This window comes from Cheilinus undulatus, linkage group 5, assembly GCF_018320785.1.
Source record: "Cheilinus undulatus linkage group 5, ASM1832078v1, whole genome shotgun sequence".
NCBI lineage: Eukaryota > Metazoa > Chordata > Actinopteri > Labriformes > Labridae > Cheilinus > Cheilinus undulatus.
The window spans coordinates 15397770-15469858 of record NC_054869.1 but is presented as its reverse complement, the minus strand read 5'-3'; the positions used below and the strand labels follow the sequence as shown (position 1 = coordinate 15469858).

General features: G+C 39.0%; 2 protein-coding genes and 1 long non-coding RNA gene across 3 annotated transcripts; 1 reads left to right on the top strand and 2 right to left on the bottom strand.

Moving 5' to 3' along the window:
* Positions 1-27003: 27003 nt before the first annotated feature.
* LOC121510261 lies at positions 27004-35779 on the bottom strand. Its single transcript, XR_005991925.1, has 3 exons — positions 35319-35779; positions 34284-34799; positions 27004-33771 (listed from the first exon to the last, which is right to left on the bottom strand). It is a non-coding gene; the product is annotated as an uncharacterized LOC121510261 (long non-coding RNA).
* Positions 35780-39035: 3256 nt separating this feature from the next.
* Positions 39036-39923, top strand: zgc:153044 (uncharacterized protein LOC751678 homolog). Its single transcript, XM_041787867.1, has one exon. It carries the CDS (start codon positions 39159-39161, stop codon positions 39705-39707), a length of 549 nt encoding a protein of 182 aa, XP_041643801.1. The 5' UTR covers positions 39036-39158; the 3' UTR covers positions 39708-39923.
* A 5081-nt stretch (positions 39924-45004) lies between these two features.
* Positions 45005-58999, bottom strand: tgoln2 (trans-golgi network protein 2). The gene is made up of 4 exons (XM_041787367.1): positions 58822-58999; positions 51744-52789; positions 48985-49068; positions 45005-48405 (listed from the first exon to the last, which is right to left on the bottom strand). Exons 1-4 carry the CDS (start codon positions 58874-58876, stop codon positions 48400-48402), a joined length of 1191 nt encoding a protein of 396 aa, XP_041643301.1. The 5' UTR covers positions 58877-58999; the 3' UTR covers positions 45005-48399.
* Positions 59000-72089: the final 13090 nt, after the last annotated feature.

The window sequence follows — 72089 nt, the reverse complement described above, 5'->3', positions numbered from 1 at the left end:
GCCTCCATCACAGTACCACACTTGAAGTCACTGGTCTCTTCAGAACGACCCATTTTGTATCACAAATGTTTGCAGTTGGGTCTGATTGAATCACCTGAATTTAATAATTAACAGGTGTGGCCAAATACTTTTGTCTATACAGTGAATATAACCATAGAGCTAAAATGAAAGTCTATTAAAGATCAGGTCTATCAAAAGTCAAATGTACAAGTGAAAGGTAAACATCCTTTGGTGGGAGGCACTTTAACAATACTGCTTAAGCAATACTAAATCTCATTTTTTTAACCTGTGTTCTGTTCCTTACTGTTTCATCACAACAAGAAGCTGGATACCAATTAGCTTGTTTGGTGAACCCCTAAAAACCCTTCTTTCTACAGCTCTGCAGGTCACGTTTACATGTACCTGCGTCTCAGGTGGTTCTAAGTCTGACTACATTTCTATTTTTTTCTCATCTGTAAAATCTCTAAATGAGCAGCAGAAAAAACACAGGGACAGCCTCCCAGTGTGTGATCTGTGCTCAGCCCACACCGCTCCCTCTCATCATTTAATGAACCAAGTCCTCTCACTAATGAGGCTAGCAAAGGACTCAAGGGTCAAGATCTCTCTCTGTCTCGCCTGCACACACAGGCCGTCTCGTATCCACACTCATTTTTGAAGCTGTGCGTGAGAAGGCACCACGGTGAAATTTAGAGGCTCTTAGTTAATGAGTGAGGACAGGTCAGAGCCTCTTCATTAGACTTAAGTTCATTAACCTTTGACAGAGCGTCTCTTTCATATCTCATCATCACACCTTTATGACATCAGCAGATGCCATCTGCCATTCTAGCATTAAAACTAGTCAGATGGATATAATGATAAATAACAGATTAGCTAGCCAGAAGCTAAATTATAAATCATCTTCATGGCATCTCTTGGTTTATATTTTCTCAAATATATGATGATGTGAGTTTTGAAGTGGACAGCCAATCAGAGCTGAAGGGATTCTGTCATGACAGGAGGAACTCTTTGTAATTTTAGAAAGAATATTTTGAGCACAAGGCTGATGATTTTCTGCTCTCTTCTGTGTGAGATGTTGTGTTGGTGCATCAGAAGGCATCTTTTTCTGAGAAGTACACACAATTACAAGAAAATAATGCTGACATGCCGCACTCTCACAGATTCACACATACACAGAATCAGATTCTCCATCTCTGCAGGTGCTGTCATGGGCCCACTCCTCAGCCTCCCATCTTTTCCCAGCTCTCCTCTCCTTCCTTTGTTCCCAGACTGCACACCGACATGTCCAGGTCTCGCCTCTGGGGAGTTTCTCCTGGCAGGAGGCTTGTTTTCAGAAGCTTTGCTCTTTTTTTTCCTCTTCCTCTTCTTCTCCTTTCTCCTTCCTGGGCTCCTTTTTTTTTTTGTCTGTACCGGTACTGGCTAATTACCGGCACATTCTCCTCCTGCCAACAGCGTGCCGCTGCTGCTGTCGAGCGCCTACCCGCCTCCCACCCTCCTCTCCTCTCCTCTCCTCCCCTCCCACCCCCTCCTCTGTTTCTCTCTTCCTCATCACTAGGACAGAGCAGGGAGAGAGGAGGTGGAGGGGAGGGGTACAGATGTGTATTAATGAAGCAGTGAAGGGCAGGGGGTGACTCATAGAGAAGAGAAGAGAGAGAGAGAGGGAGAGAGGAGCAAGAGGCTATTTGCATGCAGAGACAACGAGATTCACCACTTCTACTCTGCCTCTCTCTCTCTCTCCCTGCGTTCTCTTACTTTCTCGCTCTCTCTCCACCTTCCTCTCTCTCCTGTACCTCCTTGCCTCTCTCCTTTGCTCTCCGGCTTGCTGCCACTGCTGATTTGAATAATTCAGCACAAGCCGGTATTCTCCAGGGCCCCATTGTCTGTGCGTGGCAGGAGAATGAGAAGGAGAGAGATACGGAAAGAAGAGAGCGAGAGGAGGGGAGTACAGGGCAGTGTGAGTGTGTGGGGGAAGGTGGGAGGTCCATCCTGCCTGCTTTCACCTAGCTGTGGCGTAAATCAGCACTAATGAGGTAGAGGAGGAATACCTAGGCCTCGTAACAGACTAGCAAAGCCGCCGTAGTGCAATTGGGCTAATGCAAGCGCGCACACACTCAGGTAGAAACGCATTTAGCAGTCCGTATGCATACAACACCTCCATAACCTTCACTGCTCGCCTGTGTTTTGGTTATTGACTTGTTGCTAAACCGTACTCCCATGTGTGCTCAACCTGGTGCACGCTCAATGACATCCTCCAAGAAGAGGGATATCGGCTAAGAGAGGAATGGTCCCAACGAACACAAGAAAAACAATCAGTGCAAAAGATCAATAGCTGCATTGTTAAGGTCAACAGTTTGTAAGTGGCTAGACAGTTCAGATTCCAGAAGTATATGCTCTGTTTGCAAAAAGAAATTAAGAAAACTAATATGACATACCAGTGTTGACTAATTGCTAGCATTAAAAGGTAATAATTGTGGCTTTTTTCTTGCTTTCTGTTGAAGTACTAGACTGGAAGCTTCCTTGTTCAAACCAATCAAAGACAGCCATTCTGTTTGTAGTTTGCATGTTCTCCCTTTGCATGTGCAGGTACTCCACAGTCCAAAGTAATGCTTGTTAGTTTAATTGGTCACTAATTTACATGTATCTGTGAGGGTGAGAGTGACAGCTTGGTTGCCTTCTCCCTATTCCCTTTAAATGCCTTTTGCATCTGATGTTGTTCAGTCTGCTCCGTCCAGCCCTGCCCCAGACAACGTGGTAAAAGGTGCATATTTTTTACTGTGCAACATCAATGCTCCTTGACAAATTACCTGTGGTAATCTGTGTAGTGCACATTTTGCACATGGAAAGTTAAGATTGCTTGAAATGTCAGTAGAAATACTGAATGGGATAACACAAACACTTGCAAATGTCAGCATTCATAGTTTGAAATGTGACCCCATTTACAGGTGAGTACAGTGAGAACTCACAAATGCCTCTCCGGAGGTCTGATGAGCATATTTTGACATTTTAATGAAATGCTAAACGAAGACGTATGCATGCTGATAGATACGTAGACATCAAGGCTGTTGCACACTTTAAGATCACTCCCTATACACAGAGAAAAGCCTCTTTTAGTCCAGGTTTCTCAGTTTGTGCACCCATGAGGCAGATGGACTGTTTCATATACTGCATAGGATTTATTTCATACCATAGAAAGTGTAGGATTTTTGAAATCATTCTTGGAAGGTGATTGGAGGAATGTCCTGTCTGTCACATTCATTACATGCCAATCAGAGCAACAAGTCAAAATGAGGTAGTAGACATGTCGTACTAAAGTGAGCTCAACCAGCTAGCTCTGCATAGCAGATCTTGTCAGTGGATGAGACTCATGTCAAGGCTGGTCTTGTTTTAACAAGAAATGTGGTCCAGTTCTAATAAAACTACTACTATACAATGGCTACATCCAAGCTAAAAAGCTACACTGGCAGCAGACACTGGCTTACAGTACAACTATACCCCGTCCATAACTATTGCAAACTCTTGCCAAAGCAGGTCGAGCCAGCCCGTCTGTGGCTTCTGCCTCCTTCTCCTCAATTGACAACGATTGGAGGGATCCGTTTTAGGGCCTGGCACAAACGTTACAGTCTGGAGCTTTGAAAGATGGAAAGCCTGATGACTGACATGGAGTTTGGCCAATCTATCTGCTTTGCAAAGTTATGCAGTGGCACTTCATTTGACTGAGTCACTGACATTTGTGGCACAGGCTAATTCTATTTAGTCACTTATTTAAACTTACTTGCTCTGAAATACACCTAGAATGTAAGTGTTGACTAAAATGAATTGTAGCCTAATGTCAACACTTGCTCTTCTGGTGTCCACTGAAGTGATTGATGTCATAATAGTGATTTGTCTGCAAAAGGTCAATGGAGAGCTGTCTATAGTGGACTATATGATGAGCTCAAGCTCAACATGTCGACACACGTGTCACTCAGCAACCAAGGTCAAGCCCAATGGCATCTCTTTTGTCCAGGTCTTTTCACCCCTGGTAATATGCCAGGAGACCCCGCTGGTTCTTGGGCCCTTGGGACATCCATAGCAGGTCCAGGGGTTCGTGACAAACCAGTTACCTGCTCCGATGGCACCCCAGGCCAGTGGTTCTCAACGTTGGGGTCATGAGACACTGAAAGGGGGTAGCCAGATGACCTCTAAAAAACAAAGAATATTTTCAACAGATTTTAAATTGCATATTTTATGACTTTTTGCAAAAATATATCCATCATATGAAGATATGATCATTTGGTGTCGTTAATTACATTTAAAGTTAATGTAAGGACATGAGTAGATGTTAATTTGCTTTGGGTAGCACAGCCGTGATTGTGCTGGGTGAATAACGCCAATGAACAGGTTATTTGTGTGAATGAGGCAAAAAATGCGCTGTTTGCTTAATTTACTCATTCTGAACTCAAACGAATCACTCCAGGTGCAATGAACACTCAGCATGGAGATCCTCCAGTGGTAAACGTCACTGGAGGAGCTCTTAAGGACCAGCCTGAGGGGGAGGAGGTTCATTCAACCTAAAAATGGTGGAGAAAATAGTGGCATCTGGCAGTGGCTACCCCGAGCTTTACGACACAAAGTGCCTTTCCTACCAGCACAGAAATAAAAAGGAGATCACCTTGAAGACAGGGAATGAGGAGGTCAGATTGCCTGGTAAATTCTGAAAACTTTTGTCACTTTGTCACAGCAGATACAAAGCAGTAATCATCCCAGTGTAGTTAAGCTCAGCCATGTTTGTTGACAACAGACTTAAATGCCAGTTGTGGGAGAAGGCAGCCCCTCCCCTCTCACCTCTTGGGGACACTCACATACAGGATGTGACGTGCGAGTTGAGCGAGTTATTCAAACCTTTTTTTTTTTTTTATTAAGCAAATTATCTCCCTTTATTTGCACATTCAGATTTGCGTGAATAAGTGACCATTCGCATTTGGTGTGAAAACATTACCATACCACTAATATGGTACAAACTGCCTGCTGGTCCAGGAGCAAGAAGAGAACTGGTTCACATCTGAGGCTGCATGCTTACATCTGGGGCGTCCAAATACCTGGGAAGAGCACCATTACTAAACAAATGCAGTGGACACAATGTAGTGTGTGGACTCAGAGGAGGGTTCAAAAAGCAAGTAGCAACGCAATCCAGCATGTCTGTAATTTTACCTGAATTTGCTGTTAGCGTTGCTGGGGAAACAGCGATGCAGACTGACATTTCCAGCATTAGGAGAGGCAAACCAGCTCTCTGGCAATTCTTTGACTGAACCAGCTGTGAACTGGCCCTGACTCTAGCCCTGGAACTGGCTCAAGGGGTAAGAGAGACTCTCAGTGATTTAAAAAGCCATCATAAAGTTTGCTTTAGAAATGTGTCCCTGGAGATGCTCTGATGTAATGTTTTCGTTGTGTTGTTGTGACCAAGAGTTGGGATTGCATGTTGAATCAACCACAAAATCCTTTCCAGAAATGGATCATCTGCTTCAGATCGAACCCTGAAAGACGGGAGGCCAAACCAGAAGTGCTGACTCCACAAAACACAGCAGATGCTCCCTCATTCTGCCTTTTTAACTTTCCCCCCTCTTTAACCTCTGCAAACCTCACCTCACATCTCTTCTGTCACCTCTTCCTCCTCACTCAGCCCTTCTCTTTCACAGTCCACTCCCTGTTTCTCATAAGGGAGGGATATGGATATGGAGGGGGGCGTCCCACCCATGGGAACTTCCTCAACACGACAAGCCCAACACCCAAAGACTGGACTCAGATCAGCTGGATGTGACAAAGCTCCAGAGATTTTACTGCAGCTTCTCCACACCCTGCTGGTGATTTGTTCCCATAAGAAAATATGTCAGTAATAGCTGCACCTTCATGAATATGGACCAATGTGGAAGCTTTGTACTGTCTGCACAGTGACTTCAGTCAAGTACCTCTCTCTTAGGAGATGACATACTAGCCTGTCAGATGTAGAGGGTTTTTTTCTGGAAAAAAGAAGCATATAATGTCTAGACATCAAAGGAATGACGCAAATGTTGTGAAAGGGCTTTCTTTTGTAAGTCTTGTGAACTGGCTGTCAGGCGTGCGTAAAATGTGCATTTTAAAGCATTGGGAGTGTAGATTCAAAACAAAGTATTGCATATTATTTCTATCAGCGAGGCTTTGGTTCTATATTTGGCTTCTGTGGGTGAAGAACTCAATAAAAAACAATGTGGGAGGCATGATCATGAGTTTTTTATATAGAGGATCTGATTCCCTGGGTGCATTTTACAGCTGTAATAATGTAATCTGGGGAACATTTATTGGGTTGTTTATCTGAAATAACAAGCTAACAACGTGTTAGATAGGCTCAATTAACCAGCGAAATGTCGCTGCCTTCCACTCGTTTTTTCTTTTCTCACTTTCTGCATCTTCTCTTTCTCCAACTCCATGTAGGAAATCTAAACCAAGAGGTGTTTTTTAACCATCATTTAAAAAAAAGGAAAAGCCTAACCTCACATCATCAAGCTTCACATGATGAATGAACCCACATGAGTTTAATGGTCAAATAATCAGCTTCAGGAATTTGCTCAATGAATCAAACTCCATCCCCGGGATAATTTTACTCCGTGTTAGGAGGGAGCACAGGAACTTTTCACTGTTTGCACTCTCACTCTGTCCGCAGCCCCCCCATCACTCGCCCTGCCAACAGCAATGGCCAGAGGAGGGTGGAAGTCCTCCAGGCCAAAACTGTGAATGTGAGAGAAATATGGAGTGGAATAAAAAGTGGAAGAAAGGCCAGCGGAGAGGAGGAAAGAGCTCTAATAGATGAAAATGATGCTGCAGCTTGAACGGTGGTCGAATTTCAAGGAAGAAAGGAAGAAATCAAACATCTGTTAAACAGCTGGGAGAATCGACGCCAGGAGAGAAGGGAATTAAACAAAAAGGGAGGAGCTGAGAAAAGGATGAAAGAGGGGATGTATCAGAAACGGACACTTGATGAAACACAGTCTTGTTTTCCTGCATATAGTCCACTACACTATTGCCCTTCGCACATAACCCTCTTCTTTCAAATACTTTCAGTCGATTTTTGTCTCCAAAGTGGTTTAAACGCAGGTCCACTGCAATTAGCTCCTCAAAAAGGCCAGATTTGAAAAATGTTGCACTATATTGCATTTATTTTTTTGAACCTGACTCTCAGCTGGCTTAACTTTTAAATATTTCTCTGCTTCAAGTGAATGTAGGGAGTCTCTCACTAGTTATGAAACAGACATTTACACTGATGTGTCTATGTAAGCTAAAAAAGCTAACAAGACCGTCACTGGACCAGAGTTGGGGGCAATCCCATTTCTACCCCTTCCCCTTGCACTTGAAACCACTGTATATACCGGCTTACGGTACAACTCAACCCACTCTTAACTATCGCAAACCCATGCTGAGACGGTCAGGTGAAGAGTGAAAACATCTCTTTTGTCATGAAAACCTTTCAGTGTGCCTCTGTGCTCTTGTTTTAATAAGGACATGTGGCCCAGGTCTAATTAACAGGCTGATAGCTACCTGGGGTGCTTGGGGAAGCCATTGCTAACAGCCTCAAGTAGAACTAAACCCCGCCCTGAGCTACCGCCTCATTCTCCTCAAATGATGCTGATTGGTCCTAACAATGTTCAGTTTGGCACAAACAGTGCTGACTAGAGCTTTTAAAGACAGATTTGCCTGATGACAGAGTCATCACTCTTAAGTTATCCCCCATATTTTTAAAGCAAAGGATAACTGCCCTGTGTTATGAACAAAGATATGTTCTTGGTTCACCAAAACCTGGCCTTTGATATTTGCACATTGTCATTTAACTCCTCACCTTCATGGAGTACCAACCATTATGAAATTAGCATTTAAAGAAGAGCAGACTGCTGGCCCACTCACCACTACATAGGATGAGGCAACTGCATGAGTAGTCGTTTTAAGTTAACTATTCTTAGCAGTGTTGGAGGTGATGCATTACAAATCAATGCACTAGTGTACTCAGATAACTTTATTGTTGCCTTTTTCCATCCTAGAAGAGGGGATATAGTGGATCCACTCCATGGAGATAGAAAAACACTCCATATATCTGCATGTAGCCTGCACTACACCACTGGCTGTAGGTGTGGTTTAGTTTTACTGCAAGCCTGTAAACAATGGCTGCTGGTGGAAAGATTAGCATGGATATCGGTACAGCAGCAGTTTTTTTAGAATTAGTACTACAAACTGTGACCCACAATAATTTAATTAACTACAGGCTTTGTAGTTAATGAATTAATCACAATTAATTGCATACATACCAGTAATATAAGAGGACTGCATCACAGGTGTTTCATTGTAAAAGCATTGGAGCTTTGTACGAGTCTTTAAACAGAGAAGACTGAACTTGTGTTGTTCACTTATAATCAGTCTCAGATTTTGTTGATCTCTTGGATGAATTAGGTCGTTTTTTTGGCATGTGTTGTCATCAAATTCACAAAGCTACTACAGACTGTTGTATGATGAAGTCAGATGTGATTAATCGGCATGCATTGTTAAAATGCTTCTGATTAGTTAATTGCAAACAATTTACATTTTTGACAGCACTGACACATTACTGTAAAAGATGAGCAAAGCTCACGTTAAGTAGTTTATTATCAGAGCTGCACATGCCCACTACATCAAATGTTTTGTTGCTCTGATTTCCCTGAAATGAATGTGACACACAGAAAGTTCATCCAATCACCCTCTGAATCTTTTCAAGGTTCTGCCCTGCTTACTATGTATGTATGAGCTGTTACCAGATGGATCTGAAAAATAGCCCATGCAACAGATATTTGGCAATGTGCAAATATTAAAGTCTCATTTTTAGTTAACTAAATTATGCTTAGAGAAAGTCAATGCAGGAAGACTGATTCATTTCCATTCATCCTTTCATTCATTAGTAATCACTCATTCATGTGTCTCCCTTTCCCGCTTTGTTCCAGTGTGTCTGCTGCAACCCTCCTCCACCCCAGCCACCTCTGTTACACCTTATCCGTGTCCAGGTCCAGCTCCTTAAGAAGTCCACTTCTCATCTTATCCTACTCCTTCCATCACCACCACCAGTGTTTAAAGCTCATAGGGGGGATCTTATCCTGCAGTCGGCCTCACCACCTCTAGCCAACCCGCCCAACACATTTCACATTTTCACACATTTCCAAACTTGTAATACAAATTATTGTTAAACTCATATTAAGTCTTGAAATACTGTTACCTGAAGTGTAAGGTGTTTTTTTAACAGCTGTAACGGTTGCTATTGGATGTCACATGTACAGGTCAAAATCAGCAAAGAGAAAAGGAGAACCATTTCCTCCACAGGGGGCGCCAAAATTGACACAAACCAAAAGGTTTCATAGCGCTTTGATGAGGTATGTGTAACTTTAATGGGCTTAATAGCTCCTGATAAAATGACAATATTTAAAGAGCTATGGCTGCCTCAACAGGGTGGTAAGTAGCAGGTATTATTCTCAAGATTATTTTTCATCTTTTTGGCTTTATTTAACAAGAAAGTTAGACAAAAGGAAGGAAAAAGGAAGACAAAGAAGTAGTGAGGGAGAGTGGAGCAGCCAGTGAAATGAGGACTCTAGCCTCCTTATATGGGACACCTCCTTTACCAACTGAGCTAAACCAGTGCCCCAGCATGTATGTTTACTTGTAAAATTGACATATCATATCATTCAATGTTTTTGTTCCACTTTTCTTGGCTTTTTAAAATAAACAGTTAAAGGACTACACTGATGGCATCTGCCAGCAGTCTGTTCATTCCATTGGTCTGATCTCCAGCATATGAGGGCAAATATAAAGTCCTCCGGCCATTCCTGATCACAGCTTCCAAACAGCTGTAAAGTGGCCCACACACGCTCGCTCTGTGTGGCAGAGCCGAGCCGGGCTGCGTCACTCCTGCAGGCCCTGACAGTAATCAGCAGGAGAAGTGAATGCTGAGGAAGTGTCAACAGAAACAAACCCTGTGCTTGGTTTAGTCCAGATTGAACTGATAGCTCATTGCCAGTGACATAATTTAGATGAATGGTGGGTGCAATCCATCAGAAGAGTATCACCGATGTGAGTGCGAGTGTGAGGAAGAGGAGGGGTGCGACCCTTTTTCGTGCCTGGCTGCCAGTAGGGATCCCATTACCCTACACCTGTTAACAACACCAATCCCCTTGTATAAACAGTAAAGTGATCCTTTTTATCGAAGGCAGGGGGACGCAGAGAGACAGACGGGGAGAGAATGTGGAGAATGTGTGTGAGAGAGGAGATGAAGAGGAGGAATAAAGAAATGTTTGCTTGTTTGGTTTTAAAGAGACTAGAACCCTCGGACATGATGGATGAACCCGGGGTCTGCAGAGACAAGTCATGGACAGATGGTCCACAAACACCCTCCAATCACAACGCAGCAGGCTGCACGCTGAAGCAAGAGGGACATCTAGTGGTGGAGAGGTGAACTTCAGCACAAATATTCATCACTTCTAACAGAAGTGGTGGAAATTTAATCAAGCAAATCCTCTGAATGTCAAGTTTTAAACATGCAAATTTGGAAATATCTGGTGGAGTTACCTTATTAGCTCACCATGCAATTAAATGATTAATCTCTGAAAATATCTATTTAAATCATTAGAGAGGAAAATATGTCTGCTTTTCTTTTTAAGTTGTAAACCTACTGATATGAACAAGATATAAACATAATGAATCATGAAGAAATATCATTTAAATCAGTCAAAATACAATGTTTGTTTAATTGTACATGGCTGACTTTATGATACATCCATTTCTCATATTTGACTCCATTTTGCTGTGATAATGAGTCATTTTTGCATTTTTTTTTTCCATCAGCATCTCAACTTATTTATCTCACTATATTGGGATAATGAAGCTGGCTCTCACTTAAGAATATGTTCATTTCTCACGATCTCTATTAGACACTCACATTTTCATGTTCAAACAGGAAAATAAGTAAAGCATAAAAATGTATGCATGCACATCTTCCCATGGCTTCTGTAATGATGGGCTTTTTAAAAACATATTTATTTGTCCCTCATCTTTCTTCAGGCATGTAGTTTTTTTTTTTTTTTTTTACATTTAGGTCCAACCTGCAACACTCGTCATTAAATAAATTTGAGTGGTTGAAATCTTTTAGAAATTTGGGTCATGATTTCTCATTAGGGAGGTGGTGGTTGGTCCTGAGGCTAGACCAGTTGAGAACCACTCCCCTAGAAAGCTGTAAATTAGCCTCATTATAACCCTTAATAAAGTCTGAACACATAACCAACCAAAATAAAACTGGTCCCAGTTAATAAATCATTCACTCAGTAGTGCTTAAAGCAAATCAGAGCTGTCTGATTCAATCCGTGTTTTTGTTGGGATATAAAATTAGTGTTGATTTTCATCTTCAAATCTGTATATGGTTGTGTTTTATGGTCTGTATTTACTATAGGTGTGAGTCGCTCCTTCTCAAGACGGTTCAATACGATTCTCAGTTAACAGGCTATGGTTCAATTCACTGATTGTTCTGTACGATCGGCTTGATATCGGCTTGATTCAACATGATACAAACTGGTTATGGAATACAAATAAATTTTTGCTTTAACGAAATGAGGGGGAAAAAAAGGGAAACAAGAACATTTCATAATAGTCTAAGTGCCCAAGGTGTCTCACTTAATGGTTAGTTGGGAGAAAAATTTTGAAATGAGATTTCACTGGTCCAAAAAACTTCCCAGGCTTTATTAATCCTGATAAAAATAAAAACAAAATATTAAATTTGCCCAAGAAGCACAAATTAAAGCAGATTCAATAATTAGAGATTCAGATAGACAGAGCTCAGTGTGTCTGCTAGTACAGAAGAGTGGTGGATTAAGAAAATATTGAAAAAAGTCAAATAAAATAAGCTTTCTATAGGCTACATTAAACGTTCCCCTTTTATAATTCCTCTTGATGTGAATATTTAGCCTCCATGTTGTTCATATATTGCTATCTCCACTCTCTCTGTATCTGGCTGTTCTGATTTGTTTTCGTTCCTGAATTGATCTCTACAACAACCCCTTGAATAAAAGGGGCTTTGGATACCATGATAACTGTAGATTTCCTCAAGGTTTAACTGAGTAAAGTGTTTATTTTTGGGTCTATTTGTGCTACGTTTAGTGTTAGCATCTTAGCTAAACTTTAGCTCCACTGTCTCAGCAGATGGGATTTACGTGCTGCCGTTGTTTTTAATCGTTTTTCTCCACAGCATACACATGGGCGGACATTCCCAAAGTTATCCTACCTTTATATTAAGTCAACATGACTTAATTTCTGAGGTGGAGAACTGTAACTGTGTAGGATATTTCAGCCATGATCGGTGAAACGGATCCAGCAACCTAGCGAGCACCTACAGCTACCGTAACTCTTGAGTTAAAGGTAAAAGGTCACAGTGAGTCCCTAAGTTTAAAGACACTGAACCAAAACATGTTGGACCAGGCTCTAATAACAATCAGCAGAGCTTCAGTGAACCAATCTCTAACATTAAAACCAGTGCAAAAAAACGTTTCATGCTATATTTTTTCTAATCCAGTGTTCCACAGACCGATGAAGATCGGTTAACAAGTCCAGATCGGTTTATCTTTCCACCACTAATATTTATATAATATATCCACAGTACTGTGCAGAACTTTTGGACATGATTAAGCAAAGATTAACACAACCCCAGTCAGGCTATGGATGTCCTTGCACATTCCCGGGAGCATGGGAAATTATCTTTTGGAAAAAAACAAGTCCACACCTTTAAGGCACAGTAAAGGGTGGATGTAGCAAGTAAGCACGGCTTCTGGTATCATCCAGGCTGGCAGTAGAGGTACCACAAGTCCCTGGTCATGGTGTGGATGTTCCAAGAGCCTGAAAACCACTGGCAGTCTTGGCGTATTACCAGAGATGAAAAGGCTTGGGAAAAAAGAGATGCCATTGGGCAAGACCTTGGCTGCAAAGTGACACATCATGATAACGTATAGGATATTAAAAAGAATTACATAAAACACCCTGAAACCGTTATGTAAATAGATCTGCAAGTTGATTTAGTTGAATGTTGTCTGATAATTTAGACACTTCTATAAAAGTAATATTACGTATATTCTACCTTCAGGGTGCTGTAAATCAAAAAGTGACAAAAGATGACATCAAGGATTGCGGGGAATCATTTAGTGACTCTCTGTGACTCAGGAGTGGAGAGTAACTAATTACATCTACTCAGATTACAGTAATTCAGCAGTTTTTCCTGTACTTGTACTTTTATGAGTAAATTTTGAAATCAGTCATTTTACTACTCAAGTTTTCACCAGAGTAACTGAACGTGTGCATGAGCACAATATTCTTAAACTTTTTCCACCTCTGTTGACTACATAGTAGCACATCACATCTTAATTAGCAGGAGATTATTTCACCTCCCAAAGTGTGATTTTAGCTCCAATGTTGGACTTATTTGACAGTGTTTGCCCTCCAGAGTTAGTTCTTTTGCTCATGTTTCTCGTGGATCGTTGTTGTGTGTATGTGAGAAGTATTTGCACCATGAGTGAAGTTATCCACAGGGTTAGAGTTTCCACCTGTGACTTTGGGTGATCCTAAAAGATGCTTTAGCAATAAATCTAACTCCATATGAGTTTAATTAACACTGTCAATGTTGCTGTGTATTTGACTTATAGAGGTGTGGTTTCACCTGAACAACCTGGTGGGAGATCTATTCTCTTGTTGTTCTTGTCATTAAGGTAAGATAATATTTTACTGTACAACTCCTCAGTAGCTACTCAGTCCTCAAATTAAACTTTAAATTGCATACTTCATACTTTTACTTGAGCAGATTTAAAGACCAGTACTTTTACTTTTACTTAAATCATTTCAAGAGTAGCTGTACTTTTACTTGAGTACAATTGTTTAACTTTTTCCACCTCTGCTGTGACTCTACCCCCCCAATCTCTCAGTGAAAACAGACTGACATACTCCTTGTTCCAATGAATGAAACAATGTTAAATTACAATATGTGTCACTGTATTATTATCATTGTAAACATTGTTACACAATGGATTTATCACTAATTTATTTATTTTGGCTTTCATGACTAAACACATCCTGTTACAACTATAAAAATTAAGTATTACTTTTGCTGAGGTAAGTTCCAAAATAAAATTATCCGAAACGTGCAAGTTCAGCCATTGTTTTACCATTTTTAAACATACCAGTGCATTCATCACTGGTATATCATTTTATACCATATTTTCACTTTGTTTGGGCACATTCACATTTCACATTATCCCTTTGCTGTTCATGTAAAGTGGCTTTCTTTGATTTCTTAGATATCCTATATGTACTTGCTTTTATGCAAAAGAAGAAAAAGACCACTCTGCCATGAAACATGCTGTCTTTCAGTGGATAAATGGGGATATTTTAGGGCTGTAGGTTCATTATTATTCCTCTTTAAAAGGCTGGTGCAGAGAAATGAAAAGAACAACTATTGTGTAAAAGCGATTGTGTCAAGCAGTGGGCTAATTGCCCTTTTTTTTTTTCAGGCACTGAACATAATGGGCCAAAAGATCTGAATTGGACTAAATGACCCTCCCATAGCTGAGAGAGGTTTATCTTGATCACTGAATAATAACCCGAGTCAGAAACAGCAGTGACCTGGCAGCTTTTGAGGAAACAATTAACTGTTCGATAGCTTCAGGGAGGTTTCTGCATGTTTTTGTCATTATTGTCCAGTTTTTACCGTCAACTTGTCAGCTTGATTTATTTGACAGGAAGCAAATACCCCTGTTCTCAGGCTTATTTATAGAGATTTTTTAAAATGTAGCCCCTTTTTTTCATTTGCATTGCCACACTTTCTTATGAGGAGGTTTTGCTTTGACTTCAGGTCTGAGGGTGAAAAATTACAACAAAAAGTCAATAACTACATGTGAAAAGAAAATTTCAAAAAGACACGATTTACTATAAAAAAAAAGGGAACAGAATGAGACATGGTGTTCGTACTGGGTTTAATTTGGTCACAAATTTAGCAAAAGAACAACATGTGCCAGTTTCTAATGTCTTGGACAGATGCAACAACTTCCTGGAGTCACTGCTAGCTGTTTTGCAACCTCCTTCACAGCTCAGAATCTTAGCATGGAATAAATCAGTGGTTCACTGGTATCTCAGGACTTAAAATGGGGTTTAAGAGATGTTTTCCGTGGATTGTGAATGTGTGCCTCAAAAAGCATAGAATTATACTATACCCCATTACCTTATGCTTCTCCTTCAAATTAAAGTGGCTGGTAAAATAATGTGAGTGGCTGGTGGATTTAGATTTCTGTGTCAGGTAGCGAATCAGACCATTTCAAACCCTGTCACCAAGAACCCTATACAACCCAACTTCAAAAGTACTGAAACGTCCCACTATTAATGTAGTTCTTACATTACCTCAAATACTTTCAACAGTTTTCAAAGCTAGGGAAATCCTTCTTTTTCATCACTGTAACTGTTTAATATCAGTCAATGAGGTCCACCATGACTGAGGCAATATGTTTATCACTGAAGCGTTTAGGAACAACAGAAGGTCAGCCATGAAGCAGAGGGTCAACAACTGCTAAGGCATATGGTGCAAAACAGACACCAATGCTCTGCTGATTCCACAGCTAAAGAGTTTTGAACGTCCACTGGCATTAATCCATACATCTATCCATCCATCTTCTCCTGTTTATCCGGAGCCAGGTCGGAGCCAGGGCGTTCCCAGACCACACAGGATACATAATTCCCCTTGTGGGTCTTCCCCGAGGTCTCCTCCCACCCTGGCGTGCCCAGGAAAACCTCCAAAGGGAGACATCCAGGAGGCATCCTGATCAAATGCTCGAACCACCTCAATTGCCTCCTTTCAATGCCAAAGTGGGAGCTTCCTGGAATGGGTTTCCATGGCCGAGCAGATCATGCAAGCCTCACATCAACAAGTCCAATGCAAAGTGTTGGGTGGCTCGGTGAAAAGCAGACCAACACAAGACTGTGGAGCAGTGGAAACATGTTATGTGGAGTGAAGAATCATGCTCTGTTTGGCAGTCAGATGGGGGATTCTTGGCTTGGTGGATGCCGGGAGAACTTTACCTGCCTGACTGCATTGTGCCAACTGTGAAGTTTGGTGGAGGAGAGATATTGGTATGGGGCTGTTTTTCAGGGTTTGGGCTAGACCCCTTATCTCCAGTGAAGACCAATCTTAATGCTTCAGCATATCAGGATGTCTTTGAGAGTGGAAGCTGTTATAACTGCAAAAGAAGGACCAACCCCATATTAAAGTGTATGTATTTGAATACATCATTACAGTCCCTGATGGTGTAATGGTCAGGTGGCCAAATACTTTTGTCCATATGTAGTGTATCTTCTACATAGTAAACCACTGTTTTTGTTTTATGGATGAATGTCACATGAGGGAGAAAGGCTGTTAAAGTGAACTTCCCAGTGAATATCGCGAGCATCTCGCAAAGCATTCTATCCAGAGTGACCACTTTTAACAGCTTTTCTCCCTCATCATGTGAAATTCATCCATTTAATGTAAACAGTGGTTAAGATAAACCATAAGGTGTGCAGTTTTTAAATGAACTTGGGTCCACAATTCAAAACAAGGAGTAAGCAACGATATGAGCCAAGCACTACATCTCTGTCTTTTGTTATTGTTTTGATTGATAGCCCTCTGGCAACAGAATTTCCACTTTGTGCTAAATGGAGCCTAGCGTACTTCAACACTTCATACTAAGGCAAGCTACTTGGCAGCAGCTGCCTTTAGCTTCATATTTGACACACAAATGTGAGAATGGTGACTTTTGTTTTTGAATTCTGGGGAAACCTAGTAAGTGTATTTCAGATCATGTTGAGCTACTCCTTTAACACATTAAAATGTTTCATTAATGGACTTAAAGCCTCTCTGAACTGGGAAACCAAATGTCTTATTTATTAGTTATCAGCTTTTTTTTTTTTTAAAGCTGATCTGATTCATCTTTTAGGGTTAAATACAAACCTGTAGGAACTATAAAAGTGTTTGTGAACTCATCCAGTAAGTATTTCATACTTCCACAGTGTTAATGACAGTGCAGCTAATTTTCTTCATTTTCAGCTCGTCTGTCCATGGTATCTCTTATCAATGAGTCGTTCTAATTGTATCATGTGGAAGCATAAATTGTGCGGCCAGCTCCCCCTCAGAAGAGTTTCTCGTCACCCCCTCTTCTCCATCCCTTCCTCATCCCTCCCCCGCTCTCATATTGTGTCTCTAACGAGTCACGTCCATCCAGCAATTATTATGGAATTAAAGCTATTTTCCATGGTCGATGTTTGCCCCGGTAATAACCACACCGAGATAGGCTTCATTCATTTAACGTTTTAGTTCGGCTCAATTCCTGTCGCATTAGCAAGAGGAGCAAAATCAGAGTGTCACTCAGATATTCTGCTTAATGGTTTGGTGATGGCCTGGCCTTTTTTTTCTCCTTTCCCTTCCCGCGATCCTCCTAACCCTATCTCCCTGCCAATTACACTGTTTAATCTATATGTAGATAATGGTGTCCAGGACCTCCCTGTTGAAATGTCAGGTGTGAAGAGGTTATTAGCTAACTTTTAATTACTGTCCATCATTCAGCAGCCAGCAGGACAGATTGGTCCACGCTGACTGTCCACTTATCTGCTCTGTGAATGTTGGCTGCAGGCAGGAGGAAGAAAGACCAAGAAAGCACCAGGCCTTGGGTTTAATATCACCATTTTTACACTATTAACAGAATTCAGTGTTTGGGGGAGGAGGAGGAAATGATGTGAGCAAGTGAATCATGTGTGGTGGAGTTTAATGGAGGAGGACATGAAGCAAGAATCTACAAACTACAAATACTTGTTGAGGGTTTAAGTATCTGTTTTACTTCTGTACTTGAAAACACTGTACCACTACACATGTACTTTATAAATCATCACTGGACATGATTTGGAAAGGCATGCACCTCTCTATAGTGGGCCTCAGTCAGAGAGGTGACCAAGAACCTGATGCTCACTCTGACTGAGCTCCAGAGATCCTGTGTGGAGATGGGACAAAGATCCAGAAGGACAACCATCACTGCATTCCTCCACTGATCTGGGCCTTATGGCAGAATGGCTTGTCGTGGTCTGCTCAGTAAAAGCCCACTTGGAGTTTGCAAAAAAAAAAAAAAAAAAGCACCTAAAGGACTCTCAGACTAAAAGAAATAAGATTCTCTGGTCTGCTGGAACCAACACTGAACTGTTTGGCCTCAGCTCTAAACATTATGTCAGGTGGAAACAGGCACAACTCATCACCGACCCAATACCATCCCAACTGTGGTGCATGGTGGTGGCAGCATCATGCTGTGGGGGTGCTCTTCAGCAGCAGGGATGAGATAGTGGTTATATGGCTTTACACACTGGGTCAATTGCTCCATGTAGTCTGGAAAATTTCAAGGCAAAATAAGTAAAATATTTAAAGATAAAGATAAATTTTTTTATATACAATTAAATGGAAACTCTGCTTTTAAAGATGAATGCATACCAAAAGGACCAAAACACCCCTTAGAGCTCTACTGTGTTTATTGATTCAAATCATGAAACTTTAAAGAGGGTCTATAAAACATCAGAGTTCAGTACAGCAGGGAGCTCTGGCTGGTGAGTGCTACAGGCTGCAGGTATAAGCTGCTGGTATCCTCTGATCCACAAAGGTCCTGAAGTACTGTTTTAACAAAGTTAACACACCTGCGCCACCAGGTAACCTGGGATATACAGGAGTATCCTTTTGTATCCAAAGGAAATGGTGTGTCATAATGGCTGTAGAATTTGTGTTTTTTGTGCTCCAGCACTAAAAAGGTGATTTGCTAGCAGCAATGTAAAGTACTGTGATTTTTCTTTTATACAGTGTACATTTATCCCAACATTGTTTTTTATTTGCTAGTTTTTTCTTTACGCAAGCTAAGCAACCCCATGCAGTATAGCTGTATAGTAGGGCTAAGTAATTTCCACAGCCATATGATAAGATACATATCACAATACAGCTGATGGCCATCTGATCCCAATTATTGCCTCCCAGCTCCAATAGCCAATCACAGCTTTGTCTTTCAACACAGCGGTGTATTTAGATATGAGGTACTTCTCACTAATCCCTGCTTGCATTAATGCTGATGCACGACAGTGCTGCTGGCAAAGCTTGACCTCCTCCACCCCAGCCTCCTCCTTTATAGCATAAACTTGTTGAACCCTCATATTCACATTTATGCTTCTATGGATTAATTGCTCTTTAACTTATTTCATTGTATTCAGTATGCATTGTCATAAATGTATCTATCCATACGGGGGCTGCTAGCTATGCACTCTCGGGAAAGTCAAAGCACGCTGCTTGACTTGATGGTGAGGTGAGGAGAAACTGCATCTGTGCCAGTGTGTTACATGCATAATAAACCAAAGACTTAGCCTAGCTTTGCATTAAGATGGATGTCATGTTTCCTAATTTTTTAAACTATAAACATTTAAGGGAAAAGAAATGTGTGAATTTAGGTTGTGTTTGTGCTTGGATAAAGTTGGTGTGTTTTGTTTCAGAGGCAGCCAATCAGCAACATTTTTTCTTTATGTAAAATTAGACCCAACTCTCCCAGTTTTCTACTTGTTTTATAGTCCTTAGATTCCCATTTAATTTTATCATCCCATTCTTGGCAGTTATAAAAGCAAATGGCTGTGCTGCAACCTGCAGATATGAGACGAGTGAGTGGCCAATAAAAGAATCTGTCTCTGCAGATAACTCTACTTTAAACTTTGAATTAATTTTTCATCAGCATCAAAAAGAACAAGAAACCCATGCCATGACATTCTTTATGCTTGGTGGATTCTCGTGCGTTCATGTCCAACTTTTGATGCTGTTTTCATCAGAACGACCTAGAAAGAGAGAGGCCTCTTCAGACAGATTAGCTGTTTTTTTCCTCTTTTCAACTGTTTTAAAAGTCTGTAAACCATTTTCATGAACTCCCCCTGCCCCTGTGTTAAAGCCTCTTTTGTACACTTAAAGACCCACAACCCCTGACCCAAATTCTCCTGCTCCGCACTTTAATTCCTTCTCTCTGATACTTGTATTGGGGCCCAAAATAATATGAGGCCCGGACATGAGCCCTGAGGTCTAACTTTAAAACACATGAAGAAATGTGCAGCTGTCAAAAGTAGGAAAACTAAAAATGAACTTTTGCTCTTGATAAAAAAAAGTTGTGTTTTGGAAATGAAAGGTAAAAGATACTTTAGAGAAAAACAGCACAATAAGGTTTAGTTCAAAAAATAATAACAGCTCACATTTTACACCTCTCATTTTTGCTTTAGGGCGACACATTTCATTTTGACATGACCTGTCTGCAACAAAGTACTCAACTTCATGTGACATTTTCTGAGTGCAGTTTTACAGTGAGCTGGATGATGATGATACAGTGACGTATGTATTGGTACTTTCCCTGATTTATTGATTGATTGATAACTGATCATTATCGGACGATTTTCCTAGAAATGTATCAGCAATAGATCAGAATAGAATCAGAATGCTATATGTAGTCACCAATCCAATCATATGTGGTTCATACTCTGGTTTCTGCAGCTAAAGAAGCACTGTGTGTGTACTGTAACTATAGTTTAACTGCAAGTCAGTAGGTAGTTGCACCTCAGCATTGTGGTTTAAGTTGAACTGAAATGTAGAATTTGTGACTGCTGGTTTGAAAACTGGTCCATCAATTGGTCTTCTGCTGCCTCTGCTGGACATGCATTCTAATCCACCTGAAGCAGCTGTGGTCAAATCCTTAAATTGTGTTGTAGCTCTCTGACCTGGAGAAATATCTGTTTGCAAGGGACAAGGCCAAAGTACAGTATTGAATGCTTACAATCTTCAGGCCTTCAGGGGGCAACGCTTTGAGAACAGGCATGGTTCTGGACTGGAAATCACTGCATGAGCTCAGGAACACTTCCAGAAATCACTGTTTGTCCACACAGTTTTCCATTCCATCCACAAATGCAAGTGAAAGCTCTATCATGGAAGATGAAGCCATATGTGAACAAGGCAACCAATAAGCAAGGATAAGGGGGAGAGCTTACTAGGTCCCAGCAAAATGGAAGGCCCATGGAGGTCAGGAAAATTATGGTCCTCAGTAAAAGTTAATCTGTGATATCTATATTAACCATTTAATCTGAATAATTAACTCTCAGATCAAAGACAAAAAAATGATTTTTGTTTATTTAAGCAGTAGTATTTAGTAGTGTTTTTTTCCAATGTATACCCCTTGTCTGGAAACAGAATTACTTTTTTTTCCTGTGTTACCACTGTGGAGGGGCGCATTAACTAAACCACTGGAAAGTAATGTCAAACTTCATCGCTAAACCATGGTTTGCACAAAAGTCAGGGTGTCAGAGAATAAAGTAGAAGAAACTGAAATAACTTTAAGGGGGAAAAATGAAATTAGTGCAAAAAGAAAAAACGGCAAAAAAAAAAGGCAAAATGGGTTAAAGGTGGCAGAAATTGGTGTTAAAAATAGTGAAAAGTGGTTTCAGAGTGGCAAAAATGGATTATAAGTGGCAAAAAAGAGCCAAAAATGGTGAAAAGCGGTTAAAAAGTGGCAAAAATGGTTGAAAGTGGATAAAATTGGCATAAAAAATATGGAGTGGTTACAGTGAGGCAAAAATGGGTTGAAAGTGTCAAAAAAAAGCGTCAATAAATGGTGAAAAGCAGTTAAAAAGTTGTGAAAACTGTTAAAAGTGGATCAAATGTGCAAAAATGGGCAGAGACAGTGATGAAAATGGGTTAAACAGAACCATGAAGAAATCATTTCAACACCAAACCCAATAAAAGCTTGACCAATTTTTCAGCTCTAAAATGAAGTAACTGTTAGCCAGGACACCAGCACCAATGCTACAGCTTCAACAACATGCATTGATATCAGTAAATCAAATCTGGAGAGGAGCCCGTTCTCCGGGTTTTTCAGGGGCCCAGCATGTTCTGTGGGCAGGCTTGTATGTGAACACGATCCATTAACACCACTGTCTTCTCTCGGTTAAAGCTCATTTAAAATGGACTGAAGGAAAATGGAAAACTGTTCTGTGGTCATATGAATCAAAATTTGAAATCTCTTTTTGGAAACTAGTGGAGATGGAGCATACAGATTGTAATGACGCCTGCATCTTTGAAGGTATGGGGTTGAATTAGTGCCTGCATTAGCATCTTTTAAATCTGGAAGGGCATTATCAAAATTGTATAAAGGTTTTAAAGCAGCACATGCTCCCATCCTGACATCTTTTTCAGGGAAGGCCTTGTATATTTTTGCATAAAATATCTTTAAAATATCCAATTTTGACTCCATAATGAATAAATAAATCATGACATGATCTTAAGTGCCTATAGTGTATATTTTGTAAGGTGGTTTATGAGTATATACATGCATTTATGGGCAGTATGAACTGTTTAACCACATTTAATAACAGTGAATTCAGAGCAGAGCTTAACAGACTCTTAGTCTTAAAATAGAAAACCTCCACTTAATAACCAGATTTACACGTCTTCATTGAAGCAGACACACAACATAGAAACTCATGCACCTACAGGGGAGAGAGCTCTATATTAAGCCCTCAAACTGTATTTGAGCGGATTTACTATTTTAAACTCTTCAAGGCCGAGCACTGCTGATTACAACACCCAAAACAGAAATACTCTCAAAGCTTACTTTTCCTCTTCTTCCCTCACCATCTTTTACAGCTTACAGACAAATTCCTTTGCAGGCAGTGAGCTGTTATTTCAGCAGACATCCTCCCTGTGATGGAGGCTCTGGTTACAGAGAGCTGCCTCCGGATCACAGAGATACACACGTGTGTTCAGACATTCCTCCTCTAACTCAGGGAAAGACTCAAACAGAAGTAGGCAATCAGCAAAACCTACAGAAATGCTGAAAGGATGAGATAATTCTGGAATTACTTCTTGCCTGCCTGAGCTGTTTCTTCTCAAAAACTCTGTCCAGGTCACAGAAGCTTCTGAAGCATGCAGGTCTCTTTAAATGTCAGCATTTGCATGTTTTCTAAAGTCTGGAAAAACTGAGCGGAGAGGAGACCATCAGGCTGACTAATGTTTTTCATCCCATCATACCTGCCTTTGAACTGCAGTTTGTCTGATATTTAAGGCCTTAATGGAGCCTCAGTATTCTGTGAGGGTTTTGTGTGTTCTAAGAGTCTGCTCTCTAAGCTCTGTGCTGAATTACAGCTGACCCATGAAGACCCCAGCCCCCCTGCTCCTACCTTTGGAAACCCCCGTCATCTGGATCACATCGGGCTCAAGTAGGGGGCAAAGCATAGCCACCTCTGTCTGGCAGAGGCAGGGGAGGACGGGAGAACCAAGGTCTACTGAGGTGTATGTTTTCATCTCAGTTTAGTCATTTCAAAGCCGGAAAGATCAGGAATAAGATCCGAAATTATTCTTAATTCTTAGATAAGCACCTTCCATTCTCAATGGTTGAGCTTGTTGAGGTATGTTTTTAGTGCATCTGGTGTCACTGCTCGCTGCTAGGGTTAATCTGGCATCAATCTCCCCAAATATATGGAGGAATAACCTTTGACCTTTCATCTCCAAAAACAAAATGAGGAAAATCTCAGTTGAACCTTTCACAATGGAGGTCTGACTTCTACAGGATGCATTAAACCTCCTAAGACCCTGCATGTACATATAAGGACATTACATTTAGGCTTTCCCACAACTTAGTGATGATTTCTGCTGTTAGAATTTTTGAGATAATTGTCCAGAATGTCCATTAAAATTCAAGTAATTTGCTCAGAATTTTGGAAGAATTTGTTATAGAATTTTCAGAATTTTACATGGAAATTTTGGGGAATTTCATGAAATTTTGTAAGTATTTTCATGAGATTATTGGGGTATGTTTGTGAATTTTTTGGAAATTTGGGGGGAAATTTACATTGAACATTCCTGGAATTTTCATGCAAATTTGTGAGGATGTTTGGGGGAATTTGTTTGTAAATTTGGGAACTGTATTTGTACTAATAGGGGAATGTTTTGGGGGGTGAATTAGCTTTGAAGCTTTTCGGTGTTTTCATGACAATATTGGGGAAATGTTTGAATATTTTTGGAAGTTTTGGGGGAAATTTGCCTTGAAAGTTTTTGGCATTTTCATGGGAATTGGGAAAATATGTGTGAATGTTTGACAGAAGTTGTTTGGAAATTTGAGAAATGTATTTTTAATTTGTGGGAAGGTTTTGGAGTGAATTTGATTTGAAAATTAAAGATATTTTCATGGAATTTGGGGGAAAATATTGGGGAATTAGATTGGGAAAATTTTAAGAACTTTGATTGAAATTTTAGGAAATTTGCTCAGTGGTTTTGGGGCAATTTTAATATCACTTTGATGAGATTGCAGGGAATGTATGTTTCCTAAGAAATTCGATAAGAAATTTAAGAGGGAATCTGCTTTGAAATTTTGGGGAATTTCATTTAAAAATTTCAGGACTTTTCATGGAATTTTGAGGGAAATTTTAATTGGAATGTTAAGGCTCTGATAAAGTTTCACTGAAACATTTTGGGGGGTATGTTTGAAGACATTTTGGGATAATTTTATGGGGTACTTAAAAAATAATACTGAAAGAATTTTCACATAAATTTAAAGTCAGATTTTGTTGATGCTGCAGGACTAAAAGTAATTTGCAGGAATTATCAATGAGTATTTCAAGGAATTTTAAGGAAATTTGCAGGAATGATCAGAAACCATATTAGGAATTTTTAAGCATTTTTAAAACATATTTTCATAGAAACTTTTTAGAAATATTCCCTGATATCTCCTGGAAGCGCTGCAAGGATATTGTGGGGATGCTTCGGGAATATTTTCTCATTTTTGTAGAAATTCTTCAGGAATAGTCCCAGAAATCTACAAAAACTTTTGTTTGGATTATCTCAATTTGTTTTAACATTCTTTCTTGACATTTCAAAGATAATTTGTGCTGTGTGAGCTGTTTGGCTACACTCAAACCAAACTGTATGCATCTACACATTTTATCAGCAAGACTAGGGAGCTTCCACAACATAAATCCTGGCCTGGTGTGTTGGTAGATAGATTTTTTAAGCTCATAGATGCAGTGTTTGGTGATTAACGGCATCAGATTTTCTGTTTTGCTCCACTCAGTCAGCACAAGGATGTGACCTCTAGCCTCTTTTATTTGTATTGTGACACACATTAGTGCCAAAGCCACTGTGATAATCTTGAAATCATCAAGTTTGCTGATGATCCTGTGATCGTGTCCCTCCTCAGCACTGATGATCCTGAGCATGGTGCTCTATCGACAGATTTCTTCAGCCGCAGGTCATTCTTCCTTGACAGATATGCGTCAAAGATTAAAGAGATGATGGTTGAATCTACGGTTGTCATAAATGACCAGGCTACTCCTAAGAGAACTGCCCCCCTGTGCAAAGTCTCAGGAAATCTGAGGAATGTCAAAACTGCCACTTATGTGATTCTTTGATTACATTTTTTTTCAAATTGCAGGTGGTCATAATAAACATTCATAAAAACACTCAACTTTCATGAAATATATTTTCAAACTACTAAACTGTGCACACACGTTGTAAATAAAATATAAAAATGCTGACAGCATTCCTTAATTCTCTCCCCATGTTACAAATGTTGCTTCATACATATAAGCATGACCAAAATGACAGCTCATACAGTGCAAATGAAATAATTAAGGTTATTTACAGGCAGTGTGACCAGTGAGCTTGAGGGAGAGCTTCGACTGCACCAAAAAACAAAGCTGAGGAGTTGCTGCCCCCTGCTGTATCAACGTGGTCATGATATCTTTCAAACCAGCAGAAACACGGGCAGCATAAAGTAAGATGTAAAGTGTTTGGTAATTCAGAGCTGACACACATTTGTTAGAACAGCAGGTGGCTTGAAAACTCTCAAAATGTATTTATAATTTTCTTTATTCTTAATCTAATGTTGTGACAGTGATCCTACTTTAATATGAATCCAACAATCATGTGAGCTGAAATGTCCTTTATTAGATGACGGCCCTGAAGGTGGCACTCAGTCAGGGGTGGTTTTAGTCATCCAGAGGCCACTGGGCCTTCGACATTTAGCTAAAAACATTCAAAACAAATGAACAAATCTACTGAAGCATCTTCTTTAAGCAATAAAGCAAGGGAGGTACATGATAGCATGATAGCTCAGTCTCATCACAAATGGATATCTCATCATGTCTAGGCCAGGTGTAACTTATACATTAAAAGAAAAATCTGCAATATCATACATTATAATTGTTACATTATCTATTGAGATCTACCTAATCACAATTTGCTTGATATGAATATACTTGGGAACATTTTGACAGGTCTGGGCTCTGTAGTTTTGGCCAGGAGTCCTACCCAGGGCCTCCTTTGAATAATCAAATTCTATTTTGATGCTATTTTGTTCAATTGTGGCCCCTTATAAGGGTAACACCTCATAACTCATCACTTTAAGTCTTAAAAAAGCATTATTAAAGAATCATTAAATCCTTAAATACATTACTCACCATCCATCAAGTAATAGATATTTCTATTGTAAACTGAGCTATAATGCTTTAGTGATGCATCAGTGACCTTAAACCTATCTGTACCTCTACTAATACATCAACAAAGCACTTGTTTATAAATGACAGACATTTATCTACACAGCACCACATAATGACAAAGTGAGAACAGAATTTTAGAAAATTTGGCAAATTTATTACAAATATAAAAATTGAAAAATCAAATTTTCAGACACTTTGCAAAAAACACTTGAAATTTAGTTCAGGTTCCTCCCATTCCTCTTGATCATTGCTGAGATGTTTCTACACCTTGAAAGGAGTCCACCTGTGGTAAATTAAATTGATTGGACATGATTTGGAAAGGCACACACCTCTCTATAGAAGACCTCACAGCTGACAATGCATATCCGAGCAGAAGCCAGCCATGAGGTCAAAGGAACTGCCAGCAGAGCTCAGAGACAGGATTGTTGCAAGTCAAAGATCTGGGGAAGGCTACAAAAAATTTTGCTGCACTGAATGTTCCCATGAGCACAGTGGCCTCCATAATTCTCCAATGGAAGAAGGTTGACACAACCAGGACTCTTCTAAGCGCTGGACGCCCGGCCAAACTGAGCAATCAGAGCAGAAAGGCCTTAGAGAGGTGGTCAAAAACCTGATGGCCACAGTTCTAAACATGTCTGAAGGAAACCAGGGACCACTCATCTCCTACACAATGCCACCCCAAAAGTGAAGCATGGTGGTGGCAGCATCATGCAGTGGGGGTGCTTTTCAGCAGCAAGGACTAGGAGACTGGTTAGGGTTGAAGAAAGCTGAATGGAGCAATGTACAGAGATATCCTCAACAAAACTTGTTCCGCAGCGCTCAGGTCCTCAGACTGGGCCTAAGGTTCACCTTCAAAGGACAACAAAGGAGTGGCTTTGGGACAACTCTGTAAATGCCCTAGAGAGGCCCAACCAGAGCCCTGACTTGAATTCCATCGAACATCTCTGGAGGGACCTGAAAATAGCCGTTCACTGAATGACCCTATCCAACCTGACTGCACTTTAGAGGATTTGCAGAGACGAATGGCAGAAAATCCCCAAATCCAGGTATGCAAAGCTGGATCATATTCAAAAAGACTCGAGGCTGTAGACTCTGTTTTCACTTTGTCATGATGGGGTACTGATTATTCAGGGAAAAAGATAAATGATTGTAGCATCAGGCTGCAAAATATCAAAATCTAAAAAGGTTAGGGGGTCTGAATACTCTCTGTATGCACTGTATTTATTAGTTAAAAATGCCTGATACATGACGAATAAGGTATTTACTAATGCTTTAATGATAATAGTGTGCCGTCTTCATCACATTTTTGATGTCTACACTTATACTGACTTTATTTCAGGCCTCTTGAAGCACCATTATCTACCTTTGCCTTTGGTAAAACCATCTTTGTAATCACTGTCCCCAAAGTAGAAAAATGCATTCTTTGTACCTTCTGTTTTTGTTGTGATAAATGTCCCTCCAGTGTGAATTTGTGTGCTTTTATGTGATGCATCTATTAATGTAAATAGTTAAGAAAGGAGATATTAAACTGTTACGAGCTGTTTATTACAATAAATTGTTTTTAAGGCAAGTGATGAGTTAGCAGAAACCACACAAAAAAATTGAAATACATTTGATTTTCCTTTCATTGCATGCATGTTAAGTCAAAGTTAAGGCTTAATGTAAAAAAAAAACTGTGTTTAATCAGGCTTAAATAGTCATTTAAGACACTGTAATCTACATTTCTATACATTAGCATTTGAGAGAGAGCAACATGGCTGCACACCCTGTTTGAATGTATTCACATCAACATCCACTCCCTCTCCTCTGACCTTTATCTCGCCCACAGACACACACACATGCACAGATACCATGACAAGCATGTTCAATTTCTTCCAAAAGGAATCATGTTAGTACATTCAATAGGTGGCACAGCCTCTTACAGTCCAGGTGCACCGGCTGCTCCTGCCACTAAACACACAGTTAGTGATTTTAGTTAGTGTTGTTAGACGATTAGTTTATTAGTGGGTTAGTTTGTTAGTTTACAGAGAGCTGATGTTAGTCTTTGTGTTAGTCTTTGTTTAAACTGATGTTAGTAGGTTAACGAGGAAGGAAAAAAACTGTCACACTTATTTGTTAAGACTTCTGTTTAGCACGTTACCAACACAGCTAGGACTTCAGCAGCACGGCTCATCGCTATGAAGCAGTCTCATCGCACCACAAGGTGTTTTAGATTGAAGCTTCCATACAGTGTCAGTAAGCTGACATTATTAGTAAGACAAGGCATGCTTAATTTGTAAGAGACATTTCTTTCAAGACTAACAAAGAAGAGAGGTGTTAGTAAGGTAGACAGGTGGAGCCTTCCAGCCTGAAAATGTTAGTAACAAACACCAGAATAGTTAGTACTGGAGTTCAGACTTGCTCAGGTAACGCAATATTTTTTTCTCTTTTTGTGACAAGAAGCCAGGTGCTCATTTGCAAAGGTTGACCACACAATGCACAAGCAGAAAGAAGAATCAATGGCTGCACACTTCCACAATATTCAAACTAAATATGGCACCACACTGGGTATGTACAGTCCTAATTCAAAGTATGCATTTTTAAAGATGCAAAAAATTTGCTACACAGCAAAAACTGGAGGGTTGAAATCTCAGTATAAAACATTTCAGAGTTGATTTTAACTCCCAAAGTGTAATTTTAACTCCAATCCTAGTTCTTCAGTGTGGGTGTTTTTTGTCAGTGTTGATCCTTTCACTGTTAGCCTAACTTTGTAGAGAATCAACTGATCTAAGCTCCGCCCAATGCAATTCCAAATCTGGTGGGCAGGGTTTTCCCATCATGCCCTTGGGCAGAGTGGTTACATGTGTTTAGATTATGCCTGTCATGCAGTGATCACTGCTGGGATTCTTTTGCTCATGTTTCTTATGGAATATTGTTGTTTTTGATGTTAGACACTTCTGCACCATGAGTGAAGTTATCCACTGAGTTAGTGGCAAATCAAGGGCGATCTGCTGATTTAAAGCAAAGGATGCTACAAAGAGTGCATTGCACCATCCCTGCCAAAAATGTATGACTTGCACTGGATGTTTGATTCTAGGTAGCAGTATTTATGAATTATTAAAAGTGCATTGCAATGTGATAATGATTAAAATTGCACATACTTAAAATTAACACAATTGAATGGGAATGGTAAAATGCTGTGAAAATGCACCTGGATGTGTAAAAAAACACTAAAAGAAAGTTAAAATATTAACACTTTCTGGAGTGTAAATTTAACTCAGAACCCATGATAAATATATAAACTCAGATAAGTCTTGAATTCAGCACTAAGGGAGTTTAATTAACACTGATGATTTTGCTGTGTAGAGTGGCCAGAATTTTTTGTATAATTACAGGAGCACACTGGTAATACTAAACCACCCCACAGTGCATTGCAGCTCTTAAAATATCAATGATATTGATGCAGAGCTGGTGAGCTTTTAAGTATGCAGTCTGTATCATGGATGCCTGTGAAGTCTGACACAGTTAGCTATTATCATCTGTAATCAGATCAAACTTGTCGTCTTACATGTGTGGTCAACCTAGCCTGACGTCAGCATTTGTTTCTACATCTCCTTTTTTCTTGGATGGTTAATAACATTTCCCTTCCCAATCCCTGAAACCCTTCTTGAATGAACACCTTTTTATAGATATTTTGATCTTTAATAATTAATCTGAGTGTTGTTTCTGTAAGAAGGATTGCAGGATGATGAGAGAGGAGCATGTGTCACACTGCGGGCGTAAAGCAAAGGGTTAGTCAGTGTGTTAGAGAGAAACATGGCCAGCCATAAGCATTCAGGTTTCAGGTTAGTACTCAGTGATTGTTAGCAAACATTAGTATGGTTAGATATTAGTGAGATTCTGTTAGTAGAAGCCAGACCTGGATAAAAAAGATCTATTTGCACATAATTATTAGCATTTGCTGTAAATTGCTTGAGTATCAGATGATGGGGGAGTAGGCGTCAGGACAGATTAATTAAAGCAAGCAGGCATCGTTTAGAAAACTACACACCATTAATTTCCAGCAGCACACATGTGATTATGTGAATCACAAGAACCCCCACCTAGGTGATACTTCAATAAGGTCAAAACTGATGCTAAGAATCATTTGTAAATATTTTTTATCCCTTGTCTGGAGTATTTAGAGAGTAAAAGAGGAGCAAACTTTGCAGATGTGAGGAAATAACCAATAAGCAGCTGGCAGCCCAGTAACATCGCAAATTTCAGATTATTCATAGACATAAGACACATGCATACACGGAACATACACACATGCACACAGGCATGCACTCACACAGACACACAGACAAAGCCTGTAGCCATAGAGACCCCCACCCCCCACCCCGTCACCACCAAGGTGCAAAACTCAAGTCTGTTCCCTCAGTATAAATAAATGTGTCCCCCTTCTAAATAGAAGAAATTGATCATTCTAAACTACTGAAACAAAATAAAAAATCTAAACCAAACAGAAGCCCTGAGCTTGTTATTTTAATCTGTTGTTGTTTTGTAACATTTGTGCAGGGAGAAGGTATTTGTTAAAGGAGAGGGTAAGAGGGTATTTTATCAGGGAGACTGGAGCATGTGTTTTGTCTCTTCCCATGCATGCCAGATTTTTGCCCATTCTATATTAGAAATTCGAAATATAGAAAGTTGATTTCTTATCCATCTTCTTCCTTCACTTTCTCATTTGTAAATCATAAATTCTTCAAAACATCAGAATCGCATTTCTTTGCATTTGTGTCATAAAAACTTAAGGGCCGACCAACTATCAGCCTGGCTGATTATCAGGGCTAATATTCAGTGTTTGGCCCATTATTTGTACCTGCTTTTTATTTTACCGGTGGCCAATAAAATCACTTAATTTGGCTCCACTGTGAGTCTTCCCCTCTGACTCACCCTCTACAGTCTCACATAATTTCTCGCCCATATCTGATTGGCTAGACGTTACTTGTGTAATAGCCAGTCAATATCTGTGTAACATAACCTCACAAGCCAGACTGTTTTATCTATCCATTGCATGTAATATATTAACATTCACTACCCATAGAAAGCTTTTTGGGAAGGTTAAGGACTATACAAAAAATTCTTCAAAAGTGATTGGACCAACATTCTGTCAGTCACATTCATTATGGGCCAATCAGAGTGACAGGACAAAATGAAGATGTAGGCATGTGCAGCTGTGGTAGTAACCTGAGCTTGACGGACAGGAGCAGCAGGTTTGGAACAACAAAGCTTGTTGCGGATAAAACTTGTGCCGAGACTGGTCCCTGAACATGCAAAAACATCATCTATGCCAAGTATGGTTTTCTGTGCTATTGCTCTTGTTTTGAAAAAGAAACGTGGCCCATTTCTGATAAAAACTGTTGCTATGCGATAGCTACATCCGAGCTAATCATGACACCAATAGCAGCCACTGTAAATTCCAGCTTACAGTACAACTAAACACCTCCTTTAGTTATTGTGAAAAACTGTCAGAGCTGTTTGTTGCTCTTAATTTAATTTAAAAATGTGGATAGCTACATCAGAGCTAAATGCAACACCAGGGTCAGCGACTGCTATCAGTTTTCATTTCCACAAAATCCCGCCTGTAGCAACCACATTGTTCTCCTCAAATAATGCTGACTGGTATGGTCCATTCTCAGACCTGGCAAATGTTTCAGAGTGGAGCTTTGCAAGATGGATCTGCCCGATGGAATCTGGTCAATCCATCAGCTATGAGTACCACTGACACATATCAGTTCCAAATATCAGTTACCCGTCTCATGAACTATTAATAATTGGTGTCAATACTAGCCTTTATAAATCAGTATTGGTAGACATCTGGTAGAATACACTCTAATGTACTATTCAACATCATTTGTTAACTCCATCAATGTAAGCACTAGCTTTCTGGGGATTTACCTCACATTCATCTGAGCAACTGCCCATACAAAGTATTTAGAGGGCCAAAGCCCTTCAAAAAGTCTTGAAAGGTGATTGGATGAATGTTCTGTCAGTCACATTCATTGTGAATTAATCAAAGCAACAAGACACAGTGATGTAGTGGGCATGTGCAGTTCTGATTCGTAAACTACTTCCCATCAGCTTGACAGATGCTGCAGTTTACTGACAGTGGAGCCAGTTGGTGAATAAAACTCATGCTGAAGCAGGGTGTGAGAAGAGCAAAAACATCTTTTCCACCAAGAAAAGCATTCAGTGCATTTCTTTGAGAAGTAAAGAAATGCTTTCCACTTCTGATAAAACTGCTGCTATAGCTGCTAATGGCTTTATTGCAGTAAAACCACAACCATAGCTGCTGCATTGTTCTCCTCATATGATGCTAGTTGGGCTGGTATTTTTCAAACCAGGCACAAATGTTTCAAATTGGAGCTTTGCAAGATGAATTTGCCTGATGGCAAACATGAAATCTGGCAAATCCATCAGCTTTGCAAGTTAAGCCACCCACAGCGACTTTAAAACTGCCCTCTTCCACAAGATTAACATGGCGCTCCCAATGTTGCCCTCTAATTTGAGGTTCAAAATTTTAAAAAATGGGGATAAACTGCCACAATGTCCACAAGTAAAACCACTAGTCTGGCTAAAACTCAGCAGACCCACACACTACAGTGTAAATACAGCAAGTATGCATTTCTTTTTCAAGACAACATGAACACATTGTGTGACTAACACATCATAAAAATGTGAGAAAACTGCTCATCCTTCTCACACTCTTTTAGCAGTTTGTTTTTAACATCACAGGCTGAGAATATCCTGGATCTGGCAGAGATGCATGCTAGCGTTAGTAAGATGCTAACACACAGAATAGCATTGGCAAAACCCTCAGAGACAGAAAAAAACTGTAACAGAGTATGGAGGTCACTGCACAGACGCGGCAGTGAAAAGGCACAAGAGGTGTTCCATAGCTGCAGTGATTTTGATCGGCCAAACCAACCAGAGCAGGGGGTGAGTGGAACTATATTAAACTACTCACAGCATATTTTAAAGAGCATTTATAACACAACCCATCAAACACCCCCTCTGACTGAGAGGAAAGTATTTTTCTTCTGGAAGTCTTTGACATTTATACACTGAAGCGGCAGGAGTCATCTTTTTTGAGGAAAACATTTGAGCATCTCTTTCTGAAGCTGGAGTGGCGCCATGAATCCATCACTGCAGGACAAATAACATGATAGACTTTAGAGTCAAAAGGGGATACAAAGATAGAAACAAAGATGTGATTTACAGTGCAGCATTCTGATTTTTCTGTCTCCTACACCATCAAAAACATTCATATAGATGCTTTTCTACCCTAGTGTAACAAACATGTAAACAGATAATCCTGCATAATGTTGAATAATGAGTCACAGAAGCTGATTATGCTAATCAGACTTTGTCATATAGTCTTCACTTTCACGTTGGTTTGCCTCCTCTCTTTGCTGCAATCCTGCACAGGACAGCTATAGCATACACTGAAAAATATGGCAGTGATTTAACACATAACTAATCTCTCTTGATGTATCAGTTCCCTATTTCTCTGCACTTGCAGCCAGCAGTGAGGCTTAGCTCACTCACACATGGGAACACAGCCTAGAAGTGGGCAAAAGCCGTTTATTTTCATCTAGACCTATATAACAAGTCTCAGTGTGGACTGTAAAGCGAATATGAGAGGGTATAAAAGTCACCCTGGTGTAAATCCGCAGATGGATCCTCTCTGCGGTGGTGCAGCGGAGGGCGATGGAGCGGTGATGCAGCTGCTGGGGTCTGGTACGAGCCGCGATCTGCTTTTTTTCCTCGGTACAACTGGGGAAAAACACACAAGACATGGCAGCAGAAAAGTGGGACACAACCTGACTGTCCTCTAAAGATACCCTAGAGATTACATCTTCTTAGATTTTATCTTTCTGTCCTCTTTTTTTTGACACAAATAAGACTAAAACTACACCCACACCCCCATATGTCATTTCAGATAGGCTGCATTGATGGCAGTTATCTAACTGAATGAGTAATGCTATCATTTTCTCCATCTGTTACAGTGTGCCAATGAAAATGAAGCTCCTTCATGATTCAAGTAAAGATAACTCAGCCTGTTCACATAACCTGTCCTGCTGTTGGGTCCTCCCTGTGTCCTGACTGGAGACGTCAGCAGCTCCGGAGACGAATCCTGTGCACAGTCCATGCAACACTGGCCACAAGGTCACCTAAAAGAATACAAGCACACTGAATAAGGGTGCAACACATACCTTAAGCTGGTGCTGCAGCATGCTTTTGCATAAGGATTGCTATGTTTAAGGCTTGATTTTGCATATTAGCCTGCTTTAATCTTAAACTTGAGACAGGATCTCAGGTATGTGCTCTATTCAGCGTACAAGGTGTAGTGACTGGAGCATATGGAAAGTGGGCATGAAAGATAACAGGCTACAGATGACACACTATGAGCTAGCACTGCCTAAAGCAACATATTTTTTTAGACAGAATTAGATTAATACTAATCTGACATAGTCCACAGGAAGAGCTTTTGATATAACAAGCAAACTTAAAATTCACAACCCCTGGTAGGATGTTAGATTGAGGAAAGGCTAGAGACAGGCCTTCCTCTGCAGGAATAAAAGAGTCGATTTAATCTTAAAGATTATCCTAAATGACCGGTCAGCGAAATAAAACGTCAATTATTAAATAAGAGAAGAAAAAAAGGGCCCAATAATGCTTGCTTTACCCACCAGAGATCATGAGGCTCCTCGTGCACCTGTCCCGCAGAATCAACGGTGAAAAAACATCGCCTCCTCTTCTTCTTCCTCCTCCATGTCGACTTCATGCTCTCTAACCTGCTATTCCACGCCGTGTTTTGTGCTGTGTTAGCCGCCCGCAGTGAAAAGCTGCTCGCCCTCCGGACTACACGCTCCGCACTGATATGAGCCTCGGCAGAGAGGAGGGCAGCGTCGTCTGTATGGCTGCCGAGCAGAGACAAGCAGATGTGGGAGTGCCGAACAACAGCTGCGCACTGACTGCTCCGGTCCGGGGAGAAAACAGGATAAAGTGAAGCCGGAAGCCCCGGGACAAAGAGAATGGATGGGAGGTATTACAGAGAACAGCGACGTCTTTGAGTAAGCAGGGTCGCACGGAGCTGAATAATGAGCAGGCTCGGTCTCCAGCTGCTGCCACAGGTTTACGCTCTTTTGTATGCGCCCCCATCATCCACCATCTGTGTTTCCCGGGCAACAGAGGGCTGCCCGCAGGCTTCACCAGCAGCTCATACAAAACGAGCACCTCCAACCAAACACAAAAAACACACTGTGATCTGATAACTTTACCTAATAGCGAGTGTAACAAACAGGAGTCTGTAGGATGAATTTAGTGATAATGGGACCATGTTTGAATTTCTGTCTTTTTAGCTTTCTTGGTGTGAATTTGTAGGAAAAGTCCAACATATCTTTCACGTACGGTTGATTGAGACAGGACATTTCATCTGTGATTAAGGCTAGTGTGAACATTTTTCATATATGCTTCAACTGAGTTCCACTGGTGGGCTCAGGGGGGGCAGGAGGGGTGATCGCCCCCCCCCCCCAGCGTGTGGAAAAAAACACAGCACAGGTAAATTTTTGAATGCCCCCTATAATAAACATAACATTATGGCCTAAAACGCCCTTCCAGCGAGCAAAACATATGAAAGTCTCTCTTACAGTGTCCTTCCATTGGACAGAAATGTCAGTAGACAGGGTTCCCTGCCTGTGGACACTAATTACCACTTTAATCTTTTTACCATAATCAAATGCTGAAAGTAATTAATCTCTACACCATAACTCAAATACTGAAAAAAGTCACTCTGTGGTAGAGTGCCTAACATCATGCGCCTAATGCACCAATCAACTATCTTAAATTATCTTATCTACCTCCTGTACCATAAATCTGCCCACATCCTTACTTGTTTTATACTCTGATCATCTCTAATCAGCATCCTTGCACACCTTGCAACCATACTATCATGCACACAGACTTTTATATATGAAGAATAATATGTACAAGAGATTGTACATATCTAAATCTCACTGTGGTAAAATGCCTTACCTCATATGCATATTTGCACTGAATTATCTATTTACTGTACTCAAATACTGTGAGAAAGCTCACTGTGGTAAAATGCCTCGCCTCATATGCACATTTTCACTTAATTACTGTACTCAAATACTTTGACAGATCACTGTAGTAAAATGCCCCATCTGAGTTTGCTCTGATGTCACATTTTGTGAAAGTCATGCAATTTGCAGTTACTTTTTTCTAAACTTAATTTTAACTGTAGACTTTTTAAACGATGTCCTCCCTGCATTTGTCATTATTTAGATCTGGATTTAACAACCAGTGCCATCAGTGGAAACATTAGCATCTACAGCACTAAAAGTGAGCAAGCTAGTAGTTTTGGCTATCTACCACATGGCAATCTACCAAGTAATTACTTAATTTAAGGCTCTATATAAGACCTTTAATTATCTAAAGTTAGTACTGCCACATTTTTATTCCTTCATGTCCACATTCTTGATGTGTTTGCAAGCAGCTATAAGTGAACTAAACTGGTGCTTTGCTCTGTGGTGTTACCGAGGAGAAAGACAAGCATGAGTAAAGAAATAGCCTCAAACACTGACATATCTAGAACCTCAAAAAATAAAGGAAATTAGTAACCAGTACAGTGAGAAGATTAATCAGCATAAATGTGTGTATGAGGTGAGGCATTTAACTGCATGTGGTTTGTTGGTTAATAGTTTAGTGAGTGCAAATGTGCATTTGAGGTGAGGCTTTTACTACAGTGAGCTTTCTTACAGTGTTTGAGATACAATCTTGATGCCTGAGTGTTCACAATGTTAGTGACAAGTATGGTGGCCTGGAAGTGCGTTACAAAAGTACAAAGTCTGAAACACTTTTACAAAGTCTGAGACAAATTTACTTTAACCAAACATTTTTATACTTCATAAAAAAATACATTACCAAAAAATTTACAAATAAGAAACAAATTTGCATTTTACTAAAACAATTACAAAACCTGAAACAAATGTATGGAGTCGGATACAAAATGACAAAATCTGAAACAAAAGTACTAATTTCAGATTTTGTAAGTGTTCAGTCTGTTTAGTTTTGCATTGGACTTAAATTTTCTAGTCATTTGTAAAAGTGTTTTTGTAATGGAAATTTGTTTTATGAAATGCCAAAATGTATTGGTTAATGTAAATTTGTGTTTTAAAAAATGTAAAAATGTTTTTGTTCATTAAAATGTGTTTGGAGAAATGTAAAATTGTTTTGGTTGATGCAGGTTTGTTTGATGAAATATGAAAGTTTTGGTTTATGTAAATTTGTTTTATCACATATTTAAATGTTTTGATTAATGTAAATTTGTTTAATCTTTGTAAAAGTGTCTTCAAGTTTGTAATCATTTATTGCGCTTCCAGGCCACCGTAGACAAGGTATTAGCCCACCAGCAACAATAGTTGGCGCTGGGACAAATGACTCCACACAAAACACTACACATCTTGTACTTGGGTTATTCTAGAGGTTTTCATGGGTATGTTAATATATCATTATCAACCATAAAAACTTCATTCTTCTATGAAAATGGCTCTTTCTTGTGGTTTGTCACTGATCCTCCCTTGATAAAATGGAATCAGGAATTCTACAATGTCATGTGACAGGAAGTACATGGAGACTTATTATTTTTCCTTGTCCCAAGGGATCTTCTCACATGTTGAAACTTTATAGAAGGGAAAAGACAATCATAAAATTCAGCAACTATTGTTGTTGGTGGACTTAAATGGGCCAAATCAAAGTAAAATTACTGATTTAAAAAAAAAAAAACTCAATAAAGCACAAGTACACAACTCAATTACAGTGAATGTTAATTGCTTTCTAACCCTGCTATGTGGTAAAATGGCATCAAATACTTTTTAATATACTATTTGTGGTAGGGGAGCTGATATCACACATGCAAAGTGTATCTAATGTGTATTTCTGTTTGTTACTCTTCGCCTCAAGGTATGCTAAGCTAAATGTAAAAAACTGTGAATTACAGTTACTATTGTATTTTCTGTTGTCATGTAGCTCTGACGCTTCATTAATTGAAAATAAGTTTTTCAAATTATTCTAATTCACTAGCTTTGACCACTTTAATAATAATATAATTAAAAATAAAATGTTTTTGTATAAAATGATTGCTCCTGTTCCTTTATTTTCCCAATGCTTACTGTGTGACACATCCGACCAAGACATGCTCCTTACCGTGTTAAATTAATGCTAATTTTACATGGCCATATGTTACCCCCTTTACCACCTTGTTAACATCTTTTAATTCATGTTTGTGATCGATTATTGACTGTAATAAAGATGATTGACAAACTGCTGCCCCCGTCATTACAAACCCCATCCAGCAGGGGGCGACAGAGTATGCGCGTACATAAATTTGGCCCTCCTGCTTTGCCATACAACTGACAGCAGCTTGTCCACTGTTGGCTGAACATATCAGAGTACTTGTAAATTTGTGTCAGTCTTGCAGTGTTTGAGCGGTAAATGTGACAGTATAGATGCTCCAGGCGGGTCCTCCGGGTCTGTCAGGCCTGTGCCGAGTCACCGACCACCTTTATCTGAGTAACGGCAGAGCGGCTAACGATTCCTCCCAGGTGTCTCGGTTCAACATCACCTGCATAGTGAACGCCACCGAGACAAGGAGCAGCTGCCCTCCTCCTCCAGGAGTGGAGGAGTACATCCACATCCCGGTGTCTGACTCTCCCGTGGCCCCCCTTTTCGAGCAGTTTGACGGGGTAGCAGATAAAATCCAGCAGACTGCGGAGAGCGGAGGCCGGACATTGGTGCACTGTAACGCCGGTGTGAGCCGCTCTGCAGCTCTTTGCATGGCTTACCTGATGAAGCACACAGGTGTGACCCTGCTGGAGGCCCACAGGTGGATGAAGACTTGCCGACCCATGGTGAGGCCTAATAACGGCTTCTGGAAACAGCTTATAAAGTATGAGTTGGAGCTGCGGGGGTGTAACTCTGTCCGCATTGTCTCCTCCTCCATGGGAGAAATACCAGACATTTATGAGGAGGAGGCCAGAAACATGATGCCACTGTGAAGAAGTCACTGCTGTCAACAACAGAGGAACATACTGTACTCTATCTGACACCCCTGCAGGGATCAAATGCAGTTTTGTCATGGAAAGACACAAAGGCTGAACTGCTCCTGACTGTTATTGTGGGCTTTTATTGTACTCTTTTGCATTCATCTTTATTACTTGTATGCAAGTTACTGTTTTAAATTACTATAAATAAAGGTATGATCTTGTATTGCACATTGGTGAACAAAATTGAGCTTATTTGAAATGAGGGATGCACAGATCCAAGTGCAAGTACCTACATTTTTGTGTACACTGATTCAGAGTACTTCTATAAATACAAAACACTTCTGGTTGAAGAAAACCCACTAAATATGCTATTAATGATCAAATGTCCATACTGTTAACCTTCTAGAAATATTAGGACTGTCCATTTTTATAATGTTATCAGGACAAGATTTGAAACATTTCTCAAATTGGGTGTATGATGGAGGACTTCTTTTTCAAAATTTATGACCAAATGAATTTTCTACCTATGTATTTTGATGCAGCCTTTTCCACAGTCTATGCTTTCTACTGTTCATAACATCCTCTAAAGTCCCGCCCACCACACCAGTTCTTTATTCTGAATGCTTTAAAATTTTTGGATTTTCCTCACACTTCCTCTTGACAATTTGGCAGTACATAGTTTGCAGTATGCTTAATTGTTGTCACCCTTATTAATGTTGAAATATCACCAAACTGGGGTGCAGATGGCCTAGGGCACAGGTGTCAAACTCAAGGCCCGGGGGCCAAATCCGGCCCACAAGATGATCTCATATTTCTGTTATAACTGGCCCATCAGTATGAGGTCTGCAGATTTCCTCAAGTATAAATCTGTGAACTTATCCCTGATGATTTCAGATATCCTTGTTAAGTCACAAAATCTGAAAAAGTAAGGAGCAAAAATATTTAGATAAGATGTCAGGAATGTGGGAAAAGAAATTAATTTGTGTTTTAATTTCACATTTTCAATTTAGCATCTCACAATAAGGACTCAAACTTTGGATTTTGCCTTTTAATTTCATACTTTGAGCATTTCAATTCATAATTTTGACTTTTCACGTGATGTTTAAAGCTTTAAGATACATAATTCTAATTTTAAGTGATATTTTGACCCTTTTTAACCAGTTATGTTGTATTTTACCTCATATTTCAACTTTAAACTTTGACTTCATAATCCCAAAGTTTGACCTTTCAGACTCACAATTAAAAATTTTGAATCACATCTTGACTTTTAATTTCATGATTACACATTTATTTCATATTTTGACCTTTTAAACTCGTGATTTTTACTTTCTTTCTAATATATTTGCCAAAAAAAAAAATTTCAATTTTAGGTTTTGACCTTTTTGAACTAATAAATTAACTTTTCTCAGATTGTGAGCCTTTAAACTTATCTTTTCAACTTTCTAAATGTCAAAATCGTTTATCATCAGTGCTAAGTTTTATTTTGTTGGTTGTTTGTTTTTTTCCATATTTTATTACCAGTGAAACAAGGTTGACAGTTTCTGGTTAAAAAGGTGACCCTGTTAGGCCCTCAGGTTAGTCCTAAATCCAGAATTTGGCCCCTGCTGTGACTGAGTTTGACACCCCTGGCCTAGGGGTTTGGTCGCAGTCCATATACATGGGGGCCCTGGGTTCAAGTCAAGCCTGTGGCTCCTTTCCTGCATGTCTCAGCCCAACGCTCTCGTCCCTATTTCCAACTAAATCCTCCTCTCCAAATAAAGACATAAAAACATCTTTTTTAGAAGACATATTATTGTTTGTTTTGTTTTGTTTTTTTACTCTCTGAATGCACTGTTCATGCTGCTCTATACCATTAAAGGTCATATATTTTATCCCTTCAAGACAAGTTTGTATTGGTCTCAGAGGTCCCCAGAACATGCCTCTGAAGTTGTTGAAAAAACACTCCAGTACTGGATTTTTGCATGTCTAAAAAATCCAGTTTCAGCCCTGCTCAGAACCAGCTGTTTTTTGTGTCTGTGGCTTTAAACTTTAATGAGCTGTCTGCCCCCGCCCTTCTCAGGAAATGGATGTGGCAGCGTTCAAAACTGCTCACTCATTCCCTTCTCCCCATCCACTATATAGTGAGCTGCGTATAGTGGACTATATAGTGCACTCACTGTAAATAAATGATTTCGGTCACTACTTTGGCCGCAGGCAATGACGTCATCGTCGTCTCACAATTAAAACGTTTAGCAACAACGGCTGAGGATCAACATTAATGGTAGAATTTCACTGAAAATTGATACATAATGTAACGTACTTTTACAAAAAATAAAAATACTAATAGATAAAAAATGTGTTAAGTGTCTAAATAGTATACATTTTTGTGTGTATTATAACTTATTTTTGCATAAAGATGTTGGTCTCATGTCTTGTAATCCTCATAGGGGGAAAAAATGACTCAGTTTTGAATTCTTAACATTTTCTTACAGACTATACAGATTTGGTTCAAACCAACAAACAAAAAAGTATTAAATAAAGTTTTTATATGTGTTGCTATGTTCCTCTTGTTCGTCTGTCATGTTTGAGAGCAGCAACCGCGATGCATGATGGTAAATAGTGCTGGGCAAGTGACCATCAGCTGTTCACTACTTTTCAAAATGCATAGTGGGATAGAATGAGTGCACTTTATAGTGAATAACAATGCTCACTCAGAATTCAGACACCACTACATTATGGCATATACACTATATAGTGCACTATGTAGTGAATAGGGAGTGATTCTGGACACAGCCTGTGACTCTCATGATCCAGCTGAGAGGAGGGCAGAACTTTTTTCCAAGCGGGGAGGGCAAACCGAACCTGGGGCCTGTGCTAACTCCCCACATGAAATCATGAGGGGAAATCCTGGAACGGCTTGTTTCAGCACACATTTTCTGAAAGTGTTGTATGACAATCACCACAGCACAAACCCGCAGTCAAAGTCCCCTCTCCTGTTTCACCTCAGAAAGTTTCACCTCATACTAGCGCCCCCTCCCCTACTCCACACGCATGCACTCCCCTCTATCCCAATTCTCAACTCACCTTGACCAATCACACACCATCTGCTGCCATAAGCCATGCCCATGAATCTCTCATTCCTGTCCATATCACCCATAGACTGTTCAGTCATCCTCGTCTACCACCTGTCCACCATTGCAATCATAAGAACTTTGTCAAAATTCACTTCTAACTACTCCCACCCCTTGGTCCTGTCTCCAACACAGCAATCTTTGGTCTTTTAAATATCAGATCCTTAAATAAATCTTTTATCGGCCATGATTTTATCACTTATAATAATTTAGACTTTTTAATCCTGACTGAGACTTGGCTGGCTCCTGGAGACATCTTTGATTGAGGCAACCCCCCCCTCCTCTCTCACTTTCATCAGCCCCGCTTATCAGGCAGGGGAGGGGGGTTGCTGTCATTTATAAAAATAATTTTAAACGCACTCCTGTCATAAACAATGATTTTACTTCATTTGAACATCTGTTTTATTATTAATCAAAAGGATCCTATCTTAATTGCAATTATTTATAGACCCCCCCAAACCCAACAGTGTTTTTAATCTAGGAGTTTTCAAAGTTTTTAATCACATTTTATTTCCAAACACGACAAAATTCTGATTTTAGGTGATTTTAACATACATGTCTGTTGTACTAGCCAGTGTCTTATTGTTGATTTTATGGAAATGTTGGAATCTTTTAATCTCACCCAGGCAATCCAGGAACCCACTCACTCTAAGGGCTACACTCTTGATTTAGTTTTATACTGTGGCCTTAGTCCTGATGATTTTATCCTAAAGGATATCTGTGTGTCAGACCACAAACTGATTTTATTTAACATGTTTTATCTCAACTGCCTATTATTGCTAGTACAATTGTCCATAGGCGAGTTTTTAATCCACAGTCTGCTAGCAGGTTTAAGGAGCTTTTTAATTCTGCGTCTTTAACTGCCTTTCACACAAATTTTAACACAGAAGAGCTTGTCTCTCTTTTTAATCACACATGCCAGACTGTCATGGACTCTGTCGCTTCCTGGTTGTTCCGAAGTCAAGACTCAAATCTAAGGGTGACAGGGCTTTCTCCATCAGAGCCCCTCAACTTTGGAACGACCTGCCCAAGCAGTTAAGGCATGCAGAATCATTTACATCTTTTAAACCGCTTCTTCTTCTTCTTCTTTTTTTTAAAGATTTATTTTTGGGCCTTTTCATGCCTTTATTTGATAGAGGAAGGACAGTGGATAGACTCGGAAACAGGGAAGAGATTGGGGAGAGACATGCAGCAAAGGGCCACAGGCCAGATTCGAACCCGCGTACATGGGTAGCGCCTTAAACCACTCGACCATCTGCGTTCCCTGTCATCTTCTCCTTCTTCTTATTTAGTTTTTATCGTGTCATAGATTCTTACGTATTTTAGTTTCCCATCTTATTTCATTTCCTCTTAATCTCACCCTTACTCCCTGTCAACCTCATTTTACTTCCTTGCCCCTTAGCTGTTTTTAATCGTTACTGTCTTCCTCATTTTATTGCTATTATGTTTTTATTGCTTCCCTTTAGTTTACCTTTGTTATAATATTGGTCAATTTTACTGCTTTTACAGTTTTAGTGTTTGTTTTACCTTGTTTTACTATTGGTCTTGCCCTCTTCATTTACATTTTACTGCCTTTTTTGTTTATTTCCTGTTTTGTTTTTACTCCTGTGTCTCTTTTAATTTCTCACATCCTTTATTTTGGTCCTCTTGGTCTCAGCCTGTGTAGCTGGGTTCCTGCATTGCCTGGGTTCCTGTTCCTACTCTTTTATGGTACTTGATGTCTGTCTTGCCTGCATACTGATGATGTTCATGATGTCTTAGCTGTGTAGTATGGTTTCATGCCTACACTCTGATTGATATCTGTGATGTCCATGTTTCAATGTATTTTGATGTTGATGAGTTATTATCTCGTCCATATTTTTGGTTAGTTTCTTCAAGTGTTTGAATTCTGCTGATGTTTGCATGTCACGCTGTTTGGGTTTATTACTTTGTTCTCCTGTTTGCTTCTGCATATGTCAAAGCACTTTGTAAACCCATGTTTTAAAAGTGCTATATAAATAAAGTTATTATCATTATTATTAAAATTAATGATTTTAAAAAGTGCACAAAAACAATTTTCAATCACAGTAGTCCAAGTTGATGTTTTTGTTTTCCTTCCACCCCTGTTTAAGTCTGTTGCTGGAAAGAACCTACATCAGTCCTGAAGCTTTTAAGTGAGCAAAATGAAGTAGATAAACTCAGAGACTTGCAATAGGCCTACAAAAGTCTTTTATTTTTTAATCAATTCTCATCAACATTGGCTTAACTCACACACTTGTGCAATTAGAGAGACAACAGAACGGGCAGCCATTCCAACCAAAATCTTTGAGCCACTTTGAAAACGCATGCTCATTTCATTCCAGTTTTAGCAGGTCTTTATTTTGGAATTACATATAATTTCAAGTGAATTTTGCTGTTTTTGTCACGCACAAAGATGTCAATGTGTTGTAAACGAATCTGAATATAAAAATTATTTCTTAAAATGACTTGACAGTACAAATAAGACTGTAGGACATAATTTGAACTTTTTTTTCTGCCAATTTTAACATATTCTTAAATAAGCAAACAGGCACAAAAGAATCACACATTAACTCACAGTTAAAATGTACACAATTTGGCACATTATTTCTAAACAAAGACACATCTACAACCGGAGAGATCTAAACTGTTATAGTGGTAAACCAATCCCATAAAGACATGTTCCATTTATAGTGCACTCCCATCAGTCAACAATGCAGCTGTGGGTCAATGTCCTCCTACCAAACACTTCTTAGAATTAAACCTGAAACATTTTAGATCACTGTCAGAGCTACAAGTGGCACAGACTGGAAATGTTCATCTATAAGACAGAAAAAGTAACAGAGGTGTGGGGCAGTCATACTGTAATCAGCCTGTCAGTTCACATATAAATAGATTAAAGACTGAGCCAATATAACACCAGTCTAACCACACTGATAGTTTTCCATTCACTAACAGTGTGGATAAATAAAGAGGCTTTACATGTCAGTTTGTTATATTTTCAAAGGACTTCTTCAACATATCTGGAGTCTTGGTGGTTGCCAAGAGTTGGATGAGAAGATGGTCTTTCCTGTGTGCTAAATATGAAGCTGCAGTCCTCAGTCAGTGAATACGCCTTAGCAAAATGCTCTTTTCAAAGGAGGTCAAAAAGGTTTCAACCCAAACATGTCACTTTTTGTGGAAGTAAGAGTTAAGAGACAGAATGTGTGCACTGTAGAGCGAGTAGAAGCCTGATTTTGTTGCCTTGGGCCAGGGATGCACAATATTATCTGCAGATCTGAAAATTTCTGCCAATATTTAGGCTGTAAAAATCAACCAAATCAGCTATAACTATTGGCCGCTATAAAACAAAGTCAGTGGATTTTCAGGCTGGACCAACAGACCCAGCTGATGTCTTTTTCTTTATTCATCATCATTCCTTGTACTTCAAAATTATGTTTTAAGGTCTGAATTGTATAAATATGTTCATCTAAGAACTTTAAATTGTATTTTAAGGACTGAAGTTTTAGATTTGAACTACATTCAACCCTCTGAGCCCTATGCTATTTTTTAACCACTGTGTCTTGCCTGGACGTTTTGTCTTAAAAAGCATATAAAACATCAACCCTGTGGTGCCAATCAAGCTCTAAACAGCCTTTTGTCAGGACAACCTGGGCTTTAAGAATATTTGTGCTGCAGCAATGCCACTTGCATTTAAAAGAAGCTACGGAACTGTAAAGACAAAAGAAAAAAACAAATCAGAAATTAGAAATCAAAGATTTTTATGTTAAACACAGTAAACATTAATGACTAAGGTTTTTTTTTTTGCAACAACTTGCTCTACCATTTCTTTGGGAACAAAAAAGTTTAAAAATATCCTCCTTGTCCCTTTTTCGCCATTATGAGTCATTCAGGCTTGCTTCTACAGTTTCTTAGTCTGTGAATGTGCACTGTCCGGCAAAATGTGATGTGACGACGGAACAGCCTGCCATTGGTTGTCACAGCCCAGTCATCATACATTCTGGAAAACAAACAGACAAGCGGGCAAACCTGCCAGCTACAGGAATGTTAGAAAAATGAATTATAAATGGATAAAAGACATTCACTATCAGAGTTACTGGTGTGTCTGTAATCTCTAAAGACCCCAGAAAGTAACCCAAGTTTCAGCCTCGCTAGAAAACGTTCTATAAGAGCTACGAAGGTGTGGATAGCATCATCAGAACGGCACAGCAGAGGGCTTTCAGGTGAATAAACAAGTGGCTCTGATCTATGGTTCAAAAATTATTTAACTTTGAATAACACCTCTCTTGGTGTCTTGTATATCAACACCGGTCTCAGAGCGTTAAATTTCAATATCTGTCTTAGCTAAAATTGATTTTTAAATATTAGCATATCGGCAAAAAATCCAATATCATGCATCCCTACTTTGGACATAGTCAGTGTAGCTGTTAATCTCAAGAAGATATGCTGGGGTTACAATAACTGATTAATTTTGTATTTACAAGATTGATATGGTGTTATATCCTATTCCTTTTGATCTTCTCATCCAACTCCAAAAAAAGCACAGCCTTTATTCCTGACCAGATTACAAGTTAAAGTGGGTGAGCATTGTGCTAACCTGTCACATGAAAATTTAAGGTTGCTTTTACATTCATTTTGCCGACACCTTACAAATGCGAGCAGAGATCCCATTCTGAAACTTTCATACATCTAAAGGTACTCATGATAAACTTTGTTAAAGTAATTTTTAACAACCTGAAAGAATTATACACTGTCAGTATTTAAAAAGATTCAGATGGCTTATTCAGGTACACAGTGATATCACTGATGTAGTGGACAAAAAGTGTGGCGTCCACAAAGCTAATATTCTCATCTGCTACTGAAATATCCTGAGTCAGAACCCTAGCCAGGTCAAGATTGCCTTCAAAGCGGAAAAGACACAAGTGCAAAATCAGCATGCTTGAAAACCACCACAGCATTTCTCTGAATCCGTGGTTCTCAACTGGTGGGTTGGGGCCCAAATGTGGGTGATGGGGTGGTTTTTAATGGGTCATGAATGTGTGCATGGGGAAAAAACATTTAGGCAAAAAGACTATGATGTACAGAAGTCATTAGTGGACATACATCCATATTTGTTATTTTGCTCCATCTAACCAAGAGTAAACTTTGGTTTGTTTAATGACATCTATTCTAAATCATGTTTATTTTTTGAAATCTGTATAAAACTGTTCTCCTAGGGCCTCTGAAAGGATGAACTGTTCTCTTTCAGTCACGTTTTGTTCTATCCAAGGTTCAAACTGCAACAATTTCCATTAAATAAATCAGAGAGGTTGTAAATCTTCAGAAATTCAAGTCACTATTTTACATTTAAAAGAGGTCTGTGGGTCCCGTTACTAGACCAGTTGAGAACCACTGCTCTAAATCTCTCAATAAGGCAATGGTGTCATCTGCATAGTCATACAAAAAGCATCAAAGGTAGGAGTTTCAAACACAAGGTGATATCCACACAAACTACCCCAGGGAAATATCTAAGTCAGTATGCATTCGCCTTCTTCTGGTATCAGCAGTAATGTTTTCAGCTGCATGAACTGCAATGGCTTTGAGAGAAAAAATCCGGATCACATCTGAAAGAAAACAGAATTTAAATCTCACTAAATTAATCTTTTTTGCCAGTTTTGCATTTTACAGAGCTCCCCTGGTGACATCTGGAAGTAAAAAAAAAAAGAAATAGCCACAACATAATAAGGCATGGAAATTAAATATTAGAGCTCTAGTACAGATACTCCAGATTACAGCTGAGGAACTAAACAAGCGCTTAGATAAAGGAGAGAGCAATAAATAAGGTAAAGGTTCAGCTTAAATGAAATGAATTTAGTTCAATATGATCCATATATGTAATAAAATGAAGTTAACAGTGCTAACCCTTATGTTAAATGACAGAACATCAGTTAATCCATGGAAATGACCACCAATAGGCACTTATTAAAATGCTTCTTTTATGGCCAAAATATAATTGTTTTGTTCCCATGTATCACTTATCTTATGGCCATCAGACAGTATGCTGTTCCCAAAACTTACTTTTTTATGCCCATTTCTTATTATGTTGTGGCCATGCCATATCTTTTTTCCTCCTAGCTGTACCCAGGAGGTCTCAGTAGTATCTGATTCTGAAAAGGATTGTTTTCTTTGTATCAGAAACGTACGTGTTGGTCAAGCTTCTGGTAATCTGCGGATTTGGGTCGTCGTGCAGATCTGGATCTCTTCCCCTCCAAAACAAAGGCAATTATCTGGAATTAGAAAAGGATAATGTAATTCAGAAATGCTTTAAATATAAAAACTATTTAACCCATTTAGAACTGATGTCCTTTTACTTTAAAGACCTGATGCAATGTCAGTGCGTTTTGGGTTATCTTTTTGTTTGACCACAGAACAGTTTTCAATTTTGCCCCAGTCCATTTTAACCCATGAAGACGTAAACCTGCATAGAGTTCTGTTTAAAAACAACCTCTATAAATCGTTAGGATTTTGAAAAAATGCATAGGATTTCAGTGGTCCCAAAAATCTTTGTTTCTTAGCCTCAATTACAGATAGGGATATAGTATACAACATTTAGATGCTTACACCCTTTGTTAAACTGGTAATAATTACCTTTGCCCTAAAGTTTAACATTTTAAAAATTATCAATCAAATCAAAATGATTACCATTCTTCTCTTTAAATATGTCTCATCCACTGAGTCTTGGCTAGCATTTCCACATTCACATCATGATCTGAGTCATCACTGCAGTTGTTTTTGTCTTCTAAAATACCACTGTAGCTATGTCCTCGTCACGACTTAACTTTAAAAACCTTCAGCTTTTCTGCATGGGGGATAAAAAGGTAAAAACCAAGATATTTTTGACTTCATCTGCCTTCCAGCAAGCATTTAAGCAAAAGTGGAAAGTAATTAATTACATTTACTCAGATCCCTGTAAGTGAGTTGCTTTTATGTGCATTTGTACTTTTTTGAGTATTTTTTGAAATCACTACTTTAACTTTTACTTAAGTTTATTTCTGGGGAAGTATTGCACTTTATTACATTTAAAAAGCATCAAGTCAGGGGTAAAAAAAACATACCACTACAAGCCAGAATAAAGAGGTCCAAGCTTTCTGATAGCAACAAGAGAAAAATGGTCAGTAGTTCGGCCTTGTAACACATGACTGTCAGTGGATAGCGAGACAATAATCCCACATTTCATCCTTAAACAGCTGTTATATTTTAAGTCACTCATAGTAAACAAACTGGTTAGAGATTCATGTTCTCTTGCAGTTATTGCACATTAAGGAAGGTTTCATATTTCACTGTGAAATAGTGCTGCACAATAAATATATTCGCAATATCAGGCTGTGCAATTACATAATCTTATCAATTCAATTTCAATTTGCTTTACTGGCATGAACAGATCTGTTATTGCCAAAGCAGATTACAAAATAAAAAGAAAATGGCATTAAATATTTACACATAATATATATTTACATATCAGATAATTCCACAATTAATCAAAATATAATGAAAAAAGTCCAGTTTAGTTGTAATCGAAAAGCATTACCAAATCCTGCAGCACTACTGTGAAAGCCCTCAGGTATCAAAAGTAGCTACTCAGTCCTTTGACTAAACTTTGAACAGCTTACATTTTAGTTTTACTTGAGCAGATCTATAGACCAGTACTTGTACTTCTAACTTTACTAAATTTTAACCAAAGTAACTGTACTTTAACTTGACTACAATACTCTGTTACTTGTTTCACCTGTGCATTGCAGTAAATTGATCACAACTTAAGAACAGAAAGATAATCCATCATGCACCAACATTAACATGACTGAAGGAATCACTGATATGGTCTTGATGGTAAAAGGACGCAAACATTACATCAGGTCTACATCTGTTAATGGCATAAATGTTTTGGGAAATAAAACTATGACCCACAATTCTTTCAAATATTCAGATAGGAAACAAAAAAGTTTGAAAAAAACCATTAAGAGTCATGAAATCAGTTCAATCCGTGTATATGATGTCCTGTTTACCAGTTGTGGCATCCTGATTCTTACAGTGTTTTTAATCTAAAAGGTTTATAAAGCACTTAAATGTGAAGAAACCATAAAGGGTAACTTGTGAAAGTAAATCTCTGACGCTCACAGACTGTTTCATAGATTAACAGGAAGTGCTCTTCTTGTACCTGTCAAACCTGTGGCAGCACTTCCCTTTTTTTTATATACTGTGATATTTCTGTCATCTTCTTTTGACACGCATTTTCAGCTTACCTTCCCTGTTCTATAATACCAGACCTTTACATCTAGTATATAGATATGTAGATCAATGCTACAACTAGCAAAAACTGGAAGGATGAATCTTCTGTGTGCTCCATGTCACTCTGTGCAGGAGTAAAGGTGTCTCCTAACAAATGCATGTTAATCCCCTAGTTAGTTAGCCTTTATAGGAAACGAACTGATTGATTTGTTGCTAATGGTTTATCAATAAATGATAATAAATGTCTATCACAGTACATAAAGACCACCACAAGGAATCAGTAAGCTATCTTAACATCAGGACTGGAAATAATATAAAATGCTGAAACTACATTATGTAGAGTGAATGAAGACTCCATGTGTCTGTGTGCCTTGATTGTAGAGAGGGACCGTTTTAGAGCTGTTAAATATGATCTACATTTGCTACGAAGCTGTGCAGTTTCGCCACGGTACAGTTGTTCCATGACATCAAACACAACTTAAACCAAAACTGTAAGAGAACTAGCTTACTAATTTATGGGTTTCAAGAGCAAAGATGAAGATGGAAATTCCCATTCTATCTTCTTTTTCGTTTCAACTTGAATGCACAGGCCACAATAATGTTTGCAAGTCAAATCTGGGTCAGTGGAAACATGAAATACCCCTGAAGGAGACAAGAGAAAACAAAGGTCATGTACCTTTCGCTTGTTGTGGTATGTGATGTAAAGTACCGCCACCAACACAGCCGTGGTAACAAGGTAGGCGAAGAAATGGCTGCTTTCCTCCCCATCCCTCATCCCAGATGGGTCAAAATTGTTTCTGTCCCCTGTTTTTCTGTTATTTATTTCTTCTACATTCTGCTTTTTATTTAAGGCTTCTCCTGCTGTTTCTTCCCCTTCTTCTTCTTCCTCTTCTCGTTGCTCAGTTGGATCATCTGTATGTCCTGGTTTGGCCTGTCCTCCTGCCATGGCCTTACTGGTGTCCTTTGCATTTGTCTTCTCCTTACTGGTATCCTCCGCACCTTTCACTTCCTTATTGGCATCGCCTGAGCCTGTCTTGTCCTTATTTGTCTCTGTACTAGTCTTGTCCTTGGTTGTGTCTGTCTTGTTCTTGGCCCCCCCTGTTCCTGTAGTGTCCTTATTTGCCTCTGTACTAGTCTTGTCCTTGGTTGTGCCTGTCTTGTCCTTGCCTGTCTTGTCCTTGCCACCCCCTGTGCCCGTCGTGTCTTTGCCATCCCCTGGGACCATCTTGGCCTTTTCAACCCCTGTGTCCTCCGTGCCCTTGTTTCCCTCTAGGGCGGTCTTGTTCTTGCCGTTTCCTGTGCTTGTCTCATCCTTGGTGACACCTGTGCCTTTCTTGTTCTTGGCCTCCTCTTTATCTGTTGTGTGCTTGCCGTCACCCCCTGTACTGTTTGTGGCTGTCTTGTTCTTGGCATCCTCTGTGGCTGGCTTTTCCTCCTTCGCAACTTGTGTCTCTGTGTTCATCTTGTTGATGCTTTCTGTTGCCGTCTTATTCAGTTGTTTTGCCAACTGGTCTTGAGCTTCTGTCCTTCCTGTCACTTTACTGCCAGTTGCTCCAGCAGACTTTTTGTCAGTGGTGTCTGGTGCACCTGCACCTTTACTCTCAGTTGAATTCTGCTTCTCTTCGGCCATACTGGATCCAGCTGATGGAGCATCATTGCTTTTTGTTTGACCTGGTGTGCTTTGGACGTCTTTGGAGTTGGCTGTGACATCAGTTGGAGCCCCTGTAAAAAGGAAACACACCTGAATGTATTAAGTACAGAATGTGGTTTCAGCAATGTCCTGTGGAAAAAAAAGGTGGGCCTTTCCTGGAAAAAGTGTCTCTTCTGCATCATATGTTTCCTCAAAATAAAAGTATTTCAGAATCAATGTGACCTACATAAATGTGCAGGTTACCTATGCCATGTGCAATCACGAACACCCATGCCATCATGGATGCTGGCTTTTAAACAGCTGACGGTCCTTCTCCTCTAAAACAGAAACCCACTTTGACTCTTCAGACCAAATGCTAGTTTTCCACTTTACCTTAATTAATCATGAATGAGCCCAGATCCGGAGAAGGTAGCACCATTTCTGGATTAATGCATGGCACAGTTTCAGGCAGCATTTTAAAATGCAACAATGAACCAGTTAAAGACAGCGGCTTCTGGAGGAGCTCCTAAGACTTTGCACAATGTATCTGTTTTTAATGCAGGGTATAGCGCCTGAAGATTATGGACATCCAATCTTTTGGGGTTTTTTTTGGTCTTGTGCCTTGCATAGAGTTATTTAGAGTCTCTGAATAAATTAATGAAATTTCTAATGCAGTGGATGAAATCTGCAATATTATTGGCGTGATATTGGTTTCAGCAGATATTGTCAGTAACAGCACATATGCAGATTTCTGCAAATACTTACAGTCAACATATCTGCTGCAAATATCGTCAGTCTCCAGGTTGTTACAGGGCTGCTTGCAGCTTTCAAAAAAGGTAGATAAATCTTTATTTGGTTTTAATGTTTAAAATACTTTTAGCATAGAATGTACATGTAATCCAAAAAAAATACAAATACTTCCAGTTTTTCGTTAATGATTTCTTTATTTGAATTCATACATTTATCACTTACTGTAGAATAAAATTGTCTGACCTTTTTTTTAGCATATCTAATGTCTGAAAAACACAACACCGTGCATCCCTAAAACCAACATATTCTTTGCAAATCCATATGAAAATGTCATGATTTTTAAAATGTTCTTTCTGCCGTAGAATATGGTGGTGTATTGCATTCACTTGAAAAAAAAAATCCTCCTGTTTTTACGACATAACTATCTCATAAAAAAAAAAAAAAAACAGGATTTTTTATTTATTTTTGATTTTCCTGTTTTTACGAGATACTATCTCGTAAAAACAGGAGTTTATTTATTTTTGAATTTCCTGTTTTTATGAGATACTATCTCGTAAAAACAGGAGTTTATTTATTTTTGATTTTCCTGTTTTTACGAGATACTATCTCGTAAAAACAGGAGTTTATTTATTTTTGAATTTCCTGTTTTTATGAGATACTATCTCATAAAAACAGGATTCCCCCTGACGCTCCCCTGCATGACTGGTTGCTGCATTTATCAGCCAGTAATTAGAGGGTAACGTAGCGTACGTAACGTAGGCTTTTTAATGTGTTTTAGGTAACAGTTACATGTTTCACGCCAAATTGTGTCAGCTAACTGTTCGCTTGACCTGTTCTCTTTATGCTTGATGGTAACAGAGGAGGTAGTATCTCACGACGCTCCCCTGCATGACTGGTTGCTGCATTTATCAGCCAGTAATTAGAGGGTAACGTAGCGTACGTTACCTGTAAATACAGGTAACGTAGGCTTTTTAATGTGTTTTAGGTAACAGTTACATGTTTCACGCCAAATTGTGTCAGCTAACTGTTCGCTTGACCTGTTCTCTTTATGCTTGATGGTAACAGAGGAGGTAGTATCTCACGACGCTCCCCTGCATGACTGGTTGCTGCATTTATCAGCCAGTAATTAGAGGGTAACGTAGCGTACGTAACGTAGGCTTTTTAATGTGTTTTAGGTAACAGTTACATGTTTCACGCCAAATTGTGTCAGCTAACTGTTCGCTTGACCTGTTCTCTTTATGCTTGATGGTAACAGAGGAGGTAGTATCTCATAAAAACAGGAAAGTCAAAAACAAATAAATTCCTGTTTTTACGAGATAATATCTTTCAAGTGAATGCAATACGCCACCGTAGTAGAACACCCCATCTTTACTTAAAAAAAGATAGCCTCCTTAAGAGTCTCTGTATACCCTATCATTTTTGCTATCCTGTTGTCAATGAGTCAAAATACAAGACAGTTTTTCCATCAGGTGTTTTTCCAAGCTTATCACAACTTTCCCAGTCTTTTGTTGCCCTGTCCCTGCTTAGATATTAACTCATTCAGCTAATATTTTTCATGAAATGGTAAAATATCTCAGTTTAACATCTGATAAATTGTTCATTTTTTATTGTAAACCAAATAGTGATTTATGAGATTCGCAAATCATAGCATTTTGTTTTTATTTACATTTTACACAGCGGCCCAACTTTTTTGGGATTGGGGTTGTACAATTTCTTAGTTTCAACATCCATATTTGGTCTTGATTTATTTTAAATCAAATAAATGTTTTTTTTTATGTTTATAATCGGTTTTCATTCATATTTTACGCACTTTAGTAGGAAATGGGGTTGTAATTTTTTACAAATGCTCCAAATACTACCTTAGCAGGTCAAGACACAACTGCATCCTTTTCTTCATATTTCTATATCTAACTTTCACACTTGATTTCCTTTCTTTGTTCTTTCAGAATTATCTGAATTAATTTTAAATAAGACTGTTAAGATTAATCGAGTTAATCAAAATTAATTAGGGTCCATAACTAGTTCACTAATATATTTTAACTGTGATTGATCACATGCTTTAATGTCCCTTTTAGAACACTTTGGTTAAGGCATGTCAGGGTCACCATGAAGCCACAGGGATGTCAAATAAATCCACCAATCCTCTTTTACATCATTTCACTTTAAAAATATCCTAGACAGCACGTTCGACAAGTCAGAAGTCATGTGCATCTTTAAAATGATCTTTTCTTCATTTTCAATCCATAGCAAGATTTTTTTCCCATGGTTTAGTCTTTGTTTAAATCTATGATCTACCTCTAAAAGCAGGTCTGTATCCAGACAGGAAGTCACCTTGCAAAGCAGGTGGATTCACCATTGTTTGCGTTATGCAGTTCCCTATGGAGTTACTCCCTAGTAGTGGCTACAAAGTCGCGTGTTTTGTTGCTCTGATTGGCCCGTAAAGATGTGACAGACAGAACGTTCATCCAATCACTCTCTGAGTTTTATTTTTTCTCAAAGGCTCTACCCTTTCCCAAACACTGTGTTTGAGTGGTTTTCCAGATGGATGTGTGAAACAAATCCATCTGGCGTGTCAGGTTAGACAGTAAGGTTATCACCCTTAATTTCAGACGGTAGAAAAATCCAAAATGGCACATAAACAGCTAAAAATGCAAAATAGTGGGATTTTAAAATGCAATAAAAGGGTTTAATTAATCATGATTAACTAGAGAAAATCTAAGATTAATAATCATAAAAATTTGTAATCTTTTGAAAGCCCTAATTTTTATGCTTTCCATCACAGGGTCTCGCTTACAATCTTTTGCCAAACTAAATAACATAATATTGTGATCCTAATATCACTTTTTTATAGTGTAAACTACGTTGTATTTCATGAAATTTATGACATTTGTTTTCTTAACTTGCCTTGCTCTGTCTCAGCTTATTTATAATGGCATGTCTTCTTCCTGACAGCCTCCCCCATCATAATTAAATAAGAGGCGATGATTTTATTACACAATCAAATTATATGCTTGTTAAAGCTCAACATAAAGGCCATGACAATAAATCGTGGAAAGAGAACTCCCTGAAATGCAACAAGGCATGAAAGTATGAGAACTTCTTCAGTAAAGTCTGACATTTTTTTGCTCATTGTTATTGTTTTAATACTGTGCAATCCACTCTAACTACTATGACATATGAATGAAAAATGTAAAAGTTTTCCTATTTATAGGTTTTCTCTCTTAGACAATTGTGACATGAATAAAGAGTGAAAGTGGAAAGGCAACAGGAAATTATGAGAGTATGAAAAATGAGAGGACATGCAACAATAGCAAGAGGAAATGGGGGGCATTATGTTGCTCCTTTTTTTATGAATTAAATTCACATTCAGGAGGAGGTCAGCATTTTCCACATCCTGTCAGCTGAAAAGAAAAGTGGCGATATCAAATTTCTAAAGAAAAAAAAAGTGTGACTTAGTTTAACTAGAGCAGGACTCTTTTCTTAATCTGGCTCCCGCTGGATTTCTGACCATTACCGCTCAACCCCATGAGTGCCATCCACTCCTGCCTGCATCTGCAACAGATGGGTCGGATTCTGGCAAGCCATGTTAAATATGAATGAAGGAAACCCAAGAAAACAACCACATCCTTGTCATGCATAGCGGTGCCACACATAAATAACATGGATAACTCCTGGTTATGGCTTAGTAATAACAATGTCAGGGTAATATTTTTCAGCATTATTTACATATAATCTATTTTAAAGTCATACAGAGGTGGAATTGTTTCCTGATCTCTGGAAAGTTCATGTGACATAAAAGCTTCCACACACTTCCATCAGCCCTCACTGACAGTGGGCTAATCTTTACTCTATGCTGTGCTGGTACCATCCCCATTATTAGATGAATAATAAGGCCAATTTGTATGGAAAGGGATGGTTTTCCCCCAAATAGCTGCATAATGACTCAGCATATCTCCACATTGATGCATATCTGCGATGATGGGCCAACAACACAGTGAGGGGGAGCATTAAAGCTGTGCCTTTTGACTTATTTACTGTCGTGTGATGCTGGCTACCTGAAAAAGACCCATGTTCAAACATGTTTCTGCAGCAGTAGCAACTACAGCTGACTAAGTAGTAATAAAATCATTATTTATTAGCGAATGATTCTTACAGCAATGTGTGAGAAATCTCCTGCATTATCTTGTTTAATAGATGCCCAGAGAAGTGCTTTAAGCACAGTCACTTTCTCTTACAAATGAAAGGCATTCAACCCGGGTGTGACGTTTTTTCCAAGCTCCAGTATTTGATTTTTAAGGTAAATGAAATGCAGCAGAAGTCCTCGAATGATGACTTGGCGCATTTTAGGAGTTAATTGAAAATCTGTTCATATTTATGATATTTTTCTATAGCACCAGTTTCGAAGAAGTCTTCTCAGAGGTATCGAGGACAATTTCAGCAACGGTGTGGGGTGCAAATCAACACAGATGGACAGACGAGCTGCCAGTCATAGTAGTAAAATACTGGACTGCTGTAAAGAATACATGCTAGTTATTATCTGCTAAAATTAAATCATCCACTTTTAAATTAAACCACATAAAACCTGGTCTTTGTAATTAGATATCTGAAGAAGGTTTTAGGGAACGGTATCAGTATTTATCAACTGACTTGGCTCCTTTATTATAAGCTGATTGCATAGCCATGTTCTGTGAGGAGAACATGGTGTGGGGATCAGATCATATTGTTCACTTTTGTACCTTCAGCAGTGTTTGTTCAAACTGTCACAAGCTATTTGACATTTAACAGCCGGGTTCAGGATGACAGAGCTGATTATCTGTCCGTATGATTAAGCTGCTGTGTACACTGCACTTAACAGGAACTTAGAAGTGTCTAGAAGCCAAAGAGGGAGTAGATATGGCCCTACTGTTCACAGATGAAACTGGTTGTGACGTTCGTGGATGAACAATACCCACTACATTTCTTTTCTTATTCATGACTTTGACAGTGAGTGACGTTATTGGTTTATGTGTATTATATTTGATTATAAACAAAGACGAAACTAAATCATTTAAGGCACGTGGCATGTATAAAGGAAATGCCTCCAGGTGGAGGTGGACAGTTCAACCAAACCTGTTTGGTCACTATAAGACGCCCTAGATCAGAATCAGCAGAGCTCAGTGATTTCATATGAAACTAATACAGGCCAGTGAAGAGATCTGATTTGAGTCCAGCCTTTCAGACACTGAGACTGGCCTGCCATATAATAGCTTCTCTCCTGGGTTAAAACGTGTCACTTTGGTAAATCCGCCAGTTTAATTGGCTAAAAGGGATTATTGCGTAGACAAACATTTATCTAGACAAGGAGCCTTGATGTCAAACAACGATATTCACTCACCTCTGACCAAGCAGCCACATAAAACTAACGAGAGAATCAGGAGAGACGCCCTCATTTCGTCCACAAGCTGATAAAAACCCACAAATAAGCGAGTTGAGCTGTCTCCTCTTTGAGCTGACGGTGAATCTCCGTCGTCAGCGGCGGGACGACAGGTTGGAGGGTTTTACATCAGGGTCCGCTCTGCTTCCGTGTACAAATCAGCAGCTCTTCTTCTGCGGCGGAGGACTCACGCTGCACTGGAATGTACTGCCACCTACCGGCCATTTCTGATATAACAGGGCTTTCAGCTCAGCGCTTTCACACCGTCATGATAACGCTTCACCAGTGGGCAGGGGTGAATGTGATAACTAAAATTGAGTGAGTTTTTTTTTTTTTTGGATACTTGTCCTTTTTGTGTACAGTTTGAAATCAGTGCTTTAACATCTGCTTTAACCAGAGAAACTGTACTGTTACCTGAGTACTATACCCTTGTACTTTTCCCGTTTCTGTTGACTACACAGTAGCACATACAGCGAGAGAATGATTCCACAACACATCTCAGGGTTTAGTAGTTGTCATTAAAATCAACTCTGGGTGAAACTTTCTTTAGTGTTGGAATTATTTGACAGTGCTGATCCACCAGTGTCAGTCAGAGAAAGCTTCACCCTCTGCTATTTCAAATCTAGGGGGGACATGTTGGGCTGAGTTCCCCATCATGCCCTTGGTTAGTGTTTAGGCGTGTTTTCCGTGTGTTTAGTCGTGCTGGGATGTTTCCTGTGTCCTATAGTGATCTCTGCAGGGCTTCTTTCACTCATGTTTCTGGTGGATTGCTGTTGTTTTTGATGTGAGACATATTTGCACCATGAGTAAAGTTATCCACTGAGTTAGAGTTCCCACCTGTGACAACTGGTGCTCCCAAGAGAATCAGTGACACAGTGGCATGGTGTGTATCTTCATCAGTACACATGGTCTTGTAATAATGTGGACTGCTTTAATCTTACCAGAAGAAACCCACCTTGTCACACATTTATCAAGAAAGCCTGCAGTTCTGTTATATTGTAAAATATTCAAGATGTCCGAAAGTGTAGTTTTACTATAGGAGGTCTAAACCAATTTAGATTTAACTTTAGTTAGAACTCTATATGAGTTAAACTGACACTGTCAATTTTGCTGTGTACTTTACTTTAACGAAGCTGGAGTTAGTTCATGGAGGACACGGTAGCATATGCCCAGCAGGGATCAGCTGAGGACCAGCTGATCCCAACCATTGCCTGCCATCTCACACAGCCAATCACACTTCTTTTTCTCACATACCTCTCTCAAATCCCTTCATGCATTAATTCTGATGCACCATGCTGCTGCTGGCAAAGCTTAGCCTCCTCCACCCCAGCTTCCTCCTTTGTAGCATAAAGCTGTGGCACCCTCATATTCAGATTCAGGCTATTATGGATTAAGTGCCTTTGAACTAATTTTATTGTTTTCAGTACACATTGTCTTAAATGTATCTATCCACATGGGGATCTCTAGCTATGCACTCCCTGGAAAGTCAGAGCATGCTGCTTGATTAAGTCAGGGAGCATCTGTTGAGCAGAGCTTTCTCTACCAAGTAAAACTGTATATCCACTTTGCAATATAATGGTTAAATATATGATGAGAGTGTTCCTGTTTGATTTCATTATGGGGGCATTTTTGCAGGAAATTGGGAAATTTATTTGGATTTTCTTCTCTTTTTTTTTTTTTTTTAAGATTTATTTTTGGGCCTTTTCATGCCTTTATATGATAGACTAAGGACAGTGGACACAGGGAAGGGAGTGGGGAGAGACATGCAGTAAAGGGCCACAGGCCGGACTCTGACCCAGGTACATGGGTAGCGCCTTAAACCACTCGACCATCTGCACTCCCATTTAGATTTGGATTTCAAGGGAACTTTTTCAGAAATTTTCAAGCATTTTCATGAAAATCTGGGAAAGTTCACTTGTTAACTTTTGGGACTTTGATGGGAATTTAGGTGGGATGTCCACTAAAAAAACTGAAGAATGTTCATGGAAATGTCAGGGATTTTTTTCCAGGGGATTTTGTATCATTTTTATGGAATTTTTGGGAATGTAATTGCAAATTAGTTTTTTTTTTCTGCAGGGTCTGTCCCCTGAGTCGTTTCTTGACAGGTGAATATATTTTCATGCAGTCATCGGAATAAAGGAGGTGGTACACCTGGATGGAGTGATAATATTGAAAGGGAATGAAGCTGAGAAAATGAAGCATCTTATTGTAAAGCTTTCAAAGTGTTACTGTGTAATAGGGTTGGAGTTAGAGCTACAAAGCTGTGTGATACTGGGTGTTTTCCTGGACGTCTGGTGATGACTCTCCATAAACCATCTATTTATGCTGTTTATATCAGGTTAAAACCTCTGTAGTAAACAAATGTGACTGCAGCTGCCATACAAAACACATAGTAACTAACCATCATCTGTTTTCACATTTATGCAGCTGTCTTTGTCAGCAACATGCATGACTACCTTTCCATCCCACCATCATTTCCATTAAAGACATGTGACGTTCCTCAACAACAACAAGGTCAGTCTGTTTATTTTGTAATTCAAAAAGTCTTTATGAAGAGATCGTTAAAAAATAGCAGTAAAAATACAGTTAATTTGCTTTAAAGTGAAATTTTCTTTTAAAAGAGATTTAAACTGGCTGTTAGGGGGCACATTTTAAGATTTCAAACTAAATGTTAATGCCAAACTAGTTTTATTCCTGATTCAGTCATATTCAGCTGTAAGACTGTGTAGTTCTTACATCATACTCTGGAAAACATGAGCCTGAAACGCTGAAATCCCAAAGTTAAACAACAAGAAATCATCTTCTGACACCGTGAGGTATCCAAGTATATTCACATAAACATTATTGGTGCAGTTAAAGTAGGGTTACAGTTAAAGCATCTGTTTCAAGGCCAACATGTGTCCATTCATAAAAGTGATTGAAACAGCCCTCATGTGTCATCATAGAGTTGTTTGGCTGCAAAAGTCAGTTATTCAAGCTGGGAGGATGTACAGAATCCTCTTCCCCTTTTCAATCTGCCCTTGCAAAATACATACACACACACGCATCTGACTGTATACTGACTTTTGTTATGCCGTTGACACATTTAAGAACACTGACTGAGCTCAGTGATTCTCACTGCTGTTTTTTTTAAACCGGAATAATTGGAGGCTACTGTGTGAGGCTGGTTAATCCACCTGTTGGTAGATCTTGTCTTCTATTGTCTTACACGGGTTGCAGTGAGGGCTGAAAGATATGTCCTGAAAATAAAATCGATTTTTTTACACCACACTCAATTTACAGTTTCAAATTGATTTTCTGTCCTCAAAAACACTACTGATAAAAAGACGTACAACATATTTTTGTGTACATTAAAATGTAATAAAAATAAACTGAATTTGGCTTTTAGGGTTAAAATGTAAGCTGTAAGCTTGTCTTTAAAAGTGCATTATGTAGTTTCAGGAGAGTGGGAGTTATTCTCGATAACACAGACAGTCTGAACATTTTTATCTGTTTGAGAAACTTTTTGAAATGATCGCTGATGTCTGTGAAGTTTGTTGTGAAACAAACAAGACCATCAGAGGAAGAAGGTTTTGCATTTCATTGTTATTTCTTCCACTGGATCAGTGTAAGAAGAAATATGACCATTGGAATACAATTTCATTGTTGGGACCACTGGAAAAAAAATGCATGTTTTTCCAATTCTACAAAAAAAGGTCAAATTCTGAGACTAAAGCCAAAATAATGAGATTGAGAGAAAAAAAGTTATTGTAAAAATCTGATTTAAAAGTCATAATTCTGAGGGGAAAAAGTCAAAATTGTGGGATTAAAGTCAGAGGAGGAAAAAGTTATCATTCTGAGAAAATTCTGAATTCTGCTTTTTATCTCAGAATTTTGACCTTAATCCCAGAATGCTGACTTGAATCTCAGATTTCTTATTACCTTTAATATCAGAGTTATGACTTTGATCTCAATCTTTTTTATTTTGATCTCAGAATTTTGACTTTATTTTCTCTTTACTTTGACTTTGACTAATCCTAGAAATCTCACTGTAATATCAGATTTCTTAACTCCAATCCCAAAATTATGTATTTAATCACAGAATTATGACTTTGATCTTTGGCTTTTTCTCTTTACATTGTCTCAGAATTCAGAATTCTGACTTCAATCGGAGTTTTTACTTTACAGTTTTTCTCAGTTGCTTTGGTACATTTCTCAAATCATCCTCGGCGTTTGCAAAACAGTAAGTGCATTTCTCAGAACAATTCGTACAAATAGCAAAACACCATGGATTACCTGCAAAAGCCAGTCTCCTGCTCAAAATCCTTAGTTCATCTCTCAAAAGTAGATATCTGTGTCAATGAACATGTCAGTGCCATCAGAATGACACGTCCTTGTGTCACTGTGTACGGATAAAGCAGTCAGATTGCCTAGTCATGTTGTCAATATAACCGTGTACACTGGAGGGATGTTCTGATGTAAACTATGGATAAAGATTTGAAGACAATTATTGTAAATTGTAAATTACACCTTAGTGTTTGTGGGAGATTGATTGCAAGAGACTGGACAAGATTCACATTTACGCTTTTACTGTTTGTACTGTGATTTGTTGACAGACCATGTCATTGTGATACAGAAAGGAAAGACAGCACTGCATAGCACAAAGAAAAAAAACAATAAAATAAAAGTAGAAATGTGAACATAGGACAGTCTTCTCAGGGAAAACTGTACATGCAGTGCTGTAGGAATTACAGGGCAGTCTTCCTACACCTCCTGATGTTCCTGTATGTTGGGCCACAGATTCTCATCCACATCACAATTATTATCTTCTATTGCGATGCTGCATGGAAAGAATCTTTTGGAGTGTCTTATGCAGCCTCTGCAGGTATCGGCTGTGATGTCATCACACGCTGCATCCATGGCAGCCAGAGGGGTCATCTGTGTATGTGGCTGGCGATCATATACTTTCCATCTACATGCTGAGAAAATTCCTCAATCATCAAATTCTCCTCAATCAGATTCTTTGATCATTGGTTGATCTAATGCTTCACACATTTTCCTTTGTTAGAGAAAGTCAAGATTCACCTGGGAGCAATTTACCAATTCAAATTTAGGAAAAAAAAGTCTAATGGAAATGTATAGAAATATGCTTGACATATTATGACATGTTCAACCATTTTGCATGTAAAGACTTATGAGATGAACTAATGCCTAAATGTTGTGGGGGGTGAGACTATTCAGCAGAGACCCATGATAATACATTTTGATCAACATGACATAAGCAACTGATAATGTAGGAAACACAGAATTGTACAGAATCATTTGCATGGATGTACCAAAGCATTTGCAACTTGTCATCAGTCGTCAGCTGTTTTTATTTGAGCTGTGAACACTAGTTATGAATGACAAGTGTGTAAATATAACATGTCATTTTGTTTACAGGGTAGCTAAAAGAATGAAAATTATTGACAGCATCTTTAACTTTGAGTAAATATACAGTAAAATAAATCATCTTTGACTTTGAACATTTGACTTCTATATAGGATGAATTTTATAGGTGGAGTTTCTGCTGCTGTTGTCTTTAGCTCTTTGTTAACAAGCAGAACACAAGGGAAGCTGGAATATCAGGACATGTTGGACTTGTTTTTATTAGTTACTGTCTCGTTTTCGTCAGGGGAAAAAAGGCAAACAAAAACTATAACAAAAATAATTAGTCAACAAAATTAACACTGCACCACTGTGGTGTAATACACTCTGATTGCATCATTCTTCTTTTCATATATTCACCTCTATCTACATGACACTAACTTCCTCTTTAGGGTCCTCTTCACTAAAACTGCACTTGGGTTAAAACTAAAAAAGCTTAAAAGGATGGTGAACACAGGAGATGTTAAAAAAAGAACATTTGACATCACTACCCAGAGTGCACTGCACAACAACGGTGAATTTATTCTTTCACGTTTATTAAATATTGAAACCCAGAGTGTTTCTTTGAATGATTTTCATAAAGAGACTTTAAAGTGAATCCAGTGATATGCAGGTTCCCTCTAAAGCGTTCATGCTGTTTCTGCCACCTACAGGTCAGATGTATAAATAATCACTGTCAGTGTGTGAGCTTATCACCAGATGGCAGTAGTGATGTTTAGTGCAATATAAAGAACGAGACAGAACCACATAATGACAGCAGTTTATTCAACATGTGTGTAAATGCATTAAATATTAATGCAGCCCTGTAATCTCTTCACTGGGTCTAAAATCATATTAAAATGGAGGACAAAGTGCATTTAAGTGAAATAGTTCATATAAAGTCAGTATATTTTCCAGCTGATCATCACCAGGAATAAAGAGCAGTTACTGAGGGGTTGCGATAGCAAATGTGCAGCAGTTAAGAGATGAGATAATCATGGAAATGTTAATTGGAGGTGTTTTACATCTCAGCTGGGTGCCGGGCACCTGTGGGTTCTTGTAATGAATCTGTCTTAATTGTGGCAGGCTATTTGACATTTGAAAAGTCCGATGATCCCTCTCATTCTTGAACGTCATTTGCATTTCCGTCTTTAAGGTCAAACGGGTATGAATAATACATTAAGGAGGTTCTTAAGCTCACAGCAGACATACCTATCCACACAAAGGAACCAGCTGAGAGTTGCTAAGCTCACTGAATGTTACCGAAACAATCAATTAATTTCACTTTGGGAAACCACATGTGAAGCAAACACTGCATCCTGTTATTAATGGGTATTAAGGTCATGAGTCAATGGAAGACACATGGTTCAGTCTTTTCTGCTTAGTTTGACATAGTCCAACTCGCAACATGACAAACACATTCATATGAAATATTCATTCTCAGCCTGTGCTGATGTGTTTTTGGACTTAATCATGCTTTTGGGTGTGTTATTCCTGTGGTTTCCCATAAAATTGTCCCCTGTTTAATCGCATGACAGCTCTCAGAGCGTTATGCCGCCTGAGAACTACCTAAGGGTTAACCTGGAATACATTCAAGATCAAAGGAAGGCCCAAAAAAGAACCTTGGCAAGAGATTGGAAGAATTTAATGAGCAAAAATTAACATGTATTAAATCTGACCTCGTGCTTACATGGCAGATGTTGAGTGGAGAAGCAACCAGGCAAGTTATTAGAAATAAACAGGGAGGCATTACGCTCTGAATGGAGCATGGGAATAGATAGATAGATAGATAGATAGATAGATAGATAGATAGATAGATAGATAGATAGATAGATAGATAGATAGATTAGATAGATTAGATTGTGATTTCCTTCACTATAATGAAACTCATGCAGGATAACAGGAGGTCCCAGGTAAGGGAAATGTATTTAATGAAAGAACAGTCTATAAGCAGCACATCTGAAGTCACTTGGGGACTGAGTTTCATTATGAGCGTCCCATCTGAGCAGAAATGAACATTACTCTGGATGTTTGGCCTTGAGGAGGCAGATTTTCTGGCTGTTCTGACAACTCATTACCTGTAATTTCTCTGACGGGTCGGTAAAGCCGGAAGCAGCAGAACCAGAAACAGTGTGGTTTGTGTCTGGAATGATGTAAGATAGACAGCCAAACAAGCAAAGAATTATTACGACTAATGATTCCCTAAAACAGAGTCGGGGAGACGTGGCAGAGCGGCGGTGTCACAAATGGAAATGCATCCTCAGTCCACCTGTGTGTGGTTATTTTAAGCCTGAGCTAGTTTTCTCTTACGGCTCTTATGACAACTAAAAGTTCATGAAACATTTTTAATGAGTAGGTTTAAAAGTAAGGGGGGCTCTCAACATGAATACACCAATCATGATGCAATTAAGGTCTATAAGTAGTGTTCACATATAAATTGCATTCTTTATGGTTTCTTTCAGCACACTTTAGGTGAGCCACTGCAGCCACAGTGATATTAAAATCTCCACCACTGCTCCTTAATCCTTAATGATTCATTTCACTTTAAAAACTCAGACAGCTCAGTGGACAGGTAAAGTCATCTGCACCTAATCAAACATTCAACTTATTGCTGTTGCCTTATTTCATTTTCAATTCATAAAAAACTACCTTTTCTGTGGTGAAGTTCATGACATAATCTTCGCTCTATTGTAAGTCAGTGGATCTCAACATGAGGGTCACAGGACACTGAGAGGGCGTCACCAGATGCCTTCCAAAAACAAAGAATAGGTCTAAATTATTTCACATTGTATGTTTTATCCATCTTTATAAACATTTATGCATAAAACTAGTTAAATGTTTAACTAAAACAAGATCATTTGGTGAGTTTTATACTGAAATCAAAGTCATGTTTAAAAATTAGTAATAGTCTGCATATGATTTTTCTTGGATGTGCATGACTGTTTAACTCTGCTTCAACCACCTTTAGGTACGGTGGGGGTGCCTGGTCTTTGGCACCTTTATTTTGGGGGTCGAGGGTTATTAAAAAGCAGCTCTGTATCCAAACAGGAAGTAGATTAACCTTAATTAACATACAGAGGAATTTCAAAATGTATCTCCCTCTCTCACTGTATCTCCTGACAGTAATGTTTGTGCTTGTCCAGGAGGTCCGTCCATGTCAGTTGAACTGGAAACAGAAGCTTACAATGAAGATAAAAAAGTATTCACCCCCCCTGGATGTTTTACCCTTTCATTGATTTTATAAATCAGTTATGGTCATTACACTGAAAAAAGTAAAACATTGGTTGAACTTTAAAAAAATGAAGAAATCAATTACACAAAACATTTTGAATCGAATCTTTTTTTTATTAGGTAAAGGTAAATTTTTTAAGTTCATAGAAACTATGTTTGAAGGTTGAGCAAACCTAATTATTTTAAATTGTCCTAAACTAAAAATAAATGTTTCATTTATCACCCAATATAAATATTCCACTCATTTGAACTTAAAATGTTTAAGTTCATACAACCATTTTATAAAGGTTGGAGAAATGTATTTTTTTAGGTTGTTTCAATTAAGAAATAATAGTTGTTATTATTTTAAATGTAAAGTAAAGCAAATTAGATTTTCTACAAATGCCTTAAATAGAGAATACAGATTACCCCATAGGGGGTTGCAGGTGGTGGTGGTGGGGGGGGCTTTAGCCAATCGCAGCCAATTCAGAGTCACCAATTAACCTAATGAGCATTTTTTTGGAGGCCAGAGTACCCAGAGCATGCATGGGGGAAACATGCAAACTCCGCACGGAAAGGCCCTGACTGGGAAGCGAACCAGCATCCTTCTTGCTGTGAGGCAACAGCGCTAACACCTGCACCGCCATGCCTCTCACAAGTCTTGAAAGTCAACTCAACACATTTTTCCTGAAAACTCTTTCTACTTTGGCCCGATGGGAGAGCAGAAATGTATTAAAGGGGACATATTTTGCCCTTTAAGACAAGTTTGTATGGATGGAAATAGATATCACTCTCCTGATGTTTCAGACTGGGATTTGAACCATCAATCCCCCAGTCAAAAGTCAGCAGGGTAACCGGTTGAGCTATCCAGCATTTCTGCTAGTAGCTGAGAGGATGATCAAGAGAGTTCACATATTTTTGTTAGAAAAACCTGAAAAAGTGATTTTTGCATTTTGCAGTGAAATTTCAACCACGTAAGAACAAGAACATCTCGGAAAACGAGAAGCTGACAGTCTCTGATCTTGGGCTGTCATATTTGTAACCTCTGGAGATAAACCTCAGCAATGAGCACAATCTCTTAAGGAGGGGAAAAGAAGGCTAAGGATACATTATATTTGGATTAATTCAACTGCACACAAAGCTTATGTTTTTCCTTTCCATTACCAACCTAGCACTTTCTTCTCAGTCGAAGTTGGTTTGCTGGATGTCTGTGCTGGAGTGTAGAGGAAAAGCCACTCAGAAAGTGATGGCTGCTGTTGCATCAAGCATTTTTTGAATCCACTCGGGACCTACGGGATGTTGTTACAAATGCGCATATGCACAGCAGGCTAAATGCAATAAAAACACATTGATCCAATTTAATTTGGTGTCCAGCTGCCAGTTTAAATAAAAAAATATAGGTTCAACCATTAAGATAATATAGAAGATTTATATTTAATGAACAAATCAATAATTGTAGGCTGTTACAAAACAAAAAGTTACATCAATCCAACAACAGTATTGTTGTACTTTTTCAGTGTATGATCTGGCTTTTTTGCCAAAAAATATTACACATCTCTTTAATGAGGAAGTGAAAACTGATTTCTACAAAGTAATTAAATAAAAATATGTAATGTAAAATAAGCAAGTGCATAAATATTCACCCCCTTCGATTCAGTATTTAGTAGATACACCTTTGGCTGCAATCACTGCACTGAGTCTGTGTGGATACGTCTCAGTCGGGTTGCACATCTGGACAATTTTACTCCATTCTTCGCTACAAAATTGCTCAAGCTCTGTCATGTTGCACAGGGTTCAGGCATGAACAGCCCTTTTCAAGTCCAGCCACAAATTCACTGTTGGATTGAGGTCTGGGCTTTAACTCGGTCACTCCAGAACACTCACCTTGATGTCTTTAAGCCATTTCTGTTTAGCTTTCACTGCACCCTTGGAATCATTGTCTTGCTGGAAAGTAAATATTTTCAAAGCCGTAGTTTTCTTGCAGACTGAATAAGATTGTCCTATATTTTTCCGCATTCATTTTACCCTCTGCCTTTACACGCCTTCCAGGGCCAACTGCTGAGAAGCATCCCCACAGCATGATGCTGCCACCACTGTGCTTCACAATGATAATGGTGTGTTTGTGATGATGTGCAGTGTTTGGAATCCACCAAATATAGTGTCTTGTCTGAAGGCTAAAAGCACCATTTTGGTCTCAGACTAAAGAACTACTTGCACTGATTAGCTGGACCTCTGTTGAATTAGGCCACTTGCTTTTAAAGGGGGGGAATATTTATGCAATCACTTATTTTACATTACATATTCTTGTTTAACTGACATTACTTTGTTGACCATGATTGATTTGTAAAATCATTAAAAGGGTAAAACATCCAAGGGGTTGATTACTTTTATAGGCACTGTATGGTTCTGTAATTACGTTTGTTCCTTAAAACGGTTAAACCCACTGCCCCAAGAAAGGGCAATGAGAAGACTGGTACTAAAAAATATGGACTGAAAAAATTAGAGTATTGGATCCTGCCACAGATAAATGCACCGTGCAAACTTTTGTTTTTCCATACAAGCTTGCAGCTCTCTGTGGATGTGCCAGGTGGAGATGAAAGGTAAGATAGCAGTGCCAGATGTAAAACACAACATCTAACATGTAAACTACTGTCTACGTTTATGAATGAATTCAGAGAATTATGTGGTGTTATCTAGCCTAATGTAAACAATATGAATTAGTTCTATTCAAAGAGCATCCCTGCTGTTATGTAGCCTCTGTGCAGCAGCTGCTGCCCCTCATCTGGTCTGCTGCTGACTGTCAGAGAGAGAAGGAAGCACCACCACTACTAAGCTAGAACCATGAGAGTGAGGAGGTGGGATTTAGTAAGTATATACTTAAAAAAAATACAGTCTACACCTGCTTTATTTGAGAAGTGGACAGAAAAAAACACTATGATTTACGTTAGTAAGACGGGAAGACTTCTAAGGCTAGCCTACTAAAGACTTGCAATACTGTGAAACCTTAGAAAATTAATTAATGAATCCTGTAATTGCATAAGTCATAATTATGATAGTCATCACTAGAGAGAATTTTAAAACTTGATTTTGTATCCTCAGCAGTACAAGGACCCTATAGCATTGTCTAATGGGATTGTCGCTGACAGTAACACATAAGGTACAGGTGTTGCTGTCCCAGTGTGTGTACATTTTGCTCCTGCTTTGCTAAAATTGATGTTTCACGTTTTATTCTTGTATTCTTAATATACTACTACAATGAATGTACTAAATACACAGTGATACATTTCCAGTAAAAAGCTGTGACTAAAGTGGGCTGTTCTTAGTTATGAAACTCCAGTGCTGTAAATGAATCCCACTCCAGCCCTGATGCATCACATCTAAGTGGAATCATGAAGATTCTCCCAGATGTTACCCCACTGATCCATGGGGTTAATTCATAAACTCCTTTGGGGAGGGGTTCCCAACTTGTGGGTCAGGACCCAAAAGTAGATCATGGGCCTTTTTCCAGTGGCTTGTGGACTGGTTCTGAAAAAAAGGAATCTGGTCAAATATCTAGGATGTGCAGAAGTCCTAGGCTGATGCCGGTCCATATACTTTATTATAATCTGCTTTACTGGACAGGGAGAAAAATTCAGAGTATTATCTTGGGATCTTGGAGTGTTCTGTTGCCTTAGATAGAAGTATCTTAAAGAAAGTTGGTTTACCTATGAAATTTCTTTAAAACAATCCATTAAAATGCACATTATAAAAGTAAAACCGACTGAGATAAAATGTTTTCCTGCGTTTCCTCCTAAAGTTCTGGTCTCTTTGTTCAGTCATATGTTTCGTTCCATCAAAGGTCTAAACTGCAACATTTTTCATCACATTCATTTAAATAATATCAGAAATTTGGGTCGCAGTTTCAAATGACAGAAGCAGCGGTGGGTCTTATAGCTGGACCAGTTTAGAACCACTGCTTTGGAGAATACACAGTTATGAGTAGCTCAGGGACTCTTGGATGGTCTGCATGTGCACTGTGAAGCTTTTCACTCATTCTTTTCTCTTTTACCTGTAAGCCCTTAAATGTGGGTTACGGAGAAGGGGTGCAAGGCTGACCATCACGTGAGAGGAGGGTAGATGAATGTAGAAATGTCTATGATATAAATAGATACAGTATCTCTTATCATGGCGCTGGTTTAATGTATGAATTACTGTATTTTGTTGTACCATATGTAGGACAAAAGTTCCAAACAGTATTAAAAAAGTATTAAAAAATCTGGTATCAGTGTGTATTAAATCAAACTTGATTAATTGAGACTTCTCTGTTGGGGCCCTGTGTCGTTTTGTGTGGTCTATTACCTGGAAAGCTATCTTAATTAGTGTAATCAATAATGTGACTGGAAATTGTATAAAAACATTTCCCATTTACTTGAATGAGGTTTGGGTGAGGGGGGGCTCGGTGGGCTCTTCCAGGCCACCCCCTCTGCTCTGACATAATTGGTCCATCCCTGGCACCACTCCTCATCTCCAAAGCCACCAAAAACTGTAACCTACCTTGTGTATTTTTCACTAATTGAAATGCCTAATGAGGTCCCAGGGGCTCCATCCCATTACCTCTGAGTTAATTAAAGCCTAAGCCGTGTGCCAAACGGTGA

What these genes read in the sequence shown, in the direction of transcription:
- zgc:153044 (XM_041787867.1), top strand. Translation starts at nt 39,159, where the DNA reads ATGCTCCAGGCGGGTCCTCCGGGTCTGTCAGGCCTGTGCCGAGTCACC.
- tgoln2 (XM_041787367.1), bottom strand. Translation starts at nt 58,876, where the DNA reads ATGAGGGCGTCTCTCCTGATTCTCTCGTTAGTTTTATGTGGCTGCTTG. An exon ending in ATGTGGCTGCTTGGTCAGAG is followed by an intron (nt 52,790 to 58,821) that starts GTGAGTGAATAT and finishes TCCTTTTTACAG; the next exon opens with GGGCTCCAACTGATGTCACA. An exon ending in CATACCACAACAAGCGAAAG is followed by an intron (nt 49,069 to 51,743) that starts GTACATGACCTT and finishes TTCTAATTCCAG; the next exon opens with ATAATTGCCTTTGTTTTGGA.